The following is a 72,089-nucleotide window of genomic DNA, read 5'->3' on the forward strand; positions in this document are numbered from 1 at the left end:
CTCTCTGACCAAAGGCCCAAATTAGAGGGGCATAGACAGGGATGGGGGTTGGAGGGACTGCTGGAGGATGTCAAACTCAGTCTGGTATAATCCAGAAGGTTCTAATTGCAACTGTCTGAGGAAATCTGGCTTTCAAAGCCATTTTCCTGCAGTCTCCCCACCCCTTCAATAAAGCTCACGTCAGGATTCAAGAAAAAGTGTTGCCAAGGGGAGCAGAGGGTACCCAGCCCCCACCCTCTGTGCAGGGAGTGGTCCTGCTGGAGCCTGCGCAGTTGCCTTGGTGCAATGCAGGGGTAGCCTCTGCGCCTGTGCCTGTTCTGGCGGGGGAGGGAGTAGAGGGGGCTCCAGAGGTGCAGTGTTGGTGTTTTTTCCCCTGCCTGCCTCCTACCACTCCCGTGAGCTCATGATAGCGAATTCATTTTCTGTTCTTATCATCAAAGACAAAGTGTGGCTCTTGCTAATTACCCTCAATTTGCCCAAGAGAAATCTGCCTTCGTAGAACTGTATTTGGGTTTCCACATGGGCTAAGTGGGGTCCTGATGTAGGCTCTGAGGGAAACTCAGCAGAAGGTTTACCAGTAAGAAAAAGAAGTTGGGGTTTGACAAAGGATGAATAATTAACTCAGACAAGAATATGACTTTGTACAGGAGAGTTAAAAAAACAATCAGAGCCATGAAAAATGCAGGGAAAAGAGACTGAAAAAGTCCTGTCTAGAAGACTAGGAGTGAGTTGGGGTGAGATGATAAATGCTTCTGGGTGGGCCGAGGCCGTAGTCAAGTCTCCAGGGCAGTGATGCATTTCCCTTAGATTTAACAACATGAAGGTCAGTAGAGACCTTGGTAAGAGTCCTTGGGTGGAAAGATAAGAAAGAAAACCTCTTAAAAACTAACTGGAAAGCAAATGCTCTGTCACCATATTAGGGGGGCCCCCCTTCCCTCTCCTGATCTTATCTTCCTTTTGAGAGGCCTCAGAACATCATTTCCAAAGCAGACTCCTGGTAAGAAATATACTAACCATAAGCGAATATTCTCCTCCTAACTCCCTACAGTCCTAAGGAAGCATATAGGAAACTTCTGTCTTATTTCGGTTGCTTTAAAGACATACCATACCAGCTCTATTCTTGCCATGGCAAGTGGCCCAGGGTGGGCTTCGTGGATGGATAGGTCCAGCTGGAAATCTAAATAGCAGCAAGTCCCTCTGGTAGATATCTCTATACTAGGGTGGCACTGGAGAGGTGGGAGAAGCAGGGACAGATAATGACACAGTGACCCTCAAACTCATATTTTAAAAATATTTGGCTAATGTTTATTTTGGTGAGAGTGAGCATAAAACTGTTCTATATGAAAAAATGTGTCTACATGTCTACTACTGAATATGAGGAATACATTATATGTCCTGAAAATTCTGCTACACTTCAGTTGATTAGAAATGTTTATTTCACATATATATTTAATTCTAATATAATTTAAACTTCCCGCAGATAAAAGTGGCATTTTTTTTTTATCTGTCACTGTTAATGCCCTCTATTCTTAATCTCTAGTTTAACTTCTTTAACTTTTAAAGATTTTTTTAAAATAAAACTTCCTTACAATCATACAGAATAATAAAACATTTGGAAAATATAATGATTTGCCTGTTCTCATTTGACATCGATTGCTTCCAGAATTTCAGCTTCCTTGTGACCCTGATGTCTGGCATATATCCAGTGGTTTGCTGACATTGTTGCCGAATAGTGACATGGATATACAAATTGCCCATAAACATGTTTAATTCTATCACATCGGGCTGTGATTTTAATTTTTATATAATTCACTGGTTTTTCTCATTGCCTTTTGAATATGTTTCTGTGTACACTTGAACATAAATTTAAACTGTTTCCCTCTAACTCATTCAGATTTTCAGTTTCTTCAGAAGTAATCAATTAGAAAAACTCTAAATCGAGATTTTTGCAGGTACCAACAGGCAGAAGTTCTACTAAAAAAAAATGATTACAAGATTTTTTCTATCAAGTAAAATCAGCTACAGTATAATGAAGCTTTTCATTATAATGAAAACCATTACAATTGGAGGAAATATTTTTCAAATTTATCATTCTTGTCATTTAAAACCTATTATTTTAAGTATATTTTTTTGTTTATTTAGATTTTTTGTTTTGTTTTTGGAAGAGGAAGGCTTTTTGAGTGTAAAATTTGTCAGCACATCCCTCATGAATTTCCCCTTTGGGCTTATTTCTGTAGATTCCAACCTAGTGGATCCCGATAAACGAATCCCAAACATATCCAAATTTGCTGCTATTTATTTAGTTATTTCTGAATTTATTTATTTATTATTGTTATGTTATGTTAACAATATTTCATTAGTTTTTGATGTAGTGGTCCCAGTGATGGGTATATAAGAAGGGCACGTATTGCAATTAGCACTGGGTGTTATATGTTAAAAAAAAAAAAAAAGAAAGAAAGAAAGAAAGAAAAGGAAAAAAATGGATAATTCTGCCTTAATATGATCTTCATTCTCACTTGAGGTATCTGTTAAGATGGTCTCTACCAATCAGATTACAGCGCCACCTGGCATTCAAAACCGGGACTCCTGGGCCAAAAGCAAACTGCTTCAAAAAATTCCCAAGAACTGCAGGGAAAAATGGTTTTGAATTGGGGGGACGGGGCAAGAGAAAACTCGGAAAAGGTTCAGAGAGCTGAGAACTTAGTGATGAAGGAGGTCAATGGAGCAGGAACTTGGAAATAACAAAAATAATTCATAGTTACTGCAAACATTCAAACATTCTAGGGTGTATAACTATATTAGTGAGTACTTTGCCAAATTTCCCCCACGTTTAACTTAATAGATAGTCACTGTTACAAACTGACCAGCATCTACAAAGAGGATGATGCCTATATAAATACACGAAAATTCCTACCTATATACACATGTTGCTTTTAATTATTTTGGAATTGATATTTTACAATACCAGACAATTTTCCATATTATGTCGGATGTATGACTTCCAGTATCAGATTCACCTTTTTTTGGTGAGTCACCTATTTATAGATAATAAGATCATTTCTAATTTTCCCACTATCACAAACAATGTTGCAGTGGACATTCTTATGTCTCTTCTTATTTTTTTTAAGTCTATTTATAAAAAAAAATAAAATAGTTCTGAGTGTAAGCACATTTCACATTTTGCAAGATATTAAAAATATCTACCCCAGAAGAGGCTTTTCTGAGGTCACATAAACAGAACAGGGGCTCCAGGATAGCCGTGCCTTGATCTCAAAAAGGGAACAGTGACTCCTGCCAGTCTCCTTGCTCATTCTAGGCAGCTAATCCCTCGAAGCCCTCCTTGGATACGGGACAAGGGTGGACTTCTGAGGACAGACTATGTGATTCAGACAAGTAGAGACTGAAATATTCAGACTCAGGCCACGAATTGTGAAATCGAAGCCTTCCAGGGAAAACAAGTTTCATGCCCAAATGTGTACACATTTTGTTCTACGGAAGCAAGCTTGGCCAGTGACTTGTGGATCGGTTTACTGAGGCAGGACGAACACAGCAGCAGTAAGAGGGCATCTCTCTATTCTGGAACTTTCTGGTGCCTGTACTTTCTTGATTCCATACAACATCTCCATTGTGCTGACATTATCCTTTTGCTCAAAACTCAAGAGAAGGTTTAGAAAGACTATTTATAAGCTTAATAATTTTGCTATGTCCCTTTTTCTCACTATTTTTATTTTTCCCACTAACCTCATGGTTCCTAAACTGTCATGTCATTTTGTGTCTTACTCCTAAGACCAAAATACTCATTCATTCATTTGTTTATTTAATAAATATTTATTGAATACCTACTATATATTGAACACTGTCCAAGGGCCTTTAAATACATCAGTGTAAAAAAAACCAAAGCTCCCTGCTCTAGAGAAATTTCCAGTTATTATTTACATATTTATATAGCATGCCCAATAAATTATATAGGGGTTAAGAAGGCAATAATACATTGGGCAAAAAGACAAAAGTATCAAAGTAAGATTACTAGAGAGTGCTTGGTTAGGAGGTTGCAAATTTCAAAAGTGAATGTGGTGGTTGGGAAAGGATTCAGATAAGGAGAATTTGGAGGAGAGATTTGAGGAAGTGAAAGAGTTAATCAAGTCGGAGGAGAGTGGGGGTTGTTCTAAGAAGAAAGCAAAAGACCTCCAAGAGAGCTCATTTGTCAGGGGAATGGAAAGGGGGGCCAGTGTGGTTGGAGCTCAGCTGAAGTCAGAAGGGACATTCATAGCCATTCATAGTGATTAAGATACTCTGCCTTCCACTGACTTTCCACTGAGTGCAGTGAGCAGCCATTGCAGGGGTTTGAACAGAGGCTGTACAAGTCTGAGTCATCCTGCTGAATTGATGATTATGGGCTGGAGGGAGGCAACAGGAAGAAGCAGGAAGACATGTTTAGAGAATACTACAGTCACCCAAATGAGAGATGTTAGGACTCTAACCGGGTTTCACCTACATGTCATGTTATGTCTACCTACTATCCAGTCTGATAGAACTGTGAGGTTATGTAAATTCCTGATAGAAGGTGAAGGGATAATATGTTCAGGCAACCTTTAATGTCTGAGTATGAAAAAAATGCTGTACCTTAGGAAGTGTTGAGCTAATATTAGAAATAAAAACTTTGCTGTGCTATCCCAGAACTCTGCTGCCCCAAGTTATCTTGTCTATAAAGGGCTCTGTCTTGGGGGAGGATGCTGACGGTTTGTAATATTGGCCAGTATGAGACCAGAATGTTTAAACACTGTTGGGGAAATGTGGTTCTTAGCCTGGGAACAAAGGCATAGTGAAGGGCAGGGTGTGACTTTGAGGGCAGATGTGGGGGAGGGGCCAGCAGGGGGACGTGCTCACTCCACCTCTCTCTTCTCTGCTTTAGATATCTGGTTCCAAATGGCTCCCCTCCTCTTTACAGAACATCAGTTATTAGGCCCTCTTCTCTGCTACTATCCTCACTCCCTATACTTGTGCAATAGAATTTGGAAGAAGCTCTGCACCTCATTGGTGTAGGTGTGTAGAGTTTAAAAAACTGTTTAACAATGATAGCCTATGATTTAGGAAGCAGAGAAAGCACCAAGGTTAGTTTTGGACTTCAGAGCATGCCATCTGAAGGCTGCAAGGGTGAAGAGTTTTGATGAAATCAGAGTGAACTGAGAATCTCTGTAAGAGACCCCTGATTTCTAGAAATTTGAGCTCATCTGACCCCAGCCCACTGTTAGCTCACTTCCCCATTCTGAACTCTACCGGACTGGGGACAGGGAGTGGCGTCTAAGTTATGTCGCAGTACACTAAATGTTGATGTCGCATTTGTATTTGGAAAACAGCCTCATAGGACCACCATTCTGCAGCTCTTCATCCCTTAGGCCAACTCTAGTGTCAATCACCTGGAAGAGGAGGTGGGAGGAGATGGGTAGAGACCAGCTCACAGCCCTGAAAGAGAGGGGGGACTCCTGGCGCTTGCGCACTTTTTCACTGCACTGCAGGGGTCTGCTTCACGCAGGAAGGGGCTTTCCTTGCGCATGCGCACTCTTGATCCACTGCAGAGCCGACTTCACGAGGGGAGGGGGCTTCCTGGCGCATGCGCACTCTTTCTACAGCACTGCGGAGACTGCTTTGCGGCTGCGCTGGTTTGGCACCTTCCAGAAAGCTCGAGGGCTGGGCGGGGGAGTTGGTGAGGGGTGTTGGCCTGTCATTCTCTCCTGCTCCTCCCTCTGCTGGAGCTTACAGCCCCCAAGTGTTCATTTTGTGACATGTTACTGCATCAACAGATCACAGCCTAACTATACAAGTATTGCCCCTTTCTATTCTCTAACATCTAACTGGGGTATTGGGAATTGGAAATGAACTATGCAGGTCATTAGAGGAGGATTAGAGTCAAGTAACAAACCTTAATTTTGGAAATAGAACAGCTGCATGAAGATAATTTGGGCACTTTGATAGATTGGAGGTGAGCAGGCCCGAAGAAGTCTCACCTCAGCAACTGAGTCCCGCTCCTTATCCGCCTCTCTCTCACCTTGAGGCTATATTTAAAGAATCCATGGATGGTTGAAGAATGAATGATTAGAATGATTTTCAGAGTGTGATTTCCATATCACCAGCAGCAGCACCTCGAAATTGTTAGAAATGCAAATTCTCAGCTGGACTCAGCCCCATCAAAATGGGAGTGGGCCCACCAATGTTTAAAAACATACTCTGAGTGGTCCTGGTACATGTCCTGTGCTAGGAACTGGGGAAGAGTGCTGAGACATGGTGGTGGAAACATCCCTAGGAAAATGAGGAATTTTTCACTGAGGATTAACTAGTTTCCAAGATCTGACTCTGAGGCGTTTCCCCTCCCTGCCTGCCCAAACTAAGCTGGTATCTGCCATTTCTGGGACAATGCTCTGTTTTATTGGTGCAATAGGGCACCCTCACTGATCCCCATGTCCCTCATGACTGTGTCCTAAGTAAGAATTTGAGGGGGAACTTTTAAGAAGAGATGATTTTATAAATCTTCTCGTTGACTCTATCCTTCCTTCTAAACTGCTAATGATAAATCACCTTTTCCCTGATAATTTAACTGAGAAAAAGACTTAAATATGGCACTGTACATTTTGCCTCAGTTTTCCTGCTAGATGTCTGCCCAAACATCATGGAAGGATGGAGGGGAGCCTGAGGTTAAATTTGGAGTGGGGAATAAGCAATAATGTGACCATGGGTGAGATAAAGTTGGAAGCAGTTTAAGGATGTCCGATATACTACATCTGAGTGAAAGCAGTGACTTAGAAAATCAGATACATTTTTCAAACTGATTCTCAAATCTTTTGAATCCTCTTACATGTAGGCAAGAATAGGAGCTACACAATATTTTATTTCCTAGTAGGCTTAACAGTTACTTCTGCTGTCCTAGGAACTCTCTTGCCCAGACCTATGTCTACACACCTGGGCCTATAAAAGGCATATATAAGAAAAAAGAAATGCAGAGGGGTTCAGAGGGTCTTCTCAAACATTGAAATTGATTTCTGTTGTTATGCTACTTTATTTTGTTCCAATTGGTCAGCCATGCCTATGCCCTCATGTTTGCATAATTTGGGGACAGACTCTTGCATGCCCATTAGAACACAAGCAAACAGAAAGGGTCAACATAATGAAGACATTCTCCTGGTTCGTATGGACCTTAAATCTGTGTTCCCTGAAATTCTTACTTCCACTCACCACAGAGTCTTTTTCACCATAAGATGTTGTCCTGTCCCTAGTGAATAGACGGAAGAGTGAGCCCAAGTCCCTTCTGCTTTCCAGCATCTATTCTGCTCTCCTCTTCCAGTCATTCTTTAGTCTCAGCCCACAAAACACTCTTTCCAGTCTGGTGGATGAAGTAGCTTAACCTTCCTCCCTGCTTTTGACTGAGGTATTTTTGCTTTACCATTAAACCCTGTCTCCCATGTAGAGTGAGGGTTTTTGGAAACAAGCGGAGAAGACTTGAAGAATATAACCGACTTGAGCCCTGCTGAATCTACCACTAATTTAACATGCAGAGATATGATTATATCCTTGAATGGAGAAAATGAAGAGAAAGTATGAGAAAGAATAAAATAGATTAGCATCCCAAAATATTTTCCTGCTATTGATAGTTTTTTTTTTCAGTAATCCAAGCAAGAGATAAAGTTGCTTGAATTATACTAGTGATGAAAAATTCATATATTTGGGTTATATATTTCAATGTAAGTAAGATAGAATTTGGCAGAGGAGAGTGGGTGAGAGTGAGTCATCAAGAAATGTGGAGTGTAACCTAGGCTTTTGGCCTGAGGCACCAGTTTATTATAAGAATAACAATTTACTGAGATGTAGAACAGTGGAATGGGAGTATGTTTCAGGAGGAAATATATAGAGCAAAAATCTGTGAAAATTCAAATAGATTTCAACTTAGCTGTAGGATGTGTACACGTGGAGTCATAAGACATCTGGGCTGGAGATAAAAGCATGGAATCACATACTTACATAGAAAGCCAACTTAATGTCCAAACTTAGAGTCTTAAAAGAATAATCATTTATTATTTAAACTAACTTCATTACTTGAGATTGTGAGTGAGAAATAATTTTATTTTCCAATTCACCATGTTCTGTTTATTTTTGTGTGTCTCCCAAATTTTGCTTGCATCAGTTTATTTTTTAGTTCAACTGTCTCTTAGTTGCACCTTATCACACTTAACTAAAAGAAGCCAATTGACATGTGAATGATTCTACCTGGAAATCATCTTTCCATGATACATAAAATCATTAGATAGATCATTGAATTTACCACTGGCAATAGTTTTATCACTTTTTCTACCATGACATGCCATGGATCTCCATTTTTCAAAGCTGTGATTATTATTTCCTTGCCATTTTTCCATCCTCGATGCCCAAGAAGTTTGCTCTCCTTTTTCCAGTTTTCCTTAACAGTTTATTCACTGCATTTTGTTTGTACATGCTTCTCCACTACAAAGCTGGTGCTTTATATTTTTGTTACAGTACCACCACATTTCTAAGTCCCTATGTATTGGTTAGCTTTGGTGCATATCAATCTAACCCCCAAATGTTGTGGCTTAAAAGAACATCGTATGTCAGTTCAGTGGTTCTTCCAATTTGGGATGCCTCAGCTGAACCTGATTGGTCTAACCTGGCATCATCTATACATGGAAAGTTTGGCTTGGTGGCAAGTTAGGTGACAGGGAGGATTTGGCAATATGTCCCTCATAATTATCAGGCTATCCCAGCCTTCTTAATATAATTATGGTATTTTAAGTGCATTACGAGAAGGCAAGCTCCAATGTGCAAGTACTTTGCCTGCATCTCTTGTGTCACATTTGAGATGTTCTTGTTGGCAAAAGCAATACATGTGGCCATCCCCCAGAGTTAGTGTAGCTAGGAACTACCCAATAACTTGGATGTAAGGAGTCAAATTGTTGCAGCAAATTTGGCACACCTGGAAAAGGATAATATGGAGGGCCCACCACCATTGCTTAAGGATCACCGCATTTTAAGGCTATGAACACTGGAGAAGGAACCAATAAATGAGACAGAACTGTATGAATCAGAGTGTTCTGTGGGAAATAAGGAGAATGCAGGGTCAGAAACAGAGGTTACTGAAAAACAAAGGGGTTCATAAACACTTGAAGGAAGATAAGTAATAAAAGAAAATGAACAGTGGGCAGTATCCACCAGTTTCTTTCAACATCTTAATTTTATTTTTTTCAGTGTTCCAAGATTCACTGTTTATGTGCCACTCTCAGTGCTTGATGCAATACGTGCCCTCCTTAATACCACCACCAGGCTCACCCATCCCCACATCCACCTCCCTTCCAAAACACTCAGTTTGTTTCTCAGAGTCCACAGTTCTTATGGTTCGTCTCCACTTTTAACAGCAAGAGTATCCACAAGGATGTTTAAAAGATTTGTTTCGACGGAGTGAGGGGAAAACCCACCTGGAATAGAACAGAGGCTTAGATGTAAGTACAATCTGTACAATTACCTATTGTATTTTATAACATAGCTTTCCACAGCTGTGAAGGACAGAAAATTTTCAAAATTCTAACTCAAAATCACTCTAAATATATTATCAACCACATGGAAAGTAATCACAGTATCTATTCATGATTCAGGGCAGTCAGAGGGCACATGAAAATCTCTAATGCATTTCTATGGCTTTAAAATACATGCCAGGCTCTATTCCTGTCCTGGCCAGAGTCCTGGTGATGCAGTTGGTAGATGGATGGGTCCAGCTGAGAACTCCAACATCAAGCACCTGAGGTAGATATCTATGTTTAGAGTGGGAAACCATGAATAATATGATGACCCTTCAAAACATTTTCTTCAAACTTTAAGACTGAGATATTGAAGTCTTAACTGGAGGAAATAGAGTAACAATAAAAATTGCTCATTTCTTCCATTCAGTTAAAAATCAGAGATTTATTATATTCTGGGGACACTCAATAACATTCTAACTATTTGGTGTTATCTTTCATTTCACAAATATTTCTTCAGTCATAGTGGGAATTAGCCAGCCATACTAGTTAATGACAACGGTAACTTAATCTGCCATTCATTCCAGAACCTTGGCTACTCCTTTTCTGGATAGTTATCATAGACATTATGCACAATATTGGAACTTAATACATTTGCACTCCTTTTTGGGGGGAGAAGCCATCGGCATTATTTTATTTTTGAATTTTTATTTCCAAACGATTTAAAAATAAGTGAGACAGAGCATGTTCTTTCAAACCTAAGTACTTTAGAATGCCTTTCAAATAATACCGACATTCTCTTATAATCATAGTTCAGGGTATTTAGGATTGATTAAATGTTATTACTCACTTTACAATCTATGTTCCAATTTTGTCAATTATCTCAACTATGTCCTTTACAATTATTATTTTGGGATTCAGGATTACAAGTTCTGTTCCATTTTCATGCATTTTTAGTTTCTTTCTGTCTAGAGTAATTCTTCAGTATTTCTTTGTGATTCATGACTTTTATGTTTTTGAAGCATCCAAGTCAGTTATTTTGTAAAATACTTCTCTTAGTTTGTGTTTTTCTGATGTTGCCCCATGGTTAGATTTATGTTATACATTTTTAACAAGGACGTTATTGAAATGATATTGAGTCTTTCCCAAATCATCATTTCAGGAAACATATAATGTTGATTTGTACTGATATTGATGATGCTTACTTTGATGACTCTGCATTCCTACTTTATCATTCCTTATTTAGTTGTTACCCAGTATCCTTAATGTCAGAAAGAATTTCCCCTCCTCATTCATTCATTCATTCATTCATTCTTTATATCTATTTGAACTAATGACTCTCATTTTACTCATTGGGTTCAAATCCATTCCTATCTTTATTTTTTTAATTGCTTCAGATTTACAGAAAAAGTATGTAAGAGATAGTACAGAGAGTTCCTGTATTCTTATTCAAAGTTTCTATTGTAGTCTCACATACAGTTTCCTTATTATTAACATTTTTAAATAAATTTTAAAAACTTTATTTTTTGAAGTTTTTTCTTTTTAATGTGTTTATTTATTTTTCAGGGAGAGAGGCCACACAAGCAGGGGCAGTAGCAGGCAGAAGAAGAAGCAGGCTCCCCACTAAGCAAGGAAGCCAATACAGGACTTGATTCCAGGACCCTGGGACCATGACCTGAGTCAAAGGCAGACGCTTAACTGACTGAGTGACCCGGCCATTCCTAAAGATTATTTATTTATTTATTTATTTATTTATTTGAGAGGATGGTGAGGAAGAAGGATGAGCAGACTCTGCACTTGGCATGAAGCCCAATGTGAGACTCAAACTCACATCCCTGAGATCATATCTGAGTTGAAATCAAGAGATGCTTAATTGACAGAGGCACCCAGGTCCCCCTTTATTGTTAACATTTTACATAAGTATGCTTTGTTTCTTACAATTAATGAACCAATATGAATACATTCTTTTTAACTAAAAGTCATACTTTACTCAAAGGAAAGTCATACTTTCCTTAGTGTTCACCTAATCTGATTTATCTGTTCCTGGATTCCAGCCAGGATACTACAGTACATTTCTTGTCATGTCTCCTTAGCTGTGAAATGTTCTCAGAATTTATTGGTTATTAAAGACTTTGACACTTTTGAGATCCACTGGGCAAGTATTTTGTAGAATGTCCCTCCAATGGGATTTATTTGATGCTTTTCTAATAATTAAACTGAGTCTACGTATTTTGGGAGGAGGATAACAGTGGAAAAATACCATTTTAATCACATCATATCAATGGCACATACTATCAAAATAACAGCACTGTGTATATTGACCTTGAATATCAATATCTAGCTGAGGTAGTATTTGTCGTGTTTCTCAAAGGTTGCTCCTTTTTTTTTTTTTTTTTTTTTTTTTTCCTTTTAGCAAGCCAGTATGAACAGCCAGCACTTAAAGAGTTTTGAGTTACTGCTCTACTAGCTTGAGAGGGGAGTATCTACATAAGTCATTCAGGACTCTTCTTCATATTTGTCTTATTTCCCTGTATGTTTATTTATCAAATTATTAATATAAGTGCAGACTTATTAGGTGAATTTTAACTAAAAAAATGGAGTTGTCTCAGGACTCACACATTGCTTTTGAGGGCAGGATATTGACGTAAATGAGTCTAAGTAAGGATTCATGGATGTTTATGTTGTTTTGGGATTTGATACAACTCTTATTTATTTTGATGCATTTATTTTCCCAAATCTGCTTCCTTCAGGCTGGCTTCCATACCCTTTGGCATGTTTCCATGTATTTTCAAGCATTTCCTTACTCCAACATTAGTTTTTGTAAAAAAAAAATTACTCTTTAGTGTTTGCTTTTCTTATTTCAAATATCCTATTTATAAAATATAACTTTTTCATACATACTTGTTTTGTATTCAATGTTATATTTTTCTATTATCCTTTCTTCACCAGCACTTGTGAAGTACCAAAGAGTTAAAAATTCATTTGTAATATCATAAGGCAGAGGCTTCTATAAGCCCATAAACTCTTGGAAATGTACTAACGTGAAATGGCTTAAAAGATTTTGTTCACAGTTTTAAAATTGTTGGCTTAGGAAATTTGGAGTTCAAACATTCCCCGCCCCCCGCCCGCCATTGGTAATTGACCTTCTCATTTCAAGTATTTCATTTTAAATGTATTTGTTTTGTTTTTTGTTTTCTATGATTTCTCACAATTTTCTAATACCTAATCCACTGCTTTGGCCCTTTTTGCCTATTCCAACCATGATGTGTCACAAAAAATGTTTTTCTTCCCAGACTCACTGTTTATTAATGTTTATGGGGCTTCAAACTTTGGGAGAGGTCTTGAGCCCAGAAAACAATGCTGGATTATAAGTGAAAGCACTCTCCAACCCTTCCAGTGAGTAGTTACAGGAAGAGTTTATTTTGCAACCCTTTCTCAGCACATGTAGAATGTCTTATTCTCCCCTGTTGTTAGTCTTTAAAATCTGCTTTTAAAGTTTTACATCAATATACTGTTCTCAAAAGAAACATGTAAGCCCTGAGAACAACCTTATTTTCCTAATTAAAATTCACTTTATTCATATGTAAAGTGTCAACATTAGAACTGTGTGTAGCTATCAAAGACCCATGTTAGAGCGCCATCTGTCATCCAGAAATGAAAGTACGGAGCAGGAAAAAACCAAATTGCTGAGAACCCAGGCTGGTACTGAGTATTTTGGTAATTAGAGTGAGGAGAGACATTAGAGTCCTAAAAAGAGCAAACTGTAAGGAACCACTGATGATGGACTTCAACAGAGAGAGGACTAGAATACTTTTAAATTACAAAATCAATAGATTACTGCAAATACTTAAAAATTACAGAAGCTGACAAGTTAAAAATTTCAGAATTTATACAAAGTATTCCTTTGTTTTCCCTACTTCATTCCATACTGCTTTTTAAATTTGCTTATGCATCCATATATTTTAGGATGTTTAAAACTATATTAGACACAATATATATAACTACTTATACAGAGTTGGATATATAGATATAACTATAGATATCAGATTTTATAACATTTGCAAATATATCAATTAAATATTTATCTATAAATCTACTTAGTATACATATTTCTATATATTTAGTATGTACAAATATATATATATATTTAATATAATTATATATGTATGTGATATTCACATTTTGTTGTCCAAAAAGAACTTTTTTAGTATGCTGTATTCTTTTTTATATCACTAGATAACTAGCTACATTATTTTTGTTAGCATGTTGTATTACAAATTATGTATACCCATTAATTTGTCTATGCTACATTGATAAATATGTTTTTTCTACTTTTCAATATTTTTGGAAAAATGCTGTGGAGAACATCATCATAAATGTCATACTTAGTAAAAACAGAATGGATGGGTCAAAAAAAACTGCAGCGATATATCTACCTTCCTTTAAAATATATAAGTATCAAATACGCAGTTCTCAAACTTGATTATTAGCAATTCATTTGTTCCCTAATCAAGCTAACATGGCTTCTCTTATTAGCCTATTTAAGATTTTTGGGTGGAGGAAAAAACAAAAGAAAACAAAACTGTACTTATGACTTAATATATGTTTAAAATATGCTTGTTTTTGCTTTCCTTTTTAATTTTAGTCAGTTTGTGTTCTGAGTTTACACTGAATGCTACACTATGGGTATAGCAAATATTTTCCAAATGTTTGATTATTTATTTGAAATCCTACTCACCCTACTATACCTAAACATGATATCAACAGAAACAGAAAAAAATTGTAAATATTTATCATTTCTAGATTTGAGAATTTGTATTAGGAAAATATTTTATTTTTCATTTAAAACTTCATTTTATCTGGGACTTATGAATATTTATAGCAAAAAAATTGAAAATCTAAGGTTATTTTATGAACGAATGGCCGATAATGTCAAAAAGTTTGAATTTTTCATCTTCTACATTGTGAATTTTAATTAAAAATTCATCTTTATTAAGTCAAGTATTTAAAAGAAAATATATTCAGTAAAAGACAGGTATACGAGTCCCCTGGAAGATGTGAGACCGTGCTATTTTTACCATTTTGGAGCATTTGCTTCTTGTATGCTTTGGTTGATTCCGGTAAATTTGCCTCAACACTTATCTTAAGGCACGGGCTACTTTGTAACGTTTCAAATTCAGAATTTCAGAATTGACCTGTAAGAATATAGCTACAGAATCTCTAAACCATTTATTTTTTTGACAAAGCGACCTCAAATGTTTTGTCCTCCAAACAACGGTTAAAAGAAGGGGGTGGGGGGAGTTTACGCTTTTACATTTATATTCGGTGCTGAAAAACAGCAAGGACGTGGAAATCAATTGTGGGGGAACAGAGCGTTCTCGTAATGTTTTTGGTTTTGCTCGTATTTTCTGACTTGTGAACAGCCTGGAGTGAACCCTACGTGAGCCTCTCGTCTCCGGAGAACGACTCCGTTAGTACCAGGACCAGGACAATCAACGCGCGCTACAAAAAAACCGCCACAAGAAAAAAACGTCTTGGTCCGCCTTGCTACCTGACTGGTTGAGCACTGTGGGAACGTCACGTGACTCGCGAAGAAGACGGCGGTCCGAAAAGGCCAAACTCAGGAGCGTCTGCGCGTTATGAGTGGATGGGACTAGGTGCAGTGTTTCTGTCCCTCTGGGCTTCCGTCTCCCGGGCCTCTTCCGGTCCGTTCAGGTTCAAGGCTCTAAACCAGGGACTTCCCATTGGTCGTTCGAGGCGGGGAGACACGGACGCTTTAAAGCGCTGGGTATTCTATGGCTGATTCCTTCTAAGCTGTTCGGTTCCCCCAGATTTTGTTGGATTTTCAGCCTGTGCGGGAATTGGCTTTTCCTAAAAAATGTTAAAGTGTGTTTTTAATGTCCGTTGTTTTATATTAATATGAAAGGACGTAAAGATTATGGTGTTCCTTTTAATAGAGCTTTCCGTTTTTCCTTACCTTAATTCAGTTGGCCTTTTTTTTTTTTTTTTTTTTCAAATGTTTTAGTTTAGATTTATTGGCGGTGGGTTTTTGTTTTGTCTCGTTTTGTTTAATGGGAAACCAACATTACTTAAGATCCTTTAGACTTGGGTACTGATTAGTGTTTTTGCGCGCCTATTGATCCACCCACATGGTTCCAGGAACAAAGTTAATTTCAGAATTTAACGCAGTATCCCCCAAATCTTCTGATTATTGCCAATATAAAATTTTGCTTCCAGTTGAAAACTTTTAGTCTTTTAAGTTCAATTTTATTTTTATTTAAAACAACTTTAAAATGTCCGATTAATTAATTTTAAAGTAGCTTTGTACTTTTAAGCCTCCCTTAATACAGAGCTCTCCTCCTCTTAACCAATATCCCTTAATTTCATCTTGAAATACTGGAGTTCAGATTTTGTTTCAGGTTTACCGTACATGGTTCTTCCAGTGCTATATCCTAGCTCAGGCTTCTTTATCTATTGTGGAAACCTTCACTAGCACCTCACACAAAACGAGTCTAGGTCTGTTTTCTTTCCTATGTATTATAAGTTATTTTGAATTTACCTGTTTGGTCTTCTGTATTCCAAAAATTATTACGGAAGACCATTAACAAAGACAAGTGAGAAACAGAATCAGGGGAAGATCCTGTCACATGAAATTCCTGATACGGTAGTCAGTATTTACTTTCAACTCTTGTTTTTATAGCCTTATAATTTTCTTTTATAGAATATTTAGAACTATGTGAATATATTCTTTGCTGTGTTAACTTTCTAATTTTTGAAGAAAGGAATTTTATTGTTCGAAATTTAAATTATACCTAAATATGTTATATAATTAATGACTACCATCTACTTTCTGACTCCTCTGCAATTTGTAACTGCCAGTATCCATACTTTGATGTCTCTTTTTCCGGATCTGTGCTTATTAGTGCATGGCATGTATTGTCATGGCATGTATTATCATTAGTACATGTATGTTAGTACAAAGTACATGTCATGTATTATCATTATGCCATTTCATAATACAGGACCCTAAGGATGAGGTAGGTAGTGTAACTGGTGATAGATTACATAGGTATTAAGTAATGTAATTGGAATGTCATCACCCTTGTTCTCTCTACACCACCATCCTCCTCACCACTGTGTAGGCATAAACATCTTGCCCTAACATCCCATACCGTGAAAGTGTTAAATAATCAGTAATTAGTTATTTATCTCAAACGTTTGTATTGATTTTGTTGTAAAAATTCACCATAATTTGTTGACCAATTCATCCATTACTATTTTTTAGGTATATACAGTATTTAGTTTGTTTCCATTGGGAGAAGGAAGTGTTTTGGATTTTGTTTGTTTGCCAAAAGACACAGCACTGGAATACACATAACCTATACATTTATGTACACTACAGGCCCATTATATATTTTGGATATATTTGTAGAGCTTTAAGTTCCAGGTCAAATTGTGTGCATCTCTGGAATCTTACTACACCATAACAAGCCATTATCCAAATTGTATTATTTTCTACTATAATATACATATTCCTGTAGAGTTCCAATATACATGATATGAGAAATACTTTGTATCTCATTTACAAATTAGAGTACATAATTTTATATTTTGCTTTAGAAGTTGTTTCAATACTATCTGCTGCCTTTAAACATTTCCCATTGCTTCGGTGAAGTTTTTTGGAATGACATGATTTGTGAACCAAACAAAAAGGGACAATAAACCATAAAAGAGAGCAGAGAGAAAGCAAAGTACAAAGGTGCTATGACAACCACTGGGCAAGATACTCTGAAGGCCTTTGTGTAGGAGTTTGGTGTAAGTACTGCCCAGATATGCAAATTAACTCATCATATTTTAAGAATTCTGGTATCATTCCCTTTGTCTTTGGATACATGTCTTGAAAGAAGTTGTTGTGGCTGATGTTGAAGAGGTTATTGCCTATGTTCTCTAGGATTTTGATGGATTCTTATCTCATATTGAGGTCTTACTGCATGGAGCACTGAGTGGTATATGTAAACAATGAATCTTTAAACACTACATCAAAAACTAATGACATATTGTATGATGACTAACATAACATAATAAAAAAATAAAGGGTAGAGAAGAAAAAAATTATAGTATTAAAGAAAAACTCTAGTTTCTTCTATATGCAGTGAGGACTTTTTTTTATTGCATCAAAAAGTCAAGTCACTGTAAGCAAACAAGGAATATTATAGAAGCTCGGGAATGCCCTGACAGCTTTGGCCTCCTTCTAGTTTTCTTTTCCACCATCTTCAATATCAAGGCCTTCATACGACTCCAATTACGAAAAAAGAGATAAGAAAATCAGTAGGCATAACTGTTGCACCTCCTCAGATAGCCTGTATATGGATCACTTGTCCAGTGTGAAAGACACTTGTTCCACTTACATACCTGCTCTTTGAGTTGTGGGTTTAGCACAAGGGCTTAGAGTTTTCTCATGGAATGGATCTATGTCGAATAAGAGCTTTGACAATTACATGTTGCATGACATATTTCATGAAAACTGATTTGGACCACTTTGTAAATACAGACTTAATTTAACAATTATTTAGCCACTATCTTAATAGTTGCATGCACTTAAACCTCATATCTTAAAGATAAAAACAAGAAATATGTAAGCATTCAAAAAAATCAACTTAGAGAAGAAATACTAAGACTGAAAGCATTTTACTTAAGATCATGCTTTTTGCAGAGGAACTATGATATTGGCCCAAACAATAAATAAAACCAAACTCAATTTAAATATTCAACAGTGACATCCTGACAAATTTTATATAAATTCTTAGTGTGCCTTGTTACTCTCTATTTCTTATTGCATCGTTTTCCTTCCTGTAACATTCCATTTTGGGGATACTATACAGAAGTATTGCTTTATCTCTAACTTGGCCCTGGCCATGGTTGAACAGACACATCTCAGTAGTTACTGTATGAAAAAAAAAAATGCTTAAACGTATTCATAAGTGGCAGCCTACAAAACGAGTCCCAATGACTCTCTGGGATGAGCAAAATTCCCAAGAGTAATATAAGCTTCAGTTTTGCCAGACTAAAAATGCAAACTTCGGTATCAAAGGCTATGTTGCTAATTGGTATCTCACAGTCAAAAGCTTTATCCTGGGGCACCTGGGAAGCTCAGTCAGTTAAGCCTCTTGCCTTTGGCTCAGGTCACCATCCCAGAGTCCCGGAATCAAGTCCCACATTGGGCTCCCTGCTCGTGGGCAGTCTACTGCATCTGTCCCTCCCCTCCACTTGTGTTCTCTCTTTGGCTCTTTCTCTCTCTCAAATAAATAAATAAAAATTTTTAAAAAAAAGATTTATCCTGCTCAAAGTATAAGTTCAGTTCACTTAAGGGAAAGTACTAAAGTTTTTTTTTTCTCTTTTAAATTTACTTTTATTTTTTATTATGTTAAGTTAGCCACCATACAGTACACCATTAGTTTTTGATGTGGTGTTCAATGATTCATTAGTTGTGTGTAACACCCAGTGTATTAAAGAATTAAAAAGCATGCAAAACATGTTGGCTCTTGCTGGGAACCTGGTAAGCAAAACAGAAATGTAAGATACATTTAAGCATGATACACATGATAGATCATAAACACAGGGTCCTCATGTATCTTTTTTTCAGGTCCACCAATGAAAACATTGTAAAGTTATAATACGGTTATCAAAACCAAAAATTGACCTTGGTATTATCTAAACTACACAGCTTTTTTGGGTTTCAGCATTTTTTAATTAAATTTTATTTTTTTTGGATTTTACTCATTTTTTAAATTTATTTTTTATTTATTTTCAGCATAACAGTATTCTTTGTTTTTGTACCACACCCAGTGCTCCATGCAATCCATGCCCTCTCTAATACCCACCACCTGGTTCCCTCAAACTTTCACCCCCCACCACTTAAAAACCCTCAGATTGTTTTTCAGAGTCCATAGTCTCTCATGGTTCACCTCCCCTTCCAATTTCCTCCAACTCCCTTCTCCTAACTCCCCATGTCCACCATGCTATTTGTTATGCTCCACAAATAAGTGAAACCATATGATAATTGACTTTCTCTGCTTGACTTATTTCACTCAGCATAATCTAGAAGACCTTATTTTTGAGTAATCTCCACACCCAACATGAGGCTCAAACTTGCCAATCTTGAGATCAAGAGTCACATGCTGTTCTGAGTCAGCCAGGCACCCTAGATTTCACCCATTTTTATATGTACTCTTTTTTTGTATATACGTCTGTTGGAATTTTATCATACAGATATATTTGTGTAACAGCCATCACATTCAGAATACATAACTTTTCCATCACCCTCCAAATTACTTTTGCATAATTTTTGGTGATTGTAGGACTCTCTCCCATCCTTAATCCCTCTCCTCCCCTGATATCTTTTCCATACCTACAATTTTATAATTTCAAGAATATATAAATTTAAATACTACAGAAAGTAGTCTTTTGAGATTGGCATGTTTTCACTCAGACTAATGCTTTGAAATCCATCCAAGCTATGCACATATCAACAGGATATTCATTTATATTGATGAATAGTATTCCATTGTATGGGTGTGCTCTTGTTGGATTATCCCTTCACCCATGGAAAAATATTTGGATTATTTCCTGTTTTTAGAAATTATGAAGAAGCTGCTATGAACAATCATGTACATGTTTTTGTGTGAACATTAGTTTTCATTTCTCCAGGGTATATTTCCATTACTGACATTGCTGAAGCATATAATAAGTACATTTTTAACCTTATTAGAAACTGCAGAACTGTTTACTGTAGTATCTGTATTCCTAATACCACTCGGTACTGTCTCATTTGTTATTTCTTTTTATTTGAGCATAGTTGACACACAATGTTAATTAGTTCAGGTGTACAACATAGTTGTTCAACTTCTCTATATTTTATGCTCACCACAAGTGTAGCTATCGTCTGTCACCACACAATGCCATTACAGTATTACTGACTATATTCCCTATGCTGTATCTTTTATTCTCATGACTTATTGATTCCATAACTTGAAGCCTCTGTCTCCCACTCCACCTCACTCACTTTGTCCATCCCTCCACCCACTTCCATTTGGCAAACATCAGTGTATTTTTTGTATTTATAGATCAGGTTCTGCTTTTTGTTTTTTCTTTGTTTTGTTTTGTAGATTCTACATGAGTGAAGTCATATGGTATTTGTCTTTGTCTGACTTATTTCACTTAGTAAAATACCCTTTAGGTCCATCCTGGAGGTCACAATGGCAAGACCTCATTCTTTTTATGTCTAAGTATATAAAATAAATTCCATTATATTCATATATATAATATTTATATTTATCCATTTATTTATTGATGGATACTTAGGTTGTTTCCATACCTTGGCTATTGTAACTTGTGCTGCAATAATAGAGGTACATACATCTTTTTTTTCTTTAGTTTTTTTGAGGTGGAGTAATCCCTGGTAGTAGAATTAATACCTCATATGATATTTCTATTTTTAATTTTTTGAGGAAACTTGAAAGTATTTTCCACAGTGGCTGCTCCAGTTTGTATTACCACCAACAATGCACAAGTATTCCTTTTCCTCATCTGTGCCAACACTTGTTGTGCCTTTTATTTTTGATTCTGCCATTCTGACAGGTGTAAGATAATATCTCATTGTGATTTGATTTGCATTTCCCTGATGATTAGTGATGTTGGGCATATGTTGATGTGTCTGTTGGCCAAATGTATGTCATCTCTGGGAGAACATCTACTCAGAACCTCTGTCCATATATTTTTGTTTAAGTGTAATCAACAATAAGTCTTAAATTAATTTCAGGTGTGTAATACCATGATTGAACAATTCTATATTACTCTGCCCATTTAAAAAAATACATTTTTTAAATTTCTTTTCAGTGTTCCAGAATTCATTGTTTATGTATCACACCCGGTGCTCCATGCAATACATGCCCTCCATAATACCCACCACCAGGCTCACCCAACCTTCCACCCTCCGCCCCTCCAAAGCCCTCAGATTGTTTTTCAGTTTCCACAGCCTCTCATCGTTCATCTTCCCCTCCTAATTTCCCCCAACTCCCTTCTCCTCTCCATCTCCCCATGTCCTCCATGTTATTAAACCATACGATAACTGACTCTCTCTGCTTGACTTATTTCACTCAGCATACTCTGCCTATTTTTTAATCAATCAGATTGTTTTATTTTAGTGTTAAGTTTTTATATAATTTTGGAGATTAATATCTTATCAGATATATCATTTGCAAATATATCCTACCATTCAATACTTTCCATTTTACTTTACTTTGATGGTTTCCTTTGCTACACAAAAGTGGTTTTTTTAAAAATTATTTTTGATGTAGTCCCAATAATTTATTTTTCCTTTTCTTTGTCTTGCCTGAGAAGAGATATTATTTAAAAAATATTGCTACAGCTGAAGTAAAACAAATTATGGCCTGTATTTTCCTCTAGGATGTTTATGGCTTCAGGTCCCACACTGAGGTGTTTAATCTATTTTGATTTTATTTTTGTGTATGGTGTTGTTACTGTCATTTTTAAAAATATATATATATATTTTAGGAATTTTAGTATGTATAGTAGTATCCCATGGTGACTTTAATTCAAATTATCCCTAATAGCTAAGGATGTTGAGTATCTTTCATGTACTTAACTTCTCTTCTCTTTGGTATACTGTCTGGTGTACACTGACTTTCCCATTATTTAATTAGATTTTTTAAAGTTTTTTCTTACTATTTGATTTAGAGAGTTCTTTTTTTCCTTCCTATCTTTTATCACACATACCTTTGTGAATATTTTCACCCATTCTGTACCTTGATTTTTCAATCTCATAACAGTGTCTTTCACAGAGCAAAAATTATTTATTCTGAAGAAGTCCAATATGTCATTTTTTTCCTTTTTTAAAAGATTTTATTTCACTCAGCATAATCTCCTCCAGTCCTGTCCATGTTTATATAAAAGTTGGGTATTCATCCTTTCTGATGGCTGAATAATATCCCATTGTATGTATGGACCATATCTTCTTTATCTATTTGTCTGTTGAAAGGCATCTTGGCTCTTTCCATAGTTTGGTGATTATGGGCATTGCTGATATGAACATTGGGATACACATGTCCCCTCTTTTCACTACATCTGTATCCTTGGGACAAATACCCAGTAGTGCAATTGCAGGATCATAGGGTAGCTCTATTTCTAATTTTTTGAGGAATCAGAGATTAGGCTGAGTGAAGTAAGTCAAGAAGAGAAAGCCAATTATCATATGGTTTCAGTTACTTGTGAGAAATAAAGAATAATATGGAAGACAGGAGAAGGAAAGGAAAAGTGAATTTAAAAAGGACAGGGGAAATCAGAGGGGAAGATGAACCATAAAAGACTGACTTTGAGTAACAAACTGAGGGTTTTGGAAGGGAGAGGGGTGATGGGATGGGTGAGTCTGGTGGTGGGTATTATGGAGGGCACGTATTGCATGGAGCACTGGGTGTGGTGCATAAACAATGAATCTTGGAACACTGAAAAAAAAAAGTTAAACTAAAAAATAAATTATTTATTTTACTTGAGAGAGGGAGAACAAGAGTGGAGGGGAGAGGGAGAAACAGACTCCACGCTGAATAGGGAGCCTGATGTAGGGCTTGATCCCAGGCCCTTGAGATCATGACCTGAGTTGAAGGCTTAGCTGACTGAGTCACCCAGCCATCCCCATTTTTTTTTTCTTTTATAGACTGTGCTTTTGGTGCCACATCAAATTTCTCTTCTTCTAAACAAAGGTCCACAAACATTCTCCTCTTTGGAAAGTTTTATACTTTTACATTTTAAATTTAGAAAAACAGTCCATTTGAGATTCATTTTGCATAATGCACGGTATGAATTGAGTAACACTGTGCCTGTGTGTGTTTGTGTGTGTGTGTGCGTGCTGGATATAGAAAACCATCTGCTTTAAAAATTAGATCTCCACTGTATTCCTTTATAAACTTTGTCAAAAATGTTTTGCTTAAAAATATTTTGGTTATTATTGCATTTATTAACTTAATTCAGTTCCACTGATATATATTTCTATTCTTTCACCAATATCACAGTGTTCTTGATTACTGTAGCTCTAAACTAAGTCCTAAAATGAGGTTCTGTGAAAAATAAACTCAAAATGGATTACAGACCTAAATGTGAGACATGAAACCATTAAAATCCTAGAGGAAAACACAGGAAGTAACCTCTTTGAAAATTGGTCATAGCAACGTTTTTCTAGATATGTCTCTTTATGCAAGGGAAACAAAAGAAAAAAAAAAACTATTGGGACTCCATAAAAATAAAAAGCTTCTGTCCAGCTAACTAGACAGTCAACAAAACTGAAAGGCAACCTGTGGAATGTGAGAAGATATTTGCAAATGACCTACCAATAAAGGGTTAGTATCCAAAATACATAATGAACTTACAAAATTCAACACCCTAAAAATGAATAATACAATTAAGAAATAGGCAGATGCCATAAATAGACACTTTTCCAAAGAAGCCATACATATGGCCAACAGATTCATTAAAAGATGGTCAACATGACTTATCATTGGGAAAATACAAATCAAAACTACTTATTAAATATCAAATCATACCAGAATGGCTGTCAGAATGGCTGAAATCAACAATACAGGAAACTACATGTGTTGGTGAGGATTCACTCTTGGTGTATATGAAAACTGGTGCAGCCACTCTGGAAAACAGTATGGAATTTTCCGAAAAAGTTAAAAATAAACTACCCTATGATCCAGGAATAGCATTAGTAGGTATTTGCACAAAGAATACAAAAGTACTAGTTCAAAGTGATATATTCACCCCAATGTTTATAGCAGTATTGTTTACAATAGCCAAATTATAGAAACAACCTAAGTGTCTGTCGACGGAGGAACGGATTAAGAAGTACTGTGTATATATACAATGGGATATTCCTTAGCCATTAAAAAAAATGATTAAAATCTTGTCATTTACAATGAAATGGATGGAGCTAGAAAGAGAGGCAAAACAAGAAACAGATTCTTAGTAGACAAACTGATAGGTACCTGAGGGAGGTCTGTGGAGGAGATGGGATAAATGGGTAATAGGGAATAAGGAGTGAACTTACTGTGATGAGCACCAGGTATTATAAAGAATTGTTGATCACAATATTATACACCTGAACCTAATATTACACTGTATGTTAACCAATTGTAATTTAATTTTGTGATCCCTCCAATTTTATTGTTCTTTTTCAAAACTATTTTAGCTATTTTACTTACTTTGCCTTTTCAATAACAATTAAATTATGCTTGCTAATGATTACCCATTGCTGGGACATGCATAGGGATTTTTTTTACATCTATATACCAACTTGGAAGTATTAGCATCTTTTCTGTGTTGAATCTTTCATTATATGAATAAGGTATACCTTTCCACTTATTTTGGTCTTCTTTGATTTTTTTATTAGTGTTCTGTAATTTTCAACTAAAGATCCCACATATGTTTAGACTTATATTTGAATTTCCAATGATCTATTCACTGTGTTAATATTATACAGGATAACTCTCTAAATTCACTTCTAAACTCTAGGAATTCCTTGGTAGATTCTTTGAGATTGCCTACATATTATCTACAAAATAATTTACTTCCTTTTTTCTACCACCATGACTTTCATTTTGTTACTTTTTGCTTGATTTCCAAAGCTAAAACATCTAGTAGTTTTCTAAAAGAGGCTGAGAGTGGGACATCTTTGGCTCATTTCAGTCTTTTACCATTATATTTGATATCAGCCATAGGTTTTGTAAATGTTTTTTATCAGATTGAGAAAATTACTATCTTTGTAGTTTGAGCTCTACTTTTATGATAGATTTGATCAAGAATGAGTGTTAGAGTTTGTATGATTTGATTCTTTTAAATTTATTTAGTTTTTGTTTTGTTTTAGTTTTTGTTTTTGTCCCAGAATATGACCTATCATGGTAAGTTCCTCTCAAGTGAACATGGAACACTTACCACAATAGGTCATATTCTGGGACCAAAAATAGATAACTAACTAAATAAATAAATAAATAAATTTAAAAGCATCAAGGCATACAAACTCTACTTGAGAGGAATATGTACTATGTTATTATTGAGTAAAGCAAATAAATCTATAAATGATTAATTTAATTGATAGTATTGTTCAAATATTCAGGGCACCTGGGTGGCTCAGTTGTTTAAGCTTCCGCCTTGGGCTCAGGTCATGATCACAGGGTCCCAGGCACCCTGCTCAGCAGGCAGCCTGCTTCTCTGTCTCTCTCTGCCTGTTACTCCCCCTGCTTATGTACCATCTCTCTGTAAAATGAGTAAATAAAATCTTTTTAAGAATATTCTATATTCTTCCTGATATTTTTTTGCCATTAAAAATATCTTTTGAGGGACGCCTGGGTGGCTCAGTTGGTTAAGCAGCTGCCTTCAGCTCAGGTCATGATCCCAGCATCCTGGGATCGAGTCCCACATCAGGCTCCTTGCTCCGCAGGGAGCCTGCTTCTCCCTCTGACTCTGCCTTCCACTCTGTCTGCCTGTGCTTGCTCTCGCTTGCTCTCTGACAAATAAATAAATAAAATCTTTTAAAAAAAAATCTTTTGATTTCTGTTCGAATAGTGTATATTTGTCTGTACTTTTACTTTTTCCCTACTTATACTTTTATATTTGAAATACATTTCTTCAGGCATCTTATAGCTGGCTCTTGTGTTTATGTCAAATCTCACAATGTGTCTTTGAGTTTATGGATTTACAACCTTTATATTTGAAATTATTATTAATATATTTAAGTTAAAATGGATCATTTTTTCCTATTTGCCATATGTATTCTTTAATCACTTGTTCTTATCTGCCTTGTTTGCAGTAATATTATATATCTAAGGATTCCACTTTGTCTTCTTTATTGACTATTCATCTGTAACTTTTAAAATCATTATTGTGGTTGATTTAGTATGGTAAACACATTTAACTTCAAAGTTTATCTTCCAATGATGTTATACCACTTCACATAATGTATAAAAACCTTAAAATACTATAATTCCATTTCTCCATTTCCAAGATGTAGGAACTTATTGTAACACATTTTACTTTTGCACAAATAACCCCACATTATGTTATGATTATTTTGTCTAAACTGTAAATTATATACTTATATTTAAATAAGAAAATATATATTATATGTTTACTCATGTGCTTATAATTTCCTATGCTCTTCATTCCTTGGTGTAGATATACATTCCCACCATCTATTTTGTTCCTTCTGCTGGAAATTTAACTATTCCTGTAATGAGGGTCTATTAGTGATGAATTATTTCAGCTTAAACATACATGAAAAATTCTTTATTTTCCTTTGTTTTTGAAAAAATTTGCTTTATACTGAATAGGAGATTGACATTTTTCCTTTTTAGTATTTAACAACATCATTGCACTCTCATCTTTTTTGTATTGTTTACAAAAAGAAAAAGGAGAAATTCTTACCTCTATTTTTTTGTACCAACGTATCCTCACCATGAGCAAGGGAATGGGAAGAGACCAATGGATTTAAAGGGCCTCTGAGAACCATAATCTGTAAGGATGTCAGGAACATGAAAAACAGAGGATGGTAGGACTAGGCAAGTGAGAGAGGAAAAACAAGAAGTGATGCTGGGCAGCCTACAGAGGAATGCATGCTGTGTTGAGGAATTTTCAATGTACAAATCTTGTTCCTTGAAGTGTTACCTGCAGCCCATAGGTTTTCCTGTCAGAAAGAACAAGTGAGGATGGTTCCTGTCCACTGAACATGTCCCTGGAAATTGCCAAGTGGGGATCTGGTCTTAGGAAGGAGCAAGGGTGCAGGCAGAAGAGAGATCTCACATGCTTCCCTAATGGCAAGGACCCTGAGTGCTCCTGTTCACCTTTCTGTTTCTATTCCACACCATACCTGAGTGCAGGCTCTTTCCCCTCACTCCCTTTAACTGTGTATATGGGATGCATTGATTTAAAAAACGTTCTGATCTGGCATCTCACTACGCCATCTGGTGTCCACACTCTGGAGCCAAGAGCAGTCTCAGACTGGTGAGGATAAACCTAGTTTGCGACTGTGCAGAGAAGGGATCTGTTTCAAAATTATTTTCTAGAAAGTTGGTACATATTTAAGAGAATTAAATTGGTATTCAATACATGGTGCTCTGATACCTTTATCATTTTAATTCTAGTATCTATCATTTTAGTATATGATTTGGCACATAACTTCTTTCTTGAATTTAAAAAGTTTAAATGTATAATGAAATTTGATTTTTTTAGAAAAAATAAAAGGAATAGCAAAATGAACACCTAGATTCAACCACCTCGATCCAAAATTAGTAGCATATTTCTATAGTAAATGTATCACATACCTAAGTGTGAAGCAGACAATTTTAAAGACTATAAAGCACCATGAAATTTCTGCCTGCATTTTTACAAAATAAATTCTTCTATAACCACAATACCTAAGTCGTCCCATCAAAAATTAAGGGGATAGTTCCTTAGGTCATGATTCTGTTCCATATGAAAATTTCTCCAACTGTTCCCCAAAACATTTACAGATTCCCCCCCCCCCCCCCAGGCAGGATGTGATAGTAGATTATGTATTGCTCTTGACTATAGTGTCTCTAAATTCCTTGTAAATCCTAGGAAGTCTCCCCAACACCATTCCCGCTTTCATGTTTTAGTACAACCTCTGAATTTGTTCAGTGGCACGCCTCTTCTCCGCCCCGCCCTGCTTTTGCTTTTTTTCAGCCTACAGGACTTTCCACTCTACGCGCCAGCAACAGCCAGCGGTGGCAGGAGCCCCAGGAGTACCGTCCCCGAGAGCTCCTGCGCAAGCGCAGGTGACAGAGTAGAAGCAGTCCATCTCCTTACCTCGCCCAGCAAGGGCTGGGCCCCAGCAGGCGACGCTGATCTGAAGACTTCTCTGCAGGGTCTACTGTGCAGGCGAGGCTAGCTGTTCCTTGTTCTCCCTCTGAATTTGTTCAGAAATCATACTGCTTGCTGTGCGTTGTTGCTTTAGGCCTTGTTTTGTGATATTTGTTCTTGCATTTTGTCATGTAAATATTCTTAAGACGTGTAAATTCTCATAAAAATCACATAAACATCATATACAACAGTTTCATACTTTCGTATTATGTATAATTTTCATTCTTGTTTTTAAAATGCAACCATAATCATTTTTCAATAATTTTGAAATCATTTTTTCAATTATGTTACTATTTTCAAGCATTACTCTTTACTGAATTGATTTTTTTATGGAAAAACAGATGTGATATTTTCACTATATGAGCGTTTGTCAAAATTCTATGAGTCTCATGCTGTAAAAAAAAAATGCTGTGAATATTTTATCATATGGCTTAATTTGTTCTAATTGTGAAAGATTCACAAAGGCATTTATTTGTGTACACAGAATACTAAGATTCCAACTCTGAATGCAGAAACAAGACACTTCTTTATTGGGCAAGTATGAATTTTGTAATATTGGTTTTTTTCCTCCTTATCCAAAAGCTGTAGACCTTAGTTGGAGCCTGTGATTACTTACACATCATCTTTTTTTTTTTTTTTTTTTTAGAGAGTTATCTTTTTTAAATGTCTGTATGATGTTTATTTATATTCCTGGTCCATAATATAGATATGTATTCTTTTCTTACTCTTTGATGAGAGGATAGTAAAATTGTTTTCAATGAAATCAAAAATGCTGCTCAAAATGTGTGTAGGTACATCTGTTCCAGGAAGCACATACTTTTGTAATATGATCTTTTATGGATGGGGTTGTAATATTTTATCAACTAACATATTAAAATATTCATGTTTGTGATTATGTAAAATTATCATTTTGTTGACTTTATCAATTATTTATCCACCTTTCTATTATTTAGCTGATCCATTCGTGTTCATTGTTTCAAGCTGAAGTCTTTGACACATCTGTGACATTGTTGGTGAATAGGCTGATGAGTGTCCTGGAGAGTGCAGATGGGATTCCTTGACCTGGGTTGAATAGGGAATTCCTCACCCCAAACCACTTAAGAGATACAAAAGCAAGAAGAGGGTAGAAACAATGCAGGGGTCCAACAAGGAGGCTAAGATGTATTTAATGCCTGAAATGTGGAAAGCACAGATGTTGAAAGGAACACATTCTCTTATGAAGGAAGCCTCCTCACAGGGTGCATCTCTGAGACTCAATACGTCTGCTATGCAAGTAATAAAATTATTGATTTAAATGTCTAGAACTATTCTTGGCAGTGGAGAGGGGAACATTTGTTCTAGATTTATGAGATGTGATAAAAAAGTAGAGCAAAATCATGATATCTTACAGATATTTTGCTCCAAAATGTATATCTGCAACCAAGATGCCAATACTAGACATCAGTACTCTATACAGAGAATTTAAAAGCCTTATCTCAGTCCAAAAATTGTGTCTCATCTTCACTCCATTAAACTTGATTTTTCCTGCATGTGGAGAACAATCCACTGTTTCACGCAAACTACACAGAATGTGGTGTTTATGTAGCAAAAGGCAGGGATGGTTCCCAAATTTAAGGGAAACTGGAGGATTTGGGGAGAAATAAATAGAGGTAATAAACCTTACTGGTTACTCTGTATTTTGATGATAATTTTGTTTTGACCTTGTAAAAAGAAAACTTTACTGGAATTATTTCATAATAATTATTGTAAGTTTGATGGCCACACATAACAAGAAATCCTAGGAAAGGCAGATTAGGGTCATAATGGTAGTTCAGCCTACTTATACACATCATTTCCTTTTTCTCTAATGTAAAACTCTTCATCCTCGGGCTGGTCACAAATTAGCTATGACATGTAAAGACCTCTATCTTTTTGCATTCAGGAGGATTAAAGCATGGAGGGCCAAGTTTACATGACTTTTTCCTTGTGTCTTTGCCTTTTTTTTTATCATAGTTCCCATAGTTTTGTGACCCATAGCTCAGTGGAGTAATGATGCACATAGCAACACTATCTGCATAGTAACTGTCATGGTGTCATCTTTTCTTATCACTAGACTTGAAGGATGGTTTGATAACATGTAGTGAGCTAGATCTTGAGTGAACCAATATGCAGTGACTGTCCTACTTTCCTCTTCCGCATCTGAGGAGTGTTTTAGACCACTGAAGGCAGAATGTAGTATCCCAGATGATATACTATTTTCAGTTTTGTATTATCCTAAGATGTGCCTGGTTGTAAAAAACTGCTAACAAATCTGGGGAATTGACTGAGGCATTCCTGTTTTTATCACTTATTAGATCAAAGACTGCCAGCAAGTTATTAAATACCTAATTTTGTTATATGTTCCATGGTAATAACAGCAATGATCACCTCGTAGAGATATGTGTGAATTGAATATGTTAATAACAGTAACTAATATATAATTATTCTCAAAAATACTTGTCATTATTATTATTATTATTATTACTTGTCATTATTATTTTTTGAGAAGAGATGTTTATTAAATTGGTGAGGAGCTGTGCAGAAAGAAAAAACCATACAGAACAAAGGATGTGTGTTCTTTACCAACCTTCAAAGTGGCTAGAACTTACTGCTTGATTCTAGATGTACAGTCAGAAGGGAATGCAGACACAGGAAATTTGATTTGTGATTCCTGCTTATAAAACTGACTGCCAAAGTGTGGTTTGCATTTACTTTCAGGAGACAGAAGCTACTTTAATACCCAGTATTCATATCTAGCTGTCCAGCAGTGGGAACATTGATAAAGAGTTTCTAAAATCATGTTTGACAATACAGATACCAGTATATATTAATCATAGTTTTAATATCCAAATATATTATCACCTCTAAGTTTTAAAATATCTTATCAGAACTCTTATTGCTATTTTACAGATCAGAAATCAGAGGAATATACAGGCTAAGAAACTGAACCAAAACCATGCAGAAAATGGCAGAATTGGGAATTCAGCACAGGGAACCAGATTTGACAAATACTACTCCTCAATATGAAAACCCACTTCCAACAGCATGTAAGTAGCAAAAAATCTGGAATTTTAAATGTTTTGTTTGCCTTCCTCTGAGACTATTACTCCAAGGCTATTAATTTCATTCTCTTATCTTCAAGTAGCCCTTTCTTTGAACACCGTGTTGAAAAGTGGCCTTGGTATCTCCTCTTTGGGTTGATGACACAACTACTCTCAGAATAACCCCTATATGGGGAAGGGCCTCAAGTTATAGGCTATAATAGTAAATAAACTATCATGTGGTGTTTACTGAAATAATAAGATTTTTAAGTGAAATATGAGATCTGAGTGTTCTGCTCCCTCTAAAAAATGCAATATAGTGCTATTGTTGAATATATATAAACAAAACTGGACACTACATAAAATAGTAAGGACAGATTTTAATCAATAATATACTATTGCAATAGGAAAGATGGTCCAACATTTATTTGTACAGAAAATAGTAAGCATTTTAAAGAGATAATGAGGGAAAAGGAATGGAGGTGAGTGGTGGTTTAGTGGAGTTAAGGAAGTGAAAAATGACAAAGGGTTAGTAAGTGTAAATGTGATTATGCCAGCTGTGTCTGTTAGCTGACAACTATTAAAGTTGAGATTCTATCCCCCCACGGGGACTGCAAGGGGTGCTATTTTCCTAATTTCATTTCAAAGTAGTAGGTTTATGTTCTTGAGAAAGATGCCTCTGAATTGAAAGAGACACATGTATGTATCTCAGAGGGACACAGAGAGAACTCACAATTGTAAGTATTTTTAGTAAATGTTTAATAAAAGGATCAGGGACCTATCATCAAGTGTTGGTTAGAGCAAACAGTAAATTATTTTGGCAACTTTAAATCACCCTAGGGAGTGAGCTGTTAGAAACTCTGATAGTATTTAATGTTTTTTAATGTACGTGTAAGGGGATGGACAAAATCATTTATACTGAGAGTCTAGTTTTTTTGGCCAAGGTTTAGGCCCAGTTGAGAAGGCTTAGAGATAACTAGAGTTTAGTCAAGAAGATAATTTTATAAGTATCAAAAACAACATTGCATCCCAAATTTCATATGGAGTCTCAATAGATTCTAAATAGTGCAAAAAAAATCCTGAAAAAGGACAAAGTTGAAGGTCTCATAGTTTCTGATTTCAAAACTTATTAAAAAGTGCAATAATTTAAACAGTGTGGTTCTAGCATACAGATAGTCATGTAGAACAATGGAGCAAAAGAGAGAACTCAGATTTAAACCATTTATGTATGGTCAAATTATTTTGACAAAAATTCCAAGATCATTTAATGGAGGAAGGACGATCTTCAGCAAATGGCGTTAGAAAAATGGGATGTCCACATGCAAAATAAAAAGTGGGAACTTGGCTTTATACCATATACAAAAACAACTCAAAATGGATCAAAGACCTAAAAGTAAGATCTGGAAACTATAGAAGTCTTTGAAGAAAACATATTGGGACAGCTTAAATACTGGATTTGGCAGTGATTTCTTGGATATGAACTAAAAACACAAGTAACAAAATACATACAGACAAATTGGAGTATATAAATATTAACAATTCCTGTGCATCCAAAGACACAATCAATAGACTGACAAGGCAACCTATGGAATAGGAGCAAATATTTGCAAGAGATAGTTCTCCAAAAATCATATGCAAATGGCCAGCAAGTACATGGGAAAGTACTCAACATCAGTAATCATCAGGGAAATGCCAATCAAAACCCTGATGAAATACCACCTTACACCTACTACGATGGCTTCTAAAAATAAAATCAAAACAGAAAATATCAAGTGTTCATGAGGATATGGAAAAATTAGAATCCTTATTCACTATGTATGGAAATGTAAAAATGGTACAACCGCTATGGAAAAGAGTATGGTGAGTCCTCAAAAAATTCAAAATAGAATTATCATATTATCCCACAGTTCCATTTTTGGGTATGTACCTTAAAAATATTGAAAACAGAATCTTGAAGAAATTTTTATACACTAATGTTCATTGTGGCATTACTCACAACAACCAATGGGAGCAACAAAACTGTCAATCAACAGATAAATAGATAAACAAATGTAATATGTACATACAATGGGATATTAGCCTTCAAAAGAAGGAAATTCTGAAATGTGCTGCAAAACGAATGAGCCTTGAGGACATTAGGCTAAGTGAAATAACCTCATCACAAAAAGATAAATGTGGAAAGAATCTACTTACTAAAGGTACCTAGAGTAGTAAAATTCATAGATTTATAAAGAAGGTAGGATGGTAGTTTCTAGTAGATGGGGGGAGGGATAATTGGGGGTTGTTGTTTAACGGGCATAGAGTTTCATTTTCACAAGATAAAAGGAGTTTTAGAGATCATCAGTGTGAACGTACTTAATTGTACTCAGCTGTACACTGACCAGTAATATGGTAAAGATTATATTGTGTGTATTATACCACAATTACATACTTTTACATTTGATTATTTTTAAAGATTTTTTATTTATTTATTTGGCAGACATAGATCACAAGTAGGCAGAGAGGCAGGCAGAAAGAGGAGAGGAAGTAGGCTCCCTGACAAGCAGAGAGCCCGATGCAGGGCTCAATCCCAGGACCCTGGGATCATGACCTGAGAGGAAGGCAGAGGCTTTAGCCCACTGAACCACCCAGGAGCCCCTTACATTTTATTTTCTTTAAATAATATTGTCACCTATTGATATCAGCTATGAAGAGCTTAGGTTCAGTGGTTCAGTGGTTCAGTGGTTCAATTTGGCGAAGCAAGTTAGCAGTTACATGAAAACAAAAGCAACAACAGAACCTGGGGATTCTTATAGATGAATAACAGGATAAACTCAAAAGATAATGAAAACGAAAGCATGTATAATGGGGGTGGTACCTCGTTATTGACTCCTCTGTGATGTTAGGAAGTCACAGGGATGCTTCTTGAAATCTTATTTCCATTTATCCTGTTAATAGTAGATGAGACCACCGAATTTATGACTTTTATATTTAGCACCTAGAACACAAGAACTAGAATGTAAGCCCTTTGACATCAGAGAATTCTATTTGACCTTTCACTTATATAACCCCCAAGGTATTTCCTCTGACCTCCCTGGTGAAAAATCTTAGATGTTGAATTAATACATGGATGAAATACATTGATTCGTGTATGAAGACTGGAGTTTATAGCTCAGACAGAAATATTCATCCTTAATAACTAAATTTTCAAAATCAGCTGGTCAAGGAGTCAGTTTCTAAAGTAAGATAATGACTGAGTTAGTTATTAGAACAATGCATTAATTTGCTAGATCTTCCACAACAAATGCCAGACTGGATGGCTTAAAGCAAAGAAATTTATTTCCTCACTGTTGTGGAGAATAGAAGTCCAATATCAAGGTATTGAAATGTTGGTTTCTTCTAAGGACTTTCTTTTGGCCTGCAGATGACTGCCTTCTTAATGTATCCTCATGTGGTCTCTCTGTGTCAGCATCCCTGATATTTCTTTGCCTGTCCCTTTTTTTATCTTCTTCTTAAAAGGACACCAGTCCTTTAATCACCTGTTTAAAGGCCATCTTTCCTAGCATTTGATATTGACAGAATGATTTTAACTTTAAAAATTATTCTAGTAGATGGATAGTGGTATCTCATCGTGGTTTTAATTCACATCTGTCTGATGACAGTGATGTGGAGCATATTTTCATGGGCTCGTTTGCCAGCTCTTCTTTAGTATCAATATTCCTGCTTTAAAAAATTGTGCTTCTTGTTTTATTGTTACTAAAACTCATAGTACATACTATTATTATTATTAAAACATACATATGTATATAGACACACATATTCTTTTTTTGTTTTTATTTGTTTATTTAGTAGAGAAATCACAAATAGGCAGAGAGGCAGGCAGAGAGAGAGGGGGAGGCAGGCTCCCTGCTGAGCAGAGAGCCGGGTGGGGGGCTTGATCCCAGGACCCTGGGATCGTGACCCGAGCTGAAGGTAGAGGCTTAACCCACTGAGCTACCCAGGCACCCCCCTACATACACATTCTTGATAAAAGATTCCTATCAGTTATGTTTTGAAAATATTTTAAGTTTTTGGTACCTCTCGTCATTTTATTAACAGTCTTTCAAAAAATAGAACTATTTTTAATATTGATTAAATATAATTTATCCGTTTTTGTGGTTTTTAACATTTATTTCCTACCCATGAGTATTTTGCTTATCCCAAGATCACAGTTACCTGCTATGTTTTCTTTTAGGTATCTTATATCTTAAGGTTTTATATTTATAGCTATGATAAATTTTGAGTGCCCAGAATACAATTTGATGGCTCCATTTTGTTGTTGTTGTTGGCATATGGATGCTCCAATGTTTTGGCACCCTTTATTGCAAATACTGTCCTTTCTCCATTAACTTCACTTAGCACATTTATCAAAAACCTATTGACCAGATACCTATAGGTTTACTTCTGGATGCATTGATGTTCCATTTATTTAAGTATCTTTATATCAACTTTTCTTTATATTAAGACTTGAAATAAATCGTATGAGTCCTCTAACATTGCTCCTTATTTTCTGAGTTAATTTGGCTTTCTAAGTCCTTTACTATCCTACATTAATTTTAGAATCCACTTGTCAATTTCTACAAAAAATAATAATGAGATATGGATTGGAGATTGTGTAAAAAAGACTTAGATAAATATACAATAATTGACATCTTAAAAGTATCCACCCTTCCAATCCATGAGATTGGACTATTTCTACATTTGCTTAAATATTTTGTATTAATCTTATCAGTATTATGTAATATTCAGAGTACAAATTGTGCATTTTGTCAGATTTATCCCTGTCATAATGATGTTATTGTAAAATTTTAATTTTAACCTCAATATTCATTTATTCATTGTTGGAATATAAGAAGGCAATTGATTTTGACCCAGTCAGTTTTGAAAAGTAAGGAAATTGAGTGATAAACATGTGCATGTATTTTGCTACATCTGAAGAATGGACAAATGAAGAACCAATATAAATTTTCTCTTTTTACTTGAGACATCAGGCAAGTGGAGATTGATATAAAGAATGGAAATAAGATTACATATGCTGTAGTAGGGACTGTGCATTAATCTGTTGCAACACACAAGATGTACTATCATACAACCCTAATTTAAGTAGTCACTGAAGATTTGCTGAAGAAACATTCTATGATTGACTAAAGAATAAAAGCAGAAAAAAGCATTGAAGTGAAAGCTAGGGAAGCCACAAAAGAAACTGTATTCAGGTAGGGACCAGGGTATGTATAAAAGACAAATGATGGAATGTAGCAATTTCAGTACACTTGAAGAAAACTGCAAATACATGCCTGGGCTAGTTTTGGGGGGCGTATTTTATTCTGTTACTTTGGATTTTATAGTTTTTCACATTTCATGGGGCTACTCTGGGATCCTTACTAGGAACAGTGTAACTATAAAATGAGAATTTGGGAGACTTGCAAATTTGAATAACAAAATTTATGGAGTTTAGAGAAAGACTAGGCAAAGGAAAAGTTGACATTAAAAAAAAAAAAAGCCTAAATTCCAGGAAAAACAGACCCCAAAAAAACCCCTTAGTGTTTACAGGGTACAGCCTTCTCTTGATGGAGTTAGACTTCCATGTGAAAGGTGCCAAGTCAGACCACGAACTCCCTTCCTGTAAGAGGCAATTCAGCTCCAAACACAGGTTACTTTCAAGCCTTAAACTCACCTTCTCATATTTCAGAAGTATGTGCTACACTCTTTTTTGGAATCAGAGACCCCTGGGCTCAGAGCGCCATCTAGCATCAACAGAAATGGGAAGCCAGCAGCAAACTAAATAAAAAGTTAAGGGGAGGGGGAGTGAAGATTGGGATCCAGGAACTAGAAGTCCCTGTGTTCAATTGAGCAGCATTTTTTAAAAAGTGAAGCATAATAAATAATTGCTGTGGGGAAAAATGTTATTCATGATTATTCCGGATAAAGATACAGGGAAGCCAGGTCCATATCCACTTTCCATTTTTCTACAAGTAACAAAAAGGTTAAGGATTGATATGTGAATTCTGTCAAATTGATTTCATTTAGGATTATCATGGGGAAAAATACATATATGTATGCATGTATGTGTTTATATATGTATGTATGTATATATGTGTATGTATGTATGTATAGCATATTTGATATAAAACTAGGTCGGTTGACTTCACACTACGTGATATTCATCCTTGGAAATGTGTATGTGTGTTTACAAACATTATTGTCCTGTTTAGTCACACCATAGTTAAGGAGTGTAATTTCATAGGCTAAAGCCTTGATACGTTATTATATTTTAAAACACTTCCACTCTGATAGGTCTGCTGTGTTTGTTCGAGGCTCCCCAACAGAGCCACGCAGTCTGTCACCCCGTGCTGCGGTCTCCCAGCGCACAGAGGGACATCGAAAGAGTCCCGGCGGCGCCACCGCTGGCCGGAAATGCGCCATTGCATGGTGCGGCTGGTTTGCTCGCGGTGCTCAGTGGGAGGTCACGTGGTTTTCCGGCGGCTCCAAAAGCCGACCTTGCAAGCTCTGTGGCGACTGGGCCGCGCACTGTCAGGTGCAGCGCTCCTTCCCGTCCTGGCTTCCGTTTCCGTGCTCTTCGTAGTGTCGGTACCTTTTTAAGGAGTTTCGTGAATTTCCGATCTGTCGTCTTCACCTCAAAGACTTTATCAGAGTATTAATTATCGTCCTATTTTAAAAAAATTAAATAAATAAAAAAGTCTCCCAGACTCTTATCTTGGTTTGGGTTCTTCTCTTTGGCTCTGTATTAGTGTCGGGTTTTCTGTCCTTACCCCCATGGAAACTACATACTGTGATGTTTCCACATCCCGTTCTTCCTCTTCTTCTATAATCATATAAGCATTACCAAAACCATAATTTTATACTTTCTTTACACTTCCTTTATTGCGTCCCTCTACAAAGTTTAAATATTTTTCAATACTACTGATCTTTAGGATTTTTTAATAGTATGTTATTTTAATCATTTATGTATTTTCCTTAAGATTCTTCATTGATCCTTTATTTTTTTTTCTTACTATTTCAGTAAAATACCTTTAAAATAAGAAGACTTTAGCGGTTTCAAAGTTAAACTGTCCTAAAATCTCAATACGCACCTTATAAAATTATTTTTAAGTTGTTTTTTTTTTTAATTTTTGTGCAAAGTTGGGAAAAAGTTTCCCGGCTTTTAAAACATCTATTGATGGGCGCCTGGGTGGCTCAGTGGGTTAAAGGCTCTGCCTTCCCCTTGGGTCATGATCCTAGGGTCCTGGGATCCAGCCCCCCACATCCGGCTCTCTGCTTGGTGGGGATCAGGTCCCCCCCTCCTGCCTGCCTCTCTGCCTACTTGTGATCTCTCTCTGTCAAATAAATAAATATCTTTTAAAAACATAAAACATCTATTGAACCTTGGTTTTCTATGTATTCTGATTTAACTTACTCCATTACCCCAGCTGTCATCTTACAACTGATCATTCAATCTCAAAACTGTCACTGCTACTGCCTCTCCTTCACCTATGCTATCCTTCCACTTCTGACTCACCCTTCTTCCTCCCTCCCACCCATCCTTCTTTTCTTCCCTCTTTCCTTCCTTCCTTCCTTCTTCATAGAAAATATTCCCCAAACTCTGTAATACAGGTGGCTTCTGATTTTACAGCTTAATCATCATCTTGCTCATGGTAAACATCATTGTAGTTTATACAATCCCAAAAGTCAATTTTTATTTTTGTTGTAACTTATTTTTATTTTATCGCCATTTTTTTCTTTATAATGAAATATTTAAGCAATATTAGAGAAGGTTAAGGGGAAGGGAGGGAATCCTAACATTAAGGCACTATGATCTGCTATAATTTATTAGTTGAATCTATTATTCTATAATCTTGTATACTTATTTTGCTATGTTGACTATTCTGTTTTTTTGAAAAGGGAACACATGCTAGTTGTAATGCTAAAGAAAAATATTCAATGACCCTTGTTAAAAATGGGAAGTTAGACTTTATTCAGGATCATTGCAATAGGTATAAGTACAACTGTGATTGGATTTTACAGTAGAAGAAATAAGTTAAGCTCAGCTCTTGGATATAGTATTGGGATTTATAGCCAAAAACTAGGGTGGGGGGGATCAGTGAAATTTCAGGGTTCTCACTGAATCAACCTAACAGGATTCTTTTTGAAAAAAGGCCAAGCTCAAAGGACACAAGCTGGGGGATGGTAGAAGATAAGGAAGCTAATTAAGAATGTTCAAGGATGTTCAAATATTTATGTTAGGAGTTCCTGGTTAATGTGACCTTGTGGAATTCTTGCTAAAAGTATATTTAACAAGGAAGTGGACACATGGAACCAGGAGAAATTTCAGGAGCCTGAGTAAAGTTTGGTGAAGCAAAGAATCCTTGTCAGCAACAGAAAAGAAACAAAATGGAAAAATAACTGTAATTTTTTACAGTTAAGAACTTTATACCTGTACCCCTGATTCCAGAAATTAATCACTGCAGTGCATTACTACAGTTAATACCACCATTAGTATTTTTTTCAAAACTTTGGTGTGTCCTTTTTGAAGTTATATTTATAAGATACATACAATACATTTCTGTATTTCACAAAATTTGTTTCTTTACATGTGTTTAATATATTGTACACAACATATAAGGATAATATTAATTCAACCATGTATTTATTCAAAGGCTTTTTTTGCCATTTTTTTGAAATTAAAGTTAAGAAAAGGTACATGGATTTAGGCACTATACAATGAGAAAACAAAGGTAAAACACATTCACAATTTTAAAACTGCAATTATTTTTGGAGTGAGAATACAAAAGTATCATTTTGTCTGATGAGACCATATTATTCACCCTTGTGCTGCAATGAACAGTGTTACATAATTCTGTTGACTTATAGTATAAGATGCAAATTCTGTATTTATACATAAAATTTTAATGTAACGAGCATGCCCATTTATTTGTCTGTAGCTGCTTTCATGCTGCAATCAGAAATTTCAGTAGTTTTGAAAGAAACAATATGGTTCATAAAGCCAAAAATGTTTACTATCTAGTCTTTACACCACCCAGAGTTCAGTTTAGAGCCTGGGCAGTTTCAGTCTTTGGTATGTTAATTGGAATGAAATCGACACTAAGAGAGTTAGAGGGGGCGGTGAGCCTGTGAACTCTTGTACTACTTCAAGGAATCCCTTTCTCAAGCTCTTCTCTCTCTCTCTCTCTGGAACCTCCCAGTACTTTGTTTCCCCTTTCCAGTCCTTAAGTCGTGATTTAGAACATGTTCCAGGCTGAAATGGTCAGAACACAGAGAAAGAAAACATACAAATAATATGTGTTGGCCCTACTGCCTCAGACTGCAACTTCTCTAAAGAGAGAGCAAAGTTTCCTTAACTCTTACTTTTGTTCTGGTGAGCTCCCTTAGCTGCCACTGTTACCATGACAACAGAGTGGCCTCAGGGCTTGGGGGAGATTGGAAAAAAGGAGGGGGAGGGAAGGCAAATTCTGCACTTTCTGAGCATTAGGAGTTCCCTTTACTTTTCTCAAATTAGTGTTAGATAAGGGTTTCCCCTACATCATTCTATCTGCACTGCACTGTTCACTTGCAGAATTCTAGATGTGTTAGGTACAGGCTAGGAGATACATGCATATCTCAGGCCAGGAGTTACATGATAAGGGAAAAAAGAAAAAAAAAGAAAGAAAAGAAAAGAAAGAAGAGAGGGAGGTAGGAAAGAAGGAAGGGAAAGAAAGGGAGAGAAGGAAAGGAAGGGAGAGAAAGAAAGGAAGGGAGAGAGAGAAAGAAAGACAGAAAGGAAGAAAGAAAGAAAAGAAAAGAAAGAGGGAGGGAGAGAAAAAAAAAAAGAGAGAGAAGAAAGAAAACACACCACCAAATCAATAGTACTTCACAATCCATTGCTCTTCATTGATTACCCATCACTGTTTATTTTCAGTCTTTAAATAGCTGTTCCATACATTTTATTCAACGTTCATAGTTACATTCAGGGGAAGAAACAGGGTGGAGTGTGCTTACCTCAACTTACCTGGAAAAACAACCTTGAAAGCAGTATTTTCCACCATTTTAATTTTGGCCAAAAAAAAATTATTTATGTTCAAAGATTGATATTTATACTCATAGTGAAACCCAAGATCTTCATTCTAGTTTCTATGTATTTCAATTATGTTTTAATATATTTGAATTCTTATTAAAATTTCAAATATTTGTCTACTATAATGATATCAAGTATAACTTATTTGTTATAGGAATAAGAATGTCACTTTTATGGAGTGCCTGGGTGGCTCAGTGGATTAAGCCTCTGCCTTTGGCTCAGGTCCTGATTTCAGGTTCTGATCTCAGTGTCCTGGGATCCAGCCCTGCATCAGGCTCTCTGCTCAGTGGGGAGCCTGCTTCCCCCCCACCCCCCTGCCTGCCTCTCTGCCTACTTGTGATCTCTCTATCAAATAAATAAATAAAATATTTTTTTAAAAAGAACGTCACTTTTATATTTTTATTTTTTAAATATGAAGATTTCTTTTTAAAGATTTATTTATTTATTTTAGAGAGAGCACATTCTGTAGTTTAGGGGCAGAGGGAGAGGGAGAGAGAATCTAAAGCAAACTCTGTGTTCATAGAGCCCAAGGTAGAATTCAGTCTCACAACCCTGAGAACCTGACATGAGCCAAAACCGAGTCTGACACTCTGCCAACTGTGCCTCACAGCTGCACTGAGAATGCCACTTTTAATATGAAATGCAGATTTTTAAAAAAATGTTGTCTATGTTAGTTAATATTTCTAAAATTTTCCAAAGTAATACACCTAGTGGGTACCAAAAATGGGCAGGAAACTTTGCTCTGAGTCTTATGTTATATTTTAAATAGATGAATTTTACATAACACAATATTATTTATTCTAATTTTAAAATGTGTTGTTTGATCTACAAAAACTTTGAGAAAAATGTAATGGATATATTTTTGTCAGCTAGAAAATGGACACTTAAGCACTTTTTTAAAAGATTTTATTTATTTGAGAGAGAGAATGAGCATAGAGAAAGGAGCAGAGTCACTGCTAAGCAGGAAGCTTGATGCAGGGCTCAATCCCAGGACCTAGAAATCATGACCTGAACTGAAGGCAGACAGTTAAAGAACTGAGCCACCAAGGTGCCCCGGAACCTTTGCACTTTAAAGTCAGCTTTCATGGAGCTAACTTTAAAATTCAGAACTTGGGACACCTGGCTGGCTCTGTCATTAGAACATGTGACTCTTGATCTTAGGGTGGTGAGTTCAAGCTCCACATTGGGGATATAGTTTGCATAAATGAATGAATGAATGAGTGAATGAGCAAAATTCTGGACTTCCTGAACATATATTTGTGCAGAATATGCTATGTCTGCACTATTCAGTTAATTGTCAAAATCTACTCATTATATCCTTTTATATATACTCCTTGTTCTTTATTCCTCCTCTTTCCTCACAAATTGACAGTAACAACTATGTGTTCTAGTCTTCCATGTGCCCTTAGACTGGTCCCTACTCCAGGCTCTCCACACTTTAAGACTAATAGTCTCCTCCCAAAGGTATTCCTAAAGCCTCTTCATTGATGCTTTGTAAATTTGGCTATTATTGTGATTATGTTACTATATTGTCTTCAAACACTTAATTTTTCTTATTTTTAATTAGTTCTCTAAAACTTACAGAATTACATATGCTTTCTTTCATTTTTGAAAGTTAGTTGGCATTCCTTGAAGTTCTGCAAAGTTGTAGAAAGTATATAGAAAATAAAAGGAACAAGCAGAATATAATCAGAAAAATGTAGAATAATAGTAATCATATTTAGACATCTTTTCTAGTTTACTTTTCTAATACTTACAGTTATAAAAACTCATGCATTAAATATATATGTATATATTTATGTATATATGTATGTATATATATATTAGAAATTATATTTCTAATTTCTATTTCTATTCTAATTATAGAAATAGAAATTAGAAATTGTAAGAAATTGTATTACAATTAGATTTTGTTTTGTAATTTTCAATTACAATTAGAAATTGTAAGTATTACATTAAATATATATATATATATATTTAATGCATGAGTTTTATACTTATGCATATGTATGTGTATATATATATATATATATATATATATTTTGCCTCATTGATTTTTATTTCATTTTATAAGTGTAGAAGTCTCAGGTGCAAACATTGGAAATCTGCATATATCCTAGATCTTGTCTGATCTCACCTTTCAGTGGTGAACACTATCAAAATCTTGGTGTATTTATTTCCAAAAGATATACTCTACTTATACTCATGTGGATTCTTTGAGGGTGGATTTATGGGTGTGCATTTACATGTGTGTTTTCATTTATGTGAATGCACCTATGATCATCATAATGGTAGGAACAATGATTATAGATAAAACTCTGATGGTATAGTATGTGTCAGAACTCTACATTTAGGGCTTTTCTCTGATCACATACACACACAATTTCATAATGGACATTGTTTTAACCATTAAACAGGTAAAGACATTAAGTATACAGTTAAAAACCCATCTTTTTAAATGTAAAATATCCTGAAGGATAAACTTTTCATATCTTTTCAGTTTTTTCAGACTCGTTAGTATGATGAGTTTATTGTGAGCATTTGTTAGAGTTCACAAAGCTGTCTTTCCTCTCACTCTCTCTTCCTCATGGAATGGTCTAGAAGTAGAGTATGTAAATCTGATCAAATTATATATAATCAGATTATATACATATATATATATGCATATATATCAGTAGATAGATATGTAATATATATAAACATCTGTGTAGCAATATATGGTTTATAACTATATATACATGTTTGTTACTAAGTTACTTAGTATATATAATTACTAAGTGTGATATAGAGATCAGGGCTTAGATATGGGGTCTATATATATGTATATATGAATTAATATTCTAGCTGCCTCTCTGTATTTTTCATATATTTTCTCTCCAGTTGTTGGGGTCCTGGTAGTTGAATTTGAATTTTTGTGTAATGAATGACAAAATGCTAAATACAAAAGTTTGTTATTTTCCAGAACACCTTTCCTACTTTTGCTTTTGCCACAAAAGAATTTTTCAGCCACACTAAATTGAGATTTTAACTAAATATTACTTTTTTAAGTAAGCTCTGTACCCAGCGTGGTGTTTGAACTCAAAGTCCCAAGACCAAGTGTTGCATGCTCTACAGACTGAGCCAGCCAAGCACACTAACTAAATATTATTTGGAAGGTAAATGTATTACACTGAATTTGAGTAAAAGGGAGATAAATTATCACCTAATGTTTGATGTTTGTCTACTTGTAATATTTTAGCAAACATGTATTTTTAATAATTTAAATTTTTCCAGTTTTATTGATAAATAATTGGCATATAACATTATGTAAGTTTAAGGGATACAACGTGCTGATTTCATACATTTACATATTTTTTTTAAAGATTTTATTTATTTATTTGACAGAGAGAGATCACAAGTAGACAGAGAGGCAGGCAGAGAGAGAGAGAGAGGAGGAAGCAGGCTCCCTGCTGAGCAAAGAGCCCGATGTGGGGCTCGATCCCAGGACCCTGAGATCATGACCTGAGCCGAAGGCAGCGGCTTAACCCACTGAGCCACCCAGGCGCCCCTACATTTACATATTTCAAAATGATTATTATCAAAACATTAGCTAATACCTCAGTAATATCATTTTTTGTGGTGAGAACAAAAGATTTACTCACTTAGCAACTTACAACTATATAATACAGCTTATTAGCTTTATTTCAATGTTGTACATTAGTTTCCCAGAACATATTCATTGTATAACTAGACATTTTATATTTTGACCAACAGCACCCAATTTTCCCAAGCTGTAACCCCTTTTAAGAGCCACCCTCCTCTCTGTTTCTATTAATTCAGCTTTTTAAAATACATATAAAGGGATATCCTACAGTATTTGTCTTTCGCTGTCTGATTTCACTGAGCATAGTGCCCTCAAGTTTTATACAAGTTGTTGCAAATGGCAGAATTTCCTTCTTCTTGTGGCTGAATGATATTCTATTGTACAGGTGTATGCCATGTCTTCTTTATACATTCATACATACATTGACATATACACACTATAAAATTGTAATAAAATAAATAATATTATATAAATAAAAAATTTAAAATAAATTAAAATTGTAATAAAAGTTTTCATAGTATTTCATTGTATTGATGGGCCACAATGATTTCCAGTTCACCAATTTTCCTTGATACTTCAATATTTGGCAGAGTTTTATGTTGCTATTGTTGTTTGATACAAGAAACAATGTTGAAACAAACATCCTTAAACATAAAAGTTAACATGTATACTAAAATGTATATTTTTGTAGCAGAGATTCTTAGAGCCAGAAAGTAATCCTTTAAAATATTGCTAGATATTGCCAAATTGCTTTTAAAATCTTCATATGTCAGGGCACCTGGGTGGTACAGTCAACTGAGCATCCAGCGGTTGTGATCTCAGGGTTGTGAGACTGAGTTCCATGTCAGGTTCCAAACTCAGCATGGAGTCTTCTTCAGACTCTCTCTCTTTCTCCCTTAGCCTTCTGCACTGTGCCCTCTCTCAATCTAAAATAAATAAATCTTTTAAAAAATAAAATAAAGCGTGTCTGGGTGGCTCAGATGGTTAAGCATCTGCCTTTGGCTCAGGTCATGATCCCAGAGTCCTGGGATTTAGTCCCATGTCGGGCTCCCTGCTCTGTGGGGAGTCTGCTTCTCCCTCTGTCTCTGCCTTTCTCCATGTGTCTCTCATGAATAAGCAGATGAAATTTTATAAAAAATAAAGTAAAATTTTTCATGGCATGATTTTTACTCATTTTCCTATATGGACTCAGAAACATTTTGATATTTATAAAATATCACCCCTTTTATAACTTTTTAATAACTTAACCATTTGAAATAAACTAACCCATTTTGACCATTTCATTACTCTCTTTTTTTCTTACCTAACTAAACCTATCCTACCTGAGAAATTATCTCCCACCTAACCCACAAGAGGTCAAGTAACCAGAGGATAGAACAAAGGAACAGAGGCTGAGAAGAAAAGACAGTTTTGGGAAAGGACTCATATTGGGCACCTGGGTGGCTCATTTGGTTAAGCAACTGCCTTTGGCACTGGTCCTGATCCTGAAGTCCCAGCATTGAGTCCTGCATAGGGAATCCCTGCTCAGCAGGGAGTCTGCTTCTCCCTCTGACCTCTCCCTCTTCTCATGCTCTCCCTCTCTCTCTCAAATAAATAAATAAAATCTTTAAAAAGTAGGGGGCTCTGATATTGCTTCTCATAAATAGTCATTTTTAGAATATCGCCCAGGTGTTACAAAGCCATGTTTTAAGTACCAAGGTATAAAACACTGCATTGCAACAGTTACATACAGAAGTAATGATTTTATTTTTTATGTGCATGGCAAAATCCTAGGTCAAGCAAAGCCAACCTCTTTCTCTAGTCCTCCAGTATACTTTCAGGAAGGACATAAGGATTCTGCTCAAATGTTCAAACAGGTGGCAGTCATAGGGGACACTTATCCAGGTAAGAATTATCTCTGCACTACTTTCTTTGTGGCTTCTGTTGAGGATTTCTTCAGGAGAGACATGGCTGATGTTTAGTCAAAAACATGGAACACTTTACTTGTGCTGTGACACAGTTTATGAAAACAGCTTTGAGCAGGGCGGAATGCCTGTAATGAATTCATAAATATCAATGATTTTAGTTATTTCTCACATGTATTGATTGTTTGCATCCTCAAACAGTCTCAATGATACGTTTATTTTCCATATGTTAGAGAAGAACAAACTGAGACTAAATAGAGCCACATCTTGTGGAACCTCGGTTACTTAAATGGTTAAGCATCTGCCTTCACCTCAAGTCATGATCTCCAAGTCCTGGGATTGAGCCCCTGTCAGGCTCCCAGCTTGACAGGGAGTCTGCTTCTCCTTCTCCCTCTGCCTCTCCTCCTGCTTTGCTTTTGCTCTCTCTGTCTGTCTCTTTCAAATAAATAAATAAAATATAAGCCAATCAATCAATCCACATCTCTTACTTGGAATCATATCCTAAATAGATGAAATGGCATATAAATGACACAATAAAAATATTAAATTTAGGGATGCCTGGGTGGCTCAGTTGATTAAGCAGCTGCCTTCGGCTCAGCATCCCAGCGTCCTGGGATCGAGTCCCACATCAGGCTCCTTGCTCAGCAGGGAGCCTGCTTCTCCCTCTGCCTCTGCCTGCCATTCTGTCTCCCTGTGCTCACTCTCTCCCGCCCTCTCTCTCTGATAAATAAATAAAATCTTAAAAAAATATATTAAATTTATTTTTTTAAATTTTTAAAGATTTTATTTGAGAGCAAGAGAAAGTGAGAGAGATAACAAGCCAGGGGAAGGGCAGAGAAGCAGGCTTCCCACTGAGCAGAGAGCCTGATGTGTAACTGGATCCCAGGACTCTGGGATCACAACTTGTCCTGAAGGCAGATGCTTAACCCACTGAGCCACCCACACGCACTTAAATTAATTTTTAAACATTAAGTATCATTGTCATCACAAACCACTTGACATGGTTACTGACTCTTTAAAAGTTCTTTCTCTTTCTTGTCTTTTCCTTTATTCCCTGTATGTTCTTCCCATTCTACAACAATGCATTACATGGGCACAACTGAGGTCCTATGTTGACTCTAACTTTGACTCTGGCCCTGAGTTTCAGTTCTCATATTATAACAGATCATGTCTGGGCTAGCATTAAATGAAGGCAAAAATGTCCTTTGGTAGACTCTAAAATAGAAGAGAAAGTCCTATACGGTAATGGCCTCCCAGTGGAGGCCAGAGTCTTCTAAAAAATATGGTATCTGGGCTTTTCAAGGAGGAAGATTCAACATATTGGTAACTGAAACAGTGTTGCCACCCATGACCTTGAATAGAAAATATCTATGCCTATTAAACATCCATCCATTCCACTGGGAGAAGGAATGTGCTAGGTAAATGAAATAGACCACAGAACTCTTAGTTTATCCTTATGTAAACTGAAAGAGGATTAACACGATGAATTATGAAAATTCCTGTATGGCAGCTTAGCATCCTGTTTGGTGCCAGGAACTACGAAGGATGTGCCTACAGCTTGGTGCCTGATCCCACTGTAGTGCTAAAGAGGCGAAAGGGCACTCTTGCAAGCTTACCTCCAAAGAGGCTTTATAAGGTAGTTTGAAATGGAACTTAATTTTTTGTGATATTATATTGTATATGCTGATTTGATACAATTGTTGCAATACTATTATTACCATAAATAACATCATTCAACATTTCTACCACTTCACTTCACTTCACGTAATTATCACTCATTTTCTGGAATGAGAACATTTAAGATCTAGTTTCTAAGCAACTTCTAAATGTATAATACAGTATTGTTAGCTGTAATTACTCTGCTGTATATTGTATCCTCAGAACTTACTCTTCTTTTTTTTTAATTTTTAATTTTTTATAAACATATATTTTTATCCCCAGGGGTACAGGTCTGTGAATCATCAGGTTTACACACTTCACAGCACTCACCAAAGCACATACCCTCCCCAATGTCCATAATCCCACCCCCTTCTCCCAACCCCCCTCCCCCCAGCAACCTTCAGTTTTGTGAGATTAAGAGTCACTTATGGTTTGTCTCCCTCCCAATTCCATCTTGTTTCATTGATTCTTCTTCTACCCACTTAAGCCCCCATGTTGCATCACCACTTCCTCATATCAGGGAGATCATATTATAGTTGTCTTTCTCTGCTTGACTTATTTCGCTAAGCATGATACGCTCTAGTTCCATCCATGTTGTTGCAAATGGCAAGATTTCATTTCTTTTGATGGCTGCATAGTATTCCATTGTGTATATATACCACATCTTCTTGATCCATTCATCTGTTGATGGACATCTAGGTTCTTTCCATAGTTTGGCTATTGTGGACATTGCTGCTATAAACATTCGGGTGCACGTGCCCCTTTGGATCACTACGTTTGTATCTTTAGGGTAAATACTCAGTAGTGCAATTTCTGGGTCATAGGGCCGTTCTATTTTCAACATTTTGAGGAACCTCCATGCTGTTTTCCAGAGTGGCTGCACCAGCTTGCATTCCCACCAACAGTGTAGGAGGGTTCCCCTTTCTCCGCATCCTCGCCAGCATCTGTCATTTCCTGACTTGTTGATTTTAGCCATTCTGACTGGTGTGAGGTGATATCTCATTGTGGTTTTGATTTGTATTTCCCTGATGCCGAGTGATATGGAGCACTTTTTCATGTGTCTGTTGGCCATCTGGATGTCTTCTTTGCAGAAATGTCTGTTCATGTCCTCTGCCCATTTCTTGATTAGATTATTTGTTCTTTGGGTGTTGAGTTTGCTAAGTTCTTTATAGATTTTGGACACTAGTCCTTTATCTGATATGTCGTTTGCAAATATCTTCTCCCATTCTGTCAGTTTTCTTTTGATTTTGTTGACTGTTTCCTTTGCTGTGCAAAAGCTTTTGATCTTGATGAAATTCCAACAGTTCATTTTGCCCTTGCTTTCCTTGCCTTTGGTGATGTTCCTAGGAAGATGTTGCTGCGGCTGAGGTGGAAGAGGTTGATGCCTGTGTTCTCCTCAAGGATTTTGATGGATTCCTTTCGTACATTGAGGTCCTTCATCCACTTTGAGTCTATTTTCGTGTGTGGTGTAAGGAAATGGTCCAATTTCATTTTTCTGCATGTGGCTGTCCAATTTTCCCAGCACCATTTATTGAAGAGGTTGTCTTTTTTCCATTGGACATTCTTTCCTGCTTTGTCGAAGATGAGTTGACCATAGAGTTGAAGGTCTATTTCTGGGCTCTCTATTCTGTTCCATTGATCTATGGGTCTGTTTTTGTGCCAGTACCATGCTGTCTTGATGATGACAGCTTTGTAATAGAGCTTGAAGTCCGGAATTGTGATGCCACCAACGTTGGCTTTCTTTTTCAATATCCCTTTGGCTATTCAAGGTCTTTTCTGGTTCCATATAAATTTTAGAATTATTTGTTCCATTTCTTTGAAAAATATGGATGGAACTTTGATACGAATTGCATTAAATGTGTAGATTGCTTTAGGTATCATAGGCATTTTCACAATATTTATTCTTCCAATCCAGGAGCATGGAACATTTTTCCATTTCTTTGTGTCTTCCTCAATTTCTTTCATGAGTACTTTATAGTTTTCTGAGTATAGATTCTGTGCCTCTTTGGTTAGGTTTATTCCTAGGTATCTTATGGTTTGGGGTGCAATTGTAAATGGGATTGACTCCTTAATTTCTCTTTCTTCTGTCTTGTTGTTTGTGTAGAGAAATGCAACTGATTTCTGTGCATTGATTTTATATCCTGACACTTTACTGAATTCCTGTACAAGTTCTAGCAGTTTTGGAGTGGAGTCTTTTGAGTTTCCACATATAGTATCATATCATCTGCGAAGAGTGATAATTTGACTTCTTCTTTGCTGATTTGGATGCCTTTAATTTCCTTTTGTTGTCTGATTGCTGAGGCTAGGACCTCTAGTACTATGTTGAATAGCAGTGGTGATAATGGACATCCCTGCCGTGTTCCTGACCTTAGCGGAAAAGCTTTCAGTTTTTCTCCATTGAGAATGATATTTGCGGTGGGTTTTTCATAGATGGCTTTGATGATATTGAGGTATGTGCCCTCTATCCCTACACTTTGAAGAGTTTTGATCAGGAAGGGATGCTGTACTTTGTCAAATGCTTTTTCAGCATCTATTGAGAGTATCATATGGTTCTTGTTCTTTCTTTTATTGATGTGTTGTATCACATTGACTGATTTGCGGATGTTGAACCAACCTTGCAGCCCTGGAATAAATCCCACTTGGTCGTGGTGAATAATCCTTTTAATGTACTGTTGAATCCTATTGACTAGTATTTTGGTGAGAATTTTTGCATCTGTGTTCATCAAGGATATTGGTCTGTAGCTCTCTTTTTTGATGGGATCCTTGTCTGGTTTTGGGATCAAGGTGATGCTGGCCTCATAAAATGAGTTTGGAAGTTTTCCTTTTTACTCGTCTTCTTAAAGCAAGTTTGTACCCTTTGACCAGTATCCCTTTCCTCCCAACCTCTAGCCTCTGCTTATCACCATTCTACTCACTGTTTCTATGCATTTTCTTAAAGTTTCCATATACAAGAGATATCATGTAGTATTTGCCACTCTCTGTCTGAATTACCTCTGAATAAATACTTTTACTGTGGAACCATAAGAAACCAAGCAAGGAGGATTTCCACAACTATACACAAGTAACTGGAAAACCAGTAGAAGCTGGACATGTATTAGAATAGAGTGCAGTACTAGTAATCTTTTTTTTAAGATTTTATTTATTTATTTGACAGACAGAGATCACAGGTAGGCAGAGAGGCAGCCAGAGAGAGGAAGGGAAGCAGGCTCCCTGCTGAGCAGAGAGCCCAACATGGGGCTTTATCCCAAGACCCTGGGATTGTGACCTGAGCCTAAGGCAGAGGCTTTAACCCACTGAGCCACCCAGGCGCCCCATTGGTAATTCTTTTTGATCAATGCTTTATCACCACTCCTACAGTGGAGTCTGGAACACTTCTGGGATCAAATATATTATAAAAAAATAAAAACAAATATATTATATATGTGTGTGCATAGATATAAATAAAATGATTAGCTTTTGGAACAAAATTTTGTTTAAAAATGTGAACAGAATGTGCTTGCTCAAACTCAATAATCTGCTGATTCAAGCTTTATGATCATCATTATCATCACACTTGCAATGCACAGACTATTGATATTTGAATCATTACTAGAATAATTATCTATTTTACTTCTTCATAAAAACCTAAAAGAACAATTACAGGATTAGAATTATTTTCCTATATTTACATAATTTATTTATGTATTATGGAAAGTAGCATTATCAACACTAGGAATGATAATGTGTTTCCACTTTACTTGATCTAGTCAAAGGGCTATTTACATGTTAAACAATTTTCCCTGGTAATTCAATTTAATATTTTCAGTACTTAAAATTTTTAGTAACTGTTACCCTTTGCATCTATTCTTTTACTTCCTAAAGTACTTCAGTGGCCATGTTATGTTCTTTTCCATTGGGTTGAGTACTCAGGAGGACAGTTGCCCAAACCATACTAATAGATTCCAAAATTTCAAGTGGAAACTCCCTTAGAATTTTTCATCTTTTAAAAATTTATTTCCCAACAATTTTTTGATTCTTTACTTTGCAAACTTAGATGAAAGATTTATCTACACCAGGTTTTGGGCTTTTATTAATAATGTTTAAGTGAAGGAATAATTCAAATAAAATCCACAAAAGAAGACAGATGAAAAACCTAGCAGTTGTAATACAAATAGAAATGTGTTCGATATTGCATAGTTTCATTTTGATTGCAAATGGGTGGGACTTACCATACAACATCAGATCAAAGAATGATCAATTTAAGATGTACCTTAATGAAAGAAAGTTATCATAATGGTCATAATCCTTAGTTTGCACTTATTTTAAAAAGCCCTTCACTATATGTGTGTGTATATATATATATATATATATATATATATATATACTAATTAACTAATTAATTAACTAATATATATATAAACTAATTAACTAGGTTCTCAAAAGTATCTGCACAGTCTGAATCCAATTCTTCAGGCTCAAGTTTAGACTCAGAGTCACTGATGCTCTTAATGTGTAATGTAATATCTCCTGATGTTGTTAAGAGAGATTGTGATGTAGCATTTCTTAATAGAAAACACTCCTTCTTTGTCCCTGAGACTTTCCTCCAAGACACTGGCTTCCATTCTACAGAATTTTATGTTAGTGATCTAACTAGAAAATACCAACATAAGGATTTTCAGACCAAATTTATGTGTGTACATGCAATGACACTGTGCTTTCTGAGATATTGTTAACTATAAGAAATGTTCTCTCCCCCTTATCTCTCTCTCTCTCTCTCTAGGATGGAAAATGTGAGAATATGTGTGTGTCCAAAATTGATGAAACAGAAAATTTATGTTTGAAGTGATGTATAAAAGGAGTTCTAATTGCTGAGCTGATTCTTGGTGAATGAATAGTTAGATTCAGCAAGGTAAGATTCCTTACTCAGAAAGAATGGGTGCTAATGATGTGAGAAGAAGAATTCATATTGTGGTGATTTATTAATGCGGTGATGGGTTGTGAAGAAGCAGTCTCAGCCAAAAGGCAAGATTTTATCGTGTGGTGCTACCTGATGGGAGTGTCTTCAGATTCCAACCCTGTTTATAGTTGAAAAAATCCTATAGTCTAGAAACACTAGAGGTTTGTCATGTGAGAGACTGAAATAGCCACATTTGATTTTAAACTTCAATAAGAGGAAAATTTTCTTTGTCACTCTGTATCCAATCCAATACGTATCAGGAGTCTTATGGGGGATTAACATAAATGAAGTTTCCATATTATCTGAGACTGTAGTCCAGGTGGGAATTCTCAAAATATAACAAGAAACTAAACTGTAGGTGGAGAGCTGTACTTAGAAACTCAGAAGAAGAAATCAGACTTGCAATGGGATGCACAAAGAAGACTTCTTGGAAGAAGTGCTGAAGTATGAGAAAGTATAAGGCACAATGAATGATGTAAAATGGGGAGGACAGAGAGGAGAAGAAGTGTATCCTCCCTCACCACAGGCAAGGGCATATGAAGAAGTCAGTGGGTTCAAAGGACCTTTAGGAACAGTAGTTTGTGAGGATATTAGGAGCATGGAGGGCAGAGCATGATGAGATTAGAGAGGTGAGAGAGGAAAATCAGAAGTAATGCAGGGAGCAGCTCACAAAGGAATGCATGTGGTGTTGGAGAATTTCCAACGTCTGTATCTTGTTCCTTGAAATGTAATTTCCTGCCCATGAGGTCTGCCTGTCAGGAAGACAATCAAAACAAGTGAGGATGGTTCCTGTCCACTGGACGGGTGCCTGGACATTATCAGGAGTGCTTTTGAGGAGCCAGGATGGAGGCGGTAGAGAGGGTTTCCAGGCTAGTGGACCCTGAATGCTTCTGTGTGCAGGCTTGGTTCTCCTAGTTGTTTTGCTCCTGTGCTTTGGATGGATACGTCTACAGGAACATTCAGAGGAGCTAGCTCACAGCGCCGTCTAACGTCCGTAGATGGGAGGCTAAGAGCCAACTTCGGAACAAAGCTATGTAAAAGACTTAGGGGTCACGGAGCCAAAGAGACCCCACTGGAGCACACAGTTGACGCAGGTAGGGGGCGCCTAGGTGCCGCGGTCCACTGTGGACGCTCCTCTTAGAAGCCTTTTCTCCCTGGAGTGTCTGTCCTGCTTTGCCTCTGTCTCCTCTGTCTTCTTAAAGGCTCTTTGATTTCTGGACACAAACCTCCTGATTTTCTCCATTATCTCACAGCAGAGAGCTTTCCTGCTGCATTGTCTCCATCAGCTGCTTGTGGAGATGAAGTAGCAGTAGTTAGCCAAACCTAATATAGGTCTATCAGCAATACTGTATATATCGAGGATAATTAGTACCTACCTGAACATAACAAGCTGGGCCTAGAGACTTGAACAAAACCTTCCCTAAGGTTCTAAAAGCTCAAGCTGCATCCTTAGGATGACCCTAGAAACCCCACTCCTTCCCCACACCTCATCACACCCCCACCCGGGGATTAAAGTGCATGACTGAGAAAATTCAAGCAAAAGAATTTGCTGTTTGTGGCAGCCAACTCCTGATAAGTGTGCCAGTTCCTCAGTCTCTGTCAGAAGGTAGGAGCCTAACTTTGATAAGTATAGATAACAAACCTAACTGGATTCTACTTCTTGTAATTTTTCACTTCCCTGACTCTGCTGAGGTCCCCCTCACCCCCTCCATACTCCTTCATTCTCCTTTAAAAAGGACCTGTACCCCTGGAGATAAAAATATATGTTTATAAAAAATAAAAAATTAATAAAAAAAATAAAAATAAAAAGGACCATTCACCTCTGAGCAAATAGAATTTGAGTTCAAATCATATATTTGTGATTAAATTATGTCCTTATACTTTAACTAGTGTGTGGCTCTGTTACCTTTGATAGTTATGTGCTCCACAGCTTGGATCTGTATTGGAAGCACCATTGGACACTCCTCAGACATCACAACCGGACTTCTCAGCTGCATAGACACCTCTGTATCATTTTCAAACTTCTTGCTGTTATGGTGGTGAGTTCAAGTCCTGATCTAATGCTCTGGACAAATGTTTGTTGAAGCATGATGAGGACACATTTTGTTTCTTACAATTTTGAGTACATAGTGAAACTAAGTGACTCCCAGACTTCCATTCTATTATTAACATATAAGGGATTATTTGTTTCAGAGATACAGGTTTGTGTTTCATCAGTCTTACATAGTGCTCACAGTAACACCCACCTCAATGTCCATCATCCAGTTACCCCATCCCTCCCACCCCCTTTCCTCCAGCAACCTTCAGTTTGTTTCCTGGGATTAAGAGTCTCTTATGGTTTGTCTCCCTCTCTGGTTTCATCTTGTTTCCTTTTTTCCCTCTTCCCCTATGAGCCTCTGCCTTCTCAAATTCCACATCTCAGTGAGATCATATGATAATTGTCTTTCTCTAATTGACTTATTTCACTTAGCATAATACCCTCTAATTCTATCCACATCATGCAAATAGCAAGATTTCATTTTTTGTTGGCTACATAACATTCCATCGTGTGTGTGTGTGTGTGTGTGTGTGTTTATTACATCTTCTTTATCCATTTATCTTTCAATGGACATCTGGGCTCTTTCCATGTGGACATTGCTATTATAACACTGGGGGTCAGGTGCCCCTTCAGATCACTACATTTGTATCTTTGGGGTAAATACCCAGAAGTGAATTGCTGGGTCATAGGGTACTTTTATTTTCAACTTTTCCATTTCAGAAATGGAGTTTCTTGCTAGACTATTTATGCTAGATTCCCAGACTTCTAATGAAAGGTATCTGCTAGGATGGAAGTCCTTGCTCTCCTCCTTGTTTTGAGTGGGGCTCCTACCCTGAATTCTGAGCTAGAATAAAATTTGTCTTCCTGGTATTTTTGCTGTTGTTTTTAATTGATATATAACATTATATTAGTTTTAGGTGTATAACAGAATGATTTTATATAGTTATATAGATATAGATATAGATGATATAGGTATAGATATAGATCTATTTATATGTAAAGATATGTGCACATATATATGTGTATATATATACATATACACATATACACATATGTATATATATGGCTATGTGTATATATATGTATTTATATATAATGAAACAATTACTGTAATACATTTACTTAACATCCATCTTACAAAGGATTTTCTTGTGATAGGAACTTTTTAAATTTTTTTTAATTTTTTTATAAACATATTTTATGTGTATATATATATATATATAAACATATACTTATATTTTTATTTTTTTATAAAAATATAATGTATTATTAGCCCCAGGGATACAGTCTGTGAATCACCAGGTTTACAGACCTCACAGCACTCACCATAGCACATAACATTCCCCAATGTCCATAACCCAACCACCCTCTCCCTACCCCCCTACCCCCAGCCCCCCTCAGTTTGTTTTGTAACATTAAGAATCTCTTATGGTTTGTATCCCTCCTGATCCCATCTTGTTTCATTTATTTTTTCCTACCCCTCAGACCCCACACATTGCATCTCCACTTCCTCATATCAGGGAGATCATGATAGTTGTCTTTTTCTGATTGACTTATTTTGCTAAGCATAATACCCTCTAGTTCCATCCAGGTCATTGCAAATGACGAGATTTCATTTCTTTTGATGGCTGCATAGAATTCCATTGTATATATATATACCACCTTTTCTTTATCAATTCATCTGTTGGTGGACATCTAGGTTCTATCCATAGTTTGGCTGTAGTGGACATTGCTGCTATTTAGCTATATTTAGCTATAAACATTCAGGTGCATGTGCCCCTTTGGATCACTAAATGTGTAAAAGATACATGTGTGTCTTTAAGATAAATACCCAATAGTGCAATTGCTGGTCATAAGGTAGCTCTATTTTCAACTTTTTGAGGAACCTCCATGCTGTTTTCCAGAGTGGTTGCACCAGCTTGCATTCCCACCAGCAGTGTAGGAGGGTTCCCCTTTCTCCACATTCTCGCCAGCATCTGTCACTTCTTGACTTGTTAATTTTAACCATTCTGACTGATGTGAGGTGGTATCTCATTGTGATTTTGGTTTGTATTTCCCTGATGCTGAGTTATGTGGAGCACTTCTTCATGTCTCTGTTGGCCATCTGGATGTCTTCTTTGCAGAAATGTCTGCTCGTGTCCTCTGCCCATTTCTTTTTTTTTTTTTTTAATTTTTTCAATTTATTTATTTTCAGAAAAACAGTATTCATTATTTTTTCAGCACACCCAGTGCTCCATGCAATCTGTGCCCTCTATAATACCCACCACCTGGTACCCCAACCTCCCACCCCCTGCCACTTCAAACCCCTCAAATTGTTTTTTCAGAGTCCATAGTCTCTCGTGATTCACCTCCCCTTCCAGTTTCCCCCAACTCCCTTCTCCTCTCTAACACCCCTTGTCCTCCATGATATTTGTTATGTTCCACAAATATGTGAAACCATATGATAATTGACTCTCTCTGCTTGACTTATTTCACTCAGCATAATCTCTTCCAGTCCCATCCATGTTGCTACCAAAGTTGGGTATTCATCTTTTCTGATGGAGGCATAATACTCTGCCCATTTCTTGATTGGATTATTGGTTCTTTGGGTGTTGAGTTTGCTAAGCTATTTATAGATTTTGGATACTAGCCCTTTATCTGATATGTCATTTACAAATATCTTCTCCCATTCTGTCAGTTGTCTTTTGGTTTTGTTAACTGATTCCTTTGCTTTGCAAAAGCTTTTGATCATGATGAAGTCCCAATAGTTCATTTTTTCCCTTGCTTCCCTCCTTTGGCGATGTTCCTAGGAAGAAGTTGCTGTGGCTGAGGTCAAAGAGTTTGCTGCCTGTGTTCTACTCAAGGCTTTTGATGGATTCCTTTCTCACATTGAAATGCTTCATCCATTTTGAGTCTATTTTCATGTGTGATGTAAGGAAATGGTCTAATTTCATTTTTTTGCATATGGCTGTCCGATTTTCCCAACACCATGTGTTGAAGAGACTGTCTTTTTTCCATTTGACATTCTTTCCTGCTTTTTCGAAGATTAGTTGACCATAGAGTTGAGTCTATTTCTGGGCTCTGTATTCTGCTCCATTGATCTGTGTGTCTGTTTTTGTGCCAGTACCATACTGTCTTGATGATGACAGCTTTGTAATAGAGCTTGAAGTCTGGAATTGTGATGCCACCAACTTTGGCTTTCTTTTTCAATATTCCTTTGGGTATTTAAGAACTTTTCTGGTTCCATATAAATTTTAGGATTATTTGTTCCATTTCTTTGAAAAAAAAATGGATGGGATTTTGATAGGGATTGCATAAAATGTGTAGATTGCTTTAGGTAGCATAGACATTTTTACAATATCTTTCTTCCAATCCATGAACATGGAATATTTTTCCATTTCTTTGCATCTTCCTCAATTTCTTTCATGAGTACTTTATACTTTTCTGAGTATAGATTCTAGCCTCTTTGGTTAGGTTTATTCCTAGGTATCATATGGGTTTGGGTGCAATTGTAAATGGGATTGACTCCTTAATTTCTCTGCCTACTGTCTTGTTGTTGGTGTACACAACTGATTTCTGTGCATTTATTTTTATATCCTGACACTTTACTGAATTCCTGTACAAGTTCTAGCAGATTTGGAGTGGAGTCTTTTGGGTTTTCCACGGATAGTATCATATCATCTGCAAAGAGTGATAGTTTGAATTCTTTGCCGATTTGGATGCCTTTAATTTCTTTTTGTTGTCTGACTGCTGAGGCTAGTACTTCTAGTACTATGTTGAATAGCAGTGGTGATAATGGACATCCTTGTCGTGCTCCTGACCTTAGAAGAAAAGCTCTCAATTTTTCTCCATTGAGAATGATAATGATATTTGCAGCGGGGTTTTAATAGGTAGCTTTGATAATATTGAGGTATGTGCCCTCTATCCCTACACTTTGAAGAGTTTTGATGAGGAAGGGATGCTGTTCCTTGTCAAATGTTTTTTCACCATCTATTGAGAGTATCATATGGTTCTTGTTCTTTCTTTTGTTAATGCATTATATGTGATAGAACTTTTAAGATTAAGCACTTTAATAACTTTCAGATATACAATACAAGATTGTCAACTGTAGTCACCATGAGGTATATTATGCCCTCATGATTTATCTATCTTATAAATGAAATTTTCTACCTTTTGATTAGTTTCAGACATTTCACTTTTCCTAACACCCCACTTCTGGCAACCAATTTATTATATCTATGAGTTTATTTGTTCGTTTGTTCATTTTAGATTTCACGTATAAATGAGATCATAAAGTATTTTTCTTTCTCTGTTTGACTTTTTTCACTTGACATACGGCCCTCAATCCCCATCCATGTTAACACAAATAGCAAGTGTAATAGTGTAAATACTATTTCATTTTGTGTTTGACTGTGTGTGTGTCTATGTTTATGTCATTGGACAGATAGATGATTTGCATGTCTTGGCTATCGTGCATATTCCTGCAGTAAATATGAGTCTACAAATATATTTTCAGGATAGTGATTGCATTTTCCTCATGTAAATACCCAGTAGAGAAATGCTGGATTCTATGGCACTTCTATTTTTAGTTTTTGGTTTTTTTTAATTTTTTATTTTTTATAAACATATATTTTTATGCCCAGGGGTACAGGTCTGTGAATCGCCAGGTTTACACACTTCACAGCACTCACCAAAGCACATACCCTCTCCAATGTCCATAACCCCACCCCCTTCTCCCAACCCCCCTGCCCCCAGCAACCTTCAGTTTTGTGAGATTAAGAGTCACTTATGGTTTGTCTCCCTCCCAATCCCATCTTGTTTCATTGATTCTTCTCCTACCCACTTAAGCCCCCATGTTGCATCACCACTTCCTTATATCAGGGAGATCATATGATAGTTGTCTTTCTCTGCTTGACTTATTTCGATAAGCATGATACGCTCTAGTTCCATCCATGTTGTCGCAAATGGCAAGATTTCATTTCTTTTGATGGCTGCATAGTATTCCATTGTGTATATATACCACATCTTCTTGATCCATTCATCTGTTGATGGACATCTAGGTTCTTTCCATAGTTTGGCTATTGTAGACATTGCTGCTATAAACATTCGGTGCACGTGCCCCTTCGGATCACTACATTTGTATCTTTAGGGTAAATACCCAGTAGTGCAATTGCTGGGTCATAGGGAAGTTCTATTTTCAATATTTTGAGGAACCTCCATGCTGTTTTCCAGAGTGGTTGCACCAGCTTGCATTCCCATCAACAGTGTAGGAGGGTTCCCCTTTCTCCGCATCCTCGCCAGCATCTGTCATTTCCTGACTTGTTGATTTAGCCATTCTGACTGGTGTGAGGTGATATCTCACTGTGGTTTTGATTTGTATTTTCCTGATGCCGAGTGATATGGAGCACTTTTTCATATGTCTTTTGGCCATCTGGATGTCTTCTTTGCAGAAATGTCTGTTCATGTCCTCTGCCCATTTCTTGATTGGATTATTTGTTCTTTGGGTATTGAGTTTGCTAAGTTCTTTATAGATTTTGGACACTAGTCCTTTATCTATTTTTAGTTTTTTGACAGACTTCTATACTGTTTCCCATCGTGGTTGCACCAAATTACATTTCCACCAATGGGTGCACATGGGTTTCTTCTCTTCCACTTCCATGGCAATACTGGTTAGTTATTGTTGTTTTGATAATTGTCATTTGCTATTTAATGGTGGTTCTCTTTGAGGTCTCTTTGTTCTCTAAACTTAATCCTGCTTATCCAATGGAAACTTCTCAATTGGTGGAACACCTCCCCACTGTCTTTTTTTTTTTTTATGTTCAATTAGCCAACATATAGTACAACATTAGTTTTTGATGTAGTGTTCAATGATTCATTAGTTGTGTAAAATACCCTGTGCCCATCACGACAGCCACCCTTTTTAAGACCCAATTACTGTGTTACTCCTCTTACCCACTTTTCTCCCCTCTGAAACCCCCAGATTGTTTCTCAGGGTCCATAGTCTTTCATGATTCATCTCCCTCTCTGAATTGCCCCCTGCCTTTGGATTTCCCTCCCTTCTTCTATGATCCTCTATACTACTTTTTTTATTCCACATGTGAGTGAAACCATATGATAATTGTCTTTCTCTGCTTGACTTACCTCACTTAGCATAATCCTCTCCAGTTCTATCCATGTCAGTGCACACTGTGGATATTAATCCTTTCTGATGGTTGACTAATAGTCCATTGTATATATATATATGAACCATGTATTCTTTATCCATTTCTCTCTTGAAGGACATCTTGGCTCCTTCCACAATCTAGCTATTGTGGACAATGATGCTAAGAACATTGGGGTGCATGTGCCCCTTCTTTTCACTACATCTGTATCTTTGGGGTAAATACCCAGTAGTGCTGGGTTGTAGGATAGCTTTATCTTTGTCTTCTTGAGGAAACTTCATTCTGTTTTCTTTATTTTCTTTCCTTCTCACAATAAAGACTCTGTTTTATTTATTTTTTAAGAAGCATTTTTATGATTCACTGAAGTAGCTTGCTTTTTGGGATACAAGGCTAAAAGTGAACAGTAAACCTTTTAAGGTTTTTATTTTATTTTTCCAGTGTTGCAAGATTCATTGTTTATGCACCACACCCAGTGTTCTATGCAATATGTGCCCTCCTTAATATCTACTACCAGGCTCACCTATCCCCTCAACCCCCTCCCCTCCAAAACCCTCAGTTTATTTTTCAGAGTCTACAGTTTTTCATGCTTCCATCCTGTTTTCCAGAGGGGCTGTTCCAGCTTGCATTCCCACCCCTGTCTTAAACTCCAAGTGACAATATACTACTACATCACTATCTCTCTCTACCTTTTCTTTTTGATACCATTAACTGACTAAAAATAACTTGGAACTTTGAGGGCTTCTTTGGGAAATTAAAGATCTCCCACACTGGCTCCTCTAAGGACTCTCTCTTTCCAGGACCTCAACTCCTCCTTTTACCACCTTTGCTCATTTTTTTTTTTTCAGATTCTTTGCATCCTTTCATATGTCTTCCTTCAAGCCTTGCTTTCTACAACCTTTTCTTCATTCTTGCCAGAAATTTTTCTCTGACTTCAGCTCCTCAAGTCCCTATAGTCACCGAAATTTTAGACCCTTGGCCCTATCAGAGGCTCTCAAAAACTCAGACTCCAAAAAGCAACTACCTGAGGTTGAAAAAATAAATAAATAAAAATAAAAAACTAATTGGAAACAGAATGGATATTTTATCCAGTTAGAGAGGCTTTAGAGATGGCCAGAGAGTTGTTCTGTGTCACCTCAAACTCTCTCCTAAGACGTATTCCACAGCCCTTTAAGATTACCTGTCAGAGCAAGAGAAATCTTTTAAAAGTCTTCTCCATAATTATTGATAAAAAGCTTTAACCTGGTGATGGGTATTAATGAGGGCACATATTGCATGGGACACTGGGTGTGGTGCATAAACAATGAATCTTGGAGCATAAATAAATAAAATAATTTTTTTTTAAAAAAACCTTTAACCTCACATTGAACAGACAGCCTTTAACATTCCCCATTTGGCATAAATATATTCACAATAAAAATATAAAATGGTACCAAAAAAAGAGAGAACCAACTCTTATAATAGCTAGTGAGTTATGTATTATGTTTATACCTGACTCATGGCTAAGATTTTAAAACTGAAACCCATAAAACCTATCCTTGCATTTGTGAGTGTGTGTGTGTGTGTGTGTGTGTGTGTAATTTTTGATCTTCTGATGATACTATCTAATTTATATAGAACATTCCTTAAGGGAGTTCTATCATAATTGGCTCAGAGAGATAGACACATATATAAACTAAATATTTCTCTATCCCAAAATATAGGAACAAACTGAAAATATTTTATTTTTTAAAGATTTTATTTATTTATTTATTTATTTATTTATTTATTGAAAGAGAGCATGAGCACAGGGAAGGACAGAGAGAGGGAGAGAATCTTGAGCAGACTCTGTGCTGAGTGTGGAACCCAACACAGGGTTTGATCTCACAACCCTGAGATATGACCTGAGCCAAAATCAAGATCCAGACACTTAACTGACTGAGCCATGCAGGCATCCTTCAACTCAAATGTTTTAAAATTTACATGGTTTATGTAAATCTTTGGTAACTAGGACTACTTTTTTTTTATTATGTTCAGTTAGCCAGCATTTAATACATCATTAGTTGTTGATATAGTGTTCAACAGGTCATGAGTTGCATGTAACACCCAGTGTTCACCACAATATGTGCCTTCCAAAATGCCCATCACCCAGTTACCCCATCCTCCGTCCTACCTCCTTTCTATAAGTTTAAGTTTGTTTCCTGGAGTCCAGAATCTCTCATGCTTTGTCTCCCTCTTGATTTCTTCCTGGTTGTTTTTCCCTCCCTCCCCCTGTGGTCTGAGCTGAAGACTACTTTTTTCTTTCAAGTTTTTATTTTAATTCCAGTTAGTTGACATACAGTGTCATACTAGTTTCTATACATAAATAAGACTACTTTGATATTGTTGATTTAATAATAGAGATATATCCTCAGATAACATTAATATAATGCAAGCATACATTTCTATTCTACTTCCATTTACTAATCAAATAAACTAATATTATAAATACTAGATGTTTAATATCATACAGATGATAAGACTAATTTTAATAAAATTGAGTCATTCTGACAAACTTCATTTTAACAATAATTGTGTTTTGTAATATGTCTGCTTAAAAATATTTTCCAAAATATTTTGGTAACTTACAACTTTAAAGTTCTGCAAAATAAGTAATAGATACCCATTGAATAGCTAAATAATTCTTAAATAAACTAAAGTCATGAAACATTTATTATTAAGCATAAGTTTAAGTTTACATACTTTTAGCTTCCTGTTATTATATGGTACAAAGAGGTTAAATATATTAGTTTTTGTTAATAAACATGGAGAATTTTATGATACCTCTAGAGATTATGAGATGGTACATTCACAAAATTTGGTAAAGTACTGCAGATTCTGAATATGACAATTTACATCGATTGTAATGTATCAATTTACATTGATTGTAATATGACAGTTTATATTACAATAAACCTAGGCTTACCTCCTAGGTTTCTCTGTACCCAAAAATATTATATTGGTTAACAACTATAATCAATATATTAAAACATAACTATTAGAAGTGGAGTGAAGGAAAAACTGTTATACAGAGTATGAGAACCAACTTTAATGTGTTTAATATGAAAAGAATCAAAGGAATGTGAGATATCTGGTTTTTGTTTGTTTTTTAGGAAAAAAAAATAGGAGTAATTTTGTCCTTAAGGAAAATGAGAAAAGAGAAGTGCCTGGGTGGTACAGTTGGTTAAGCATCTCTCTTTGGCTCAGGCCATAATCCCAGTGTCCCGGGATCGAGCCCTGCGTAGAGCTCCCTAGTCAAAAGGAGTCTGCTTCTCCCTCTGCTCTGTCCCCTGATTAATGCTCACCTGCTCTCTCTCTCAAATAAATAAATAAATTTTTTAATGAGAAAAGAGAAACAAAAGAATAGTATAAAACATGAATGGATATAGAAGGTTGCAGGTTTATGGGAAAAGAAGTTTGTTCTGTGAGGTTAAATCTGGCTAACATTAAAGGGATACATTTATAAGATTCTTCCTAATTATTTATTTTTTTTCCAGTTTTTATTTAAACTCTGGTTGCTTAACATACAGCATAATTATTAGTTTCAGGTGTAGAATATAGTGATTCATTACATACATATAACACACAGGGCTCATAACAAGTGCCCTCCTTAATACCTGTTAGCAACCTAACCTATTCCCACCCCTCCAGTAACTGTTCATTCTGTATAGTCAAGAGTCCATTTCCTGTTTGCATCACCTTTTATTTTTTCCCTGTGCTCATCTGTTTTGTTTCTTAAATTCCACAAATGAATGAAATTATATATTATTTGATGTTCTTGACTGACTCGTTTTTCTTATTTTTCTTAGCATAATACTTTCCATTCACAATGCTTAAAATGACAAGATTCCTTTCTTTTTCCTGTCTGAGCAATATTCCCTTGTAAATATGTACCACTTCTTTATCCATTCATCCTGGCATGGATATTTGAGCTCTTTCCATTATTTTTTGACTATTGTTGATAATGCTACAATAAATATCAGGGTGCATGTAACACTTCAAATCACAATTTTTGTATATTTAGATAAATACCTAATAGTGCAATTGCTGAATAGTAGGGTAGTTCCATTTTTACCTTTTTGAGGAACCTCAATACTGTCTTCCAGAGTGGCTGCACCAGTTTTTATTCCCACCAACAGTGTAAGAGCATTCTCTCTCTGCATCTTTGCCAACATTTGTTATTTCCTGTGTTGCTAATTTTAGTCATTCTCACTGGTGTATCTTGGTATCTCATGGTAGATTTCTTTTTCCCTGATGATGAGTAATTGTGAGCATCTTTTCATGTCTGTTAGCCATCTGTATGTCCTCTTTGGCAAAGTATCTATCCATGTCTTCTGCCCATTTCTTAACTAGATCACTTGTGTTTTTGGGGGGTTTGAGTTTGATAAGTTCTTTATAGATTTTTGGTACTAAACCATTTATTAGATATATCATTTACAAATATCTTCTCTCATTGCTTAGGGTGAATTTTAGTTTTGTTGATTGTTTCCTTCACCATGCAGAAGGTTTTGAACTTGATGAAGGCCTAATGGTTCATTTATGCTTTTATTTCTCTTGCCTCTAGTGGACATGGCTAATAAGTATTTGCTACAGCCAACATCAAAGAGATTACTGCCTGTGTTTGCCTCTAGGATTTTGATGATGTCCTATCTCACATTCAGGTCTTTCATACATTTTGAATTTATTTTTGTGTAGGGTGTAATGAAGTGTTCCAATGTCAGTGTTCTACATGTGACTCACCCATTTTCCCAACATTTCTTAAAGATACTAACTTTTTTTCCATTATTCTTTCCTGCTTTGTTGAAGATTAATTAACCATATATATTTAGTGTATTTCTGGGAATTTTTATTCTGTTCCATTGACCTATGTCCTTCTTTTTTAATTTATTTTTTTTTATTTTCAGCATAAGAGTATTCATTATTTTTGCACCACACCCAGTGCTCCATGCAAGCCGTGCTCTCTATAATACCCAGCAACTGGTACCCTGACCTCACACACCCTGCCCCTTCAAACCCCTCAGTTTTTTTTTCAGAGTCCATAGTTCACCTCCCCTTCCAATTTCGCCCAACTCCCTTCTCCTCTATTTCTTCCCATGTCCTCCATGCTATTTGTTATGCTCCACAAATATGTGAAACCATTTGATAATTGACTCTCTCTGCTTGACTTATTTCACTCAGCATAATCTCTTCCAGTCCTGTCCATGTTACTACAAAAGTTGGGTATTCGTCCTTTCTGATGAAGGCAGAATACTCGATAGTGTATATGGACCACATCTTCCTTATCCATTCGTCCATTGAAGGGCATCTTGGTTCTTTCCACAGTTTGGCGACCGTGGCCATTGGTGTTATAAACATTGGGGTACAGAGGGCCCTTCTTTTCATGACATCTGTATCTTTGGGCTAAATAACCAGTAGTGCAATGGCAGGGTCATAGGGAAGCTCTATTTTTAATTTATTGAGGAATCTCCATACTGTTCTCCAAAGAGGCTGCACCAACTTGCATTTCCACAAACAGTGGAAGAGGTTTCCCCTTTCTCCACATCCCCTCCAACACATGTTGTTTCCTGTCTTGCTAATTTTGGCCATTCTAACTGGTTTAAGGTGGTATCTCAATGTGGTTTTAATTTGAATCTCCCTGAGGGCTAGTGATGATGAACATTTTTTCATGTGTCTGATAGCCATTTGCATATCTTCATTGGAGAAGTGTCTGTCCATATCTTCTGCCCATTTTTTGATGTGATTGTCTGTTTTGAGTGTGTTGAGTTTGAGGAGTTCATTATAGATCCTGGAGATCAACCTTTTGTCTGTACTGTCACTTGCAAATATCTTCTCTCATTCCGTGGATTGCCTCTTTGTTTTCTTGACTGTTTCCTTTGTTGTGCAGAAGCTTTTGATTTTGATGAACTCCCAAAAGTTCATCTTCACTTTTGTTTCCTTTGGAGACATATCTTGAAAGAAGTTGCTGTGGCTGATATCGAAGAGATTACTGTCTATGTTCTCCTCTAGGATTCTGATGGATTCCTGTCACACGTTGAGGTCTTTTATCCATTTTGAGTTTATCTTTGTGTATGGTGTAAGAGAATGGTCGAGTTTCATTCTTCTACCTATAGCTGCCCAGTTTTCTCAGCACCATTTATTGAAAAGATTGTCTTTTTTCCACTGTATGTTTTTTCCTGTTTTGTCGAAGATTATTTGACCATAGAGTTGAGGGTCCATATCTGGGCTCTCTACTCTGTTCCACTGCTTTATGTGTCTGTGTTTATGCAAGTACCATGCTGTCTTGGTGATCACAGCTTTGTAGTAAAGCTTGAAATCAGGTAACGTGATGCCCCCCATTTTATTTTTGTTTTTCAACATTTCCTTAGTGATTCAGAGTCTCTTCTGGTTCCATACAAATTTTTAGATTATTTTCTCCAGCTCTTTGAAGAATACCGGTGGAATTTTGATTGGAATGGCATTAAAAGTATAGATTGCTCTAGGCAGTATAGACATTGTAACAATGTTTATTCTTCCGATCCAAGAGCATGGAATGGTCTTGCATCTTTTTGTGGCTTCTTCAATTTCTTTCAAGAGTGTTCTGTAGTTCCTCAAGTACAGATCCTTTACCTCTTTGGTTAGGTTTATTCCCAGGTAACTTACAGTTCTTGATGCTATAATAAATGGAATCGATTTTCTAATTTCCCTTTCTGTATTTTCATTATTAATGTATAAGAAAGCCACTGATTCTGTACATTGACTTTGTATCCTTCCACATTGCTGAATTGCTGTATGAGTTCTAGTAGTTTGGGGATGGAGTCTTTTGGGTTTTCCATATAAATAATCATGTCATCTGCAAAGAGAGAGAGTTTGACTTCTTCATTACCAATTTGGATACCTTTTATTTCTCTTTGTTGTCTGATTGCTGTTGCTAGGACTTCTAATACTATGTTGAACAAGAATGGTGAGAGTGCACATCCTTGTCGTGTTCCTGATCTCAACAGGAAGGATGCAAGCTTTTTCCCATGAGGATGATATTTGCTGTGGGTCTTTCATAGATAGATTTGATGAAGTTCAGGAATGTTCCTTCATCCCTGTACTTTGGAGCGTTTTAATCAGGAACGGATGCTGGATTTTGTCAAATGCTTTTTCTGCATCAATTGAGAGGAATATGTGGTTCTTCTCTCTCCTCATATTAATTTGTTCTAGCACATTGATTGATTTGCAAATGTTGAACCATCCTTGTAGCCCAGGGATGAGTCCCACCTGGTCATGGTGGATAATCTTTTTAATGTGCTGTTGGATCCTTTTTGCTAGCATCTTGTTGAGAATCTTAGCATCCATATTCATCAGTGATATTGGTCTGAAATTCTCCTTTTTGGTAGGGTCTTTGCCTGGTTTGGGGATCAGGGTAATGCTGGCTTCATAGAAAGAGTCTGGAAGATTTCCTTCTGCTTCAATTTTTTGAAACAGCTTCAGGAGAATAGGTGTTGTTTCTTCTTTGAAAGTTTGATAGAATGCCCCCAGGAAATCCATCAGGAAATCCATCCATCCTGGGCTCTTGTTTTTTGGGAGGTTTTTGATCACCACTTCAATATCATTACTAGATATTGGTCTATTCAGGTTGTCAATTTCTTCCTGGTTCAATTTTGGGAGTTTATAGTTTTCCAGGAATGCATCCATTTCATCTAGGATGCCTAGCTTATTAGCATATAACTGTTGATAATAACATCTGATGATTGTTTCTACTTCCTCGGTGTTCATTGTGATCTCTTCCTTTTCATTCATAATTTTATGTATTTGAGCTTTCTCTCTTTTTTTTTTTTTGGATTAGTGTCATAAATGGTCTATCGATCTTATTGATTCTTTCAAAAAACCAGCTTCTAGTTTCATTGATACGTTCTACCGTATCTCTGTTTTCTACCTCATCGATCTCAGCTCTAATCTTGATAATTTCCCTTCTTATGTGTGGAGTTGGTTTGATTTGTTGTAGCTTCTCCAGTTCTTTAAGGTGTAGAGACAGCTGCTGTGTTCTTGATTTTTCAATTTTTTTGAGGGAGGCTTGGATGGCTATGTATTTCCCCTTTAGGACCGCCTTTGCTGTATCCCATAGGTTTTGGACCAAAGTGTCTTCATTCTCATTCGTTTCCATGAATTGCTTTAGTTCTTCTTTGATCTCTTGGTTAATCCAAGCATTCTTAAGCAATGTGGTCTTTAGCTTCCAGGTGTTTGAGCTCCTTCTGAACTTTTTCTTGTGATTGAGCTCCAGTTTCAAAGCATTGTGATCTGAGAATGTGCAGGGAATAATCTCACTCTTTTCGTATCTGTTGAGTCCTGATTTGTGACCCAGTATGTGGTCTATTCTGGAGAAAGTTCCATGTGCTCTGGAGAAGAATGAGTATTCTGTTGTTTTAGGGTGGAATGTTCTGCATATATCTATGAGGCCCACCTGGTCCAGTGTGTCATTCAATGCTTTTGTTTCTTTATTGATTTTCTGCTTCAATGATCTATTTTGGAGAGAGGCATGTTAAGATCTCCAACGATTAGTGTATTCATATCAATATGACTCTTTTCTTGATTAACAGTTTTCTTATGCCATTGGCTGCTCCCATATTGGGGGCATAGATATTTACAATTGTTAGATCATCTTGGTGGACAGTCCCTTTAAGAATGATGTAGTGTCCTTCTGTATCTCTGACTACAGTCTTTAGTTTAAAATCTAATTTGTCTGATATTAGAATCACTACCCCAGTCTTCTTTTGAGGCCCATTGGCATGAAAGATGCTTCTCCATCCCTTCACTTTCAGTCTGAGTGTATCTTTAATTTCAAAATGGGCTCTTGTAGACAACATATGGATGGGTCCTGTCATTTTATCCAGTCTGCAACCCTGTGCCATTTTATGGGCGCATTTAGGCCATTCACATTGAGGGTGATTATTGATAGATATGTTTTTATTGACATTGTGTTACCTTTGAAGTCTTTTTTTCTGTAGATTGTCTCTATATTTCTGTTCAATGCTATTCTTGGGCTTTTCCTTCTTCTTTAGAAGCCCCCTTAATATTTCATGCAGTGTTGGCTTGGTGCTTGCATAGTCTTTAAAGCCTTGCAGGTCTTGGAAACTCTTTATCTCTCCATCCATTTTGAATGTCAGTCTTGCTGGATAAAGTATACCTAACTTTTGTAGCAATGTGGATGGGACTGGAAGAGATTATGCTGAGTGAAATAAGTCAAGCAGAGAGAGTCAATTATCATATGGTTTCACTTATTTGTGGAGCATAACAAATAGCATGGAGGACATGGGGTAAGTTAGAGAGAAGAAGGGAGTTGGGGGAAATTGGAAGGGGAGGTGAACCATGAGAGACCACATGGACTCTGAAAAACAATCTCAGGGTTTGAAGGGGCGGGGGGTGGGAGGTCGGGGTACCAGGTGGTGGGTATTATAGAGGGCACGGCTTGCATGGAGCACTGGGTGTGGTGCAAAAATAATGAATACTGTTATGCTGAAAATAAAATATAAATTTAAAAAAAAAGTATTCTTGGCTGCATGTTCTTCTCATTCAGTGCCCTGAATATATCTTGCCAGCCCTTTCTGGCATGCCAGTCTCTGTGGACAAGTCTGACGTTATTCTTATGGGCTTTCCTCTGTACGTAAGGATCTTCTTTGTCATAGCTGCTTTCAAGAGGTTCTGCCTACAATTATAATTCTTCATTCTTACTATTAGGTGTCTCGAGGACTTTCGAGAATCTGTAATCTTGGGGGAAAACCTTTCGGCCTCTAGTACATGAACGCTGGTTCCATTCACGAGATTCAGAAAATTTTCATGAAGAACCTGTTCCACTGTATCTTCTAGACTTCTTTCTTTCTCCACCCCTTCAGGGATTCCAATAATTCTGACGTTGGAATGTTTCATGGCATCATTTATTTCCCTGATTCTGTTTTCATGGCTTCTAAGCAGTTTGTTACAGGCTTCCTCCTGATCCTTTCCATCTGTTTGTCTTCCAGATCACTAATTCTATCTTCTGTCTCAGTTACTCTAGCGTTGAGAGAATTTAGATTAGATTGGAACTCATTGAGAGCATGGTGAAGCTCATGCCTGGTAGCTTTCAGCTCTTCCCTAATATTGAAAACATGATCTCTGGTCGTTTTCAGTTCGACCCTAATCAATTCCGTTTGGTCACCCATGGCTTTCTCCAACCTAGCTATTGCTTGGATAATTGTTAGCCTGAATTC

Source organism: Mustela lutreola, chromosome 7 (genome assembly GCF_030435805.1).
Source record: "Mustela lutreola isolate mMusLut2 chromosome 7, mMusLut2.pri, whole genome shotgun sequence".
Lineage (NCBI taxonomy): Eukaryota > Metazoa > Chordata > Mammalia > Carnivora > Mustelidae > Mustela > Mustela lutreola.